Genomic DNA, 55,808 nt, shown 5'->3' on the forward strand with positions numbered 1-55,808 from the left:
TATGTGAACCATCTGCCCACACATATATAACATTTTCCTGACTTTGGTGAAGTCTTCCCTTGCATTGTGCAAAGTTATTTTTCTTTATCGGAACTGCTATAGCTCCACGGGCTACTTTCAGTCTCTAGCCCTAACTGTAGACATGTGGGTTTGCTAGCAGATGGCGCAGTAAATAAAGGCTTAGCGGGCCCAAATCTGGCAACTACGTACCTACAGCCAGACCTAATGTGGGACAGCAGTGTAGGTAACTGTACCCGAGGTAAGAGTGCTTGCTTCGGCAAGCGCGTACGCTAAATTGGATACGATACAGAGAAGATTAGCATGGCCCCTGCGCAAGGATGACACGCAAATTCGTAAGAGTGACAAGTGAGCTTTGGGCGTGTCCAAGCGGAAATTAAGGCAGCGCACACGGCACGAGCTTGCTAAACAGCTACAATGCTCCCCGTGACATCCGCTGTATTCAGAAGTTCCCGTGTGCTCCAGAGCGCTAGACTACTGCACATTACTCCGACATCCAAAATGCCGATTCAGGTAAGGCTTGCGAGCGTTTCGCTGCCGGACATGCACGAGCCAAATGCGACTGTGTCAGTGCGTTTTACTATAACTTGCTAAATAAAGCGGTTACGTTGTTTATTTGTAGCTCACGATGCTAACTATCCGTGTGAATTCCGTCCCCGTGACAGCCGTTATCTTCATCATTATCGGTTGTTAATGTCGGTGCTTGTCTCCGCACCTTCCTCCCCCACCTGTTAAACTCGTTTTGAGCGTAGCTTGCGTGTAAATCAATCTCACCTTCTCTTTAGTCGACTAGGCTTGTTTATTTTATAGATGCACACTCATGGTACTTTTTAAGGCCCGTCAAGGCAGTATTCCGCTATTTTCTTTTGTTTGTTTGTTTGTTTGTTTGTTTGTTTTAAATACAGCCAAAATCACGGCCAGTATATGTGCACCCAAGTATAAGTATATATGTTGTATTTGGGTCACTTGCAGCTTTTCTGAATTCACTTCACGGCCATGCAAATCGTTGCATCATTGGGTTATTTAACCCATTTTTTGTAGGATAACGTTACTCAAGTGCATTGCAGTTCAGATTATTGTCTCTTGTTATGGGTGATACGGCTTTTTTATGGGCTCAAATTGTGGTCATAAATATTTTGTACTTGAAAATCAGTTTTGTACTTGAAAATCAGTTTTGTACTTGAAAATCAGTTTTGTACTTGAAAATCAGTTTTGTACTTGAAAATCAGGATTTGTATGTGAAACAAGAATTTGTGTGTGCGTAAAAAAAGATTTGTTTGTGGACTTAGCCAAAAAATACGTGTGAAACTCTGCACTCAAGTTACAAGTACGAATTTTGAACCTATTTGGTCAATGTCATGTCAATCACAAATTTAACAATCCAATCAGAGAACCGATGGGTTCTAATTGTATGATTTGTCGCCCCCCAGTGGCCGTGCAAGATCCTGCAAGCCTTGTTTATTAATAAATAGGAAGCTGAATATTAGATGGGTGTGTTTTTGTATCTATCGTTCGTACGTACGTAGAGAAAAACCCCTCTCCCTCCACTGTGTCATCCTGCAGCACTTCTGTGCAAGTGCAGGCTAAACGTAACACAAATAGCAGTGCATGCAATGTCCTCCAGAGACATGCACATTAGTATTGCTCACTTCAGTAATGTGAAATGTAGGTCACCATTGTTCTGTATTGTCATCTCGCCTCTCATCAGGTGGGTGAACATATTCCTGCAGTGGAGGTCCAGGAGGGGGAGCCAGGGAATAAGGTGGCTATGGATCAACTGTTTAAGGGGAAGAAAGGAGTCCTCTTCGCTGTACCTGGAGCATTTACACCTGGCTGTTCCAAAGTGAGTCCACACTGTTAACAGTGCCTGTACACATTGATAATCAGCTGACCTTATTAATTATTTATTTTTTTTGTTTTCAGACTCACCTCCCAGGTTTTGTGGAGCAGGCTGCAGAACTGAAGAATAAAGGTATACAGGAAATAGCATGTATCTCTGTCAACGATGCGTTTGTCATGGCTGCATGGGGAAAAGAGCATGGAGCTGATGGAAAGGTAGAGTACAACTGAACAACCTGCATTTAGATGGCTTTTCTGAACAATTAGAGAGCTCTGTGACATGTTAGTCTTGGACAAAGACCTGGGAAATGGCCAAAATGAACTTTAAGGATGCAGTAATGCTGAGCTTATGGCCACTTTTCCTCTGCAGGTGCGGATGCTGGCTGATCCCACTGGAGCATTCACAAAGGTAAAAACCAATATCTGCTTTATATTCCAGCTCTACTTGAAGCTTTAGTGACTGACTATTAATTCATCTTTCTTTGCCTTAGGCAGTTGACCTGTTACTTGACAGTGATCAAATCGTGCAGGTACTTGGGAATAAGCGATCCAAGAGGTAACCTTTTTTGTTTGTCTTAAATTCCTGAATTTTATTAATAACAAGTTTGCACAGTAAGAAAGTTTATGCACTATATCCCCACAATCGTTCCCACAATCATTCCTGCCTTGAACATAATAAGTACTTTCTGTGCAGTTCTGTGTGCTAACAGTGTCACTACACAATAGTACACTTATGATGACACAGTATGTATGACACAGTATGTTGACTTTATAGCTGTCCAGAATCACTTTACTGCTCACTTAAGAGTGGAGCAGCGAGTGAGTGGAAATGCTTTTACATACGTCCTTTTGCACATTACCTGCTTTTGCACCTCTACCACTGCAATTGATTCATTGTGCAAAGGTTGCAGATAACTGCAGTGTTTGTGAAGTTTCTACTGATTTTTCAATCTTAATTCTGTCCATACTGATTAAAGACAAACTGCACACAACATAACTGTTATTTGTTCTGTTGGTCTTACCTAAAGTAGATTGGAGTGTGTATTTCATGTTGTTTCAGATATTCTATGTTGGTGGAAGACGGAGTTGTAAAGAAGCTCAATGTGGAGCCAGATGGCACCGGGCTGACCTGCAGCCTGGCTTCCAGCATTTTGTCAGCTGAATAAAAGAAGCCGCACACCCCGAGCTACTGTGAAAGTTGCAGTTATAAACCTACTTAAGCTTTCGCCTCCTCAACCCAAAGACTGATGCAAATGCCATGCTGGTGTCCGAAGCTGAGTTAGAAGATGATTAATGCGCACAACCATGACATGAAAGCCAATCCTAAGGACGGTGCATCAGTCTGTGTATACTGTTACTCCCTAGTTAATAAAATGCACACTGAAAGCAATATACACTGTTTTCTTTGCCTGTTTATTACAAAGTGTCTGCCACCTCAGCAACGTGTGACAGGCAAAAATGAAGACGTGCTTATTATAATTTATGATAAACGTGATAATCGAAATACCTCATTAAAAGTTGGTTATGCCCTAGAGGTTTGTCTGTTTATCCTGCGAGATCAAAATCAGGGGGAAATGACGTCACGCGATTTTTGACCTGAAGCCGCAGAGAGCATGCGCATTGCATTGTGGTCGCCGGTGCTTATACAGAAATCGAAAGCACGTAGCTTTTCAGCTAACTACGTTAATATCAAGCTTGGACGGGAGACTAACGGGTAAGTTGATACGCAGCTGTGGGTTTTTGTTGTGATAAACGCAGACGTGCCCCAAAGGAAGAGGTTATTTGTAAATGAGCTTAATAGGAAAAATAAAAATTAGATTAGTAGCGTTAAAGCTTCATTAGCTCAAGTTAGGCTAATTTGTAGGCGCCTAAAATATGAGCCCCTGATTTCTAGCTTTACAGCATTAACTTGATAGTCTGTGATTATTTTAGGAGCAAGCCCTGGCTTTGAGATGGACATATCTCCCGCCAAGAAGCTGCGGCTATGTAGGAAAAAAAGCAGTAATATAAACTGGAAGCTAGTGAACTTTAGCTCGGTGTGCTAAAACGCTTAGCATTGAAATGTGTTGCGCGCGCAATTCAACTGCTTGTACTGCACTTACGTTAAGCAATCAGGCGAAATATTTCACGGGTGTAGTTGTGTTTGGTGAGTCTGACTAGATGCTACTCTGTAATGACGATCAGTTGGTAACCCCAGATGTTAAATATATTAGCATTAGCACTCAGAGCTCCATAAAATAAGTCATTGCTGTAGAGAAAGATACGGCACTTGTTGATATGTTCGCACTGTAGGCTTGGTTCATAACTAGAGTTGGTTCATAACTAGAGTTGACATGAGTAGCCAAACATTAAACCATATCATGTTCAACTACTGTCTAAAGAAGTTTCTGTGCCGTCTATCAGTTACTGATAAAAATATAAGTAAAATTAGATTTGCAATTTTACGAAATATTCTTTCTTTTCACGAAATTGGGTAAGTATTGTTTTCACTTGTCAGATCTGTTTATATTACCGTTTAGCACCTGCTATTATTTGACAGACTCCAAAGAGACCATGTCATCGACATCCCAAAAACATAAAGACTTCGTGGCCGAGCCCATGGGAGAGAAGCCAGTGATGGCTCTGGCAGGCATCGGAGAAGTCCTTGGCAAAAGACTGGAGGATAAGGGTTTTGACAAGGTGACTTGGTTTTTGATTAGCTTCTGCAGTGTGTTTATTCACACAGTAATTTTAAGTTATTTTACCTAGTAGGTATTGATTACTTTGAATAATATTGAAATAATCTTAACTTACAGCAGCAGTATATCACAGCTGACGCAAGCTTAACAGATTAGTTCTTATTTTTGGAAAACTAGCACAACTAAAGTTGTGATGTAAAGAAAAACAAGCTGCAGTTTTTCTTCTGGACATCTGTAAACGTTTGTTGTCGCAGAAGAGTTGTTCTCTTGTCAAATGAGCTATGAATTTGATCAAACACACCCAAACAAATACTCATCTGTGCAGTTTTTCAGGTTCAGTTAAAAACTGGATCTGCTCGTTATCAGAACAGATGTGGCTCATTCTTAGATACTCGCCCATCGGTCTTAATTACATTCTTGTGTTGTGTCTTCACATCCACTTCCACAGGCATATGTCGTCCTCGGACAGTTTCTAGTGCTAAAGAAAGACGAGGAGCTTTTCCGAGATTGGCTGAAGGACACTTGCGGAGCAAATGTCAAACAACAAGGTGACTGCTATGGCTGTCTTAAGGAATGGTGCGATGCCTTCCTATAAACATTCAGTCATTTGTTTTTGTACTTCTGAAGTCCAAGCTGTACATTACCTCTTCTGATTTTCTTTTAATTCAGCCCCTGCTTATAATATCCATGTGGCCCAACTATTGGAATACTATGTGTACTTTCTGTTCAAAATTTAAAAAATTTAAATTTCTAGTGTGTTCATTGTTGACAGTGCGTTAAGAAGTTACCATTTTAAGCTCATTATGGCAGTTTTAGAGGTAAACTCTTTTTAACTTCACGATTTGTTTTCATTTATTTCAGCACATTTCTTTCTATTTAATGTGATGGTTTACCTGTACAATCTACACTAACACCTGTAGTCACCTGATGCTTTTGGGCTGCTTGCACCATTTGCTTGTTTTTAAATGCTACTGGAAGGTTTGATATGAGTTGTCCATTTTTTTTAAGTAGCACATCATCACAGTTTCATGTACTGTAGTTCCACCAGCACTGCTTCAACGATTTCTTGATAAGGATTGTCTGTTTGGCAGAAGATTTGGCTAATTTAATGTGAAACCTGAAAACTAAACCTAAAAAAAGATTCAACTGACACTGGTATTTAGAGATTTATATAGATATATGTATGTGAAGTGTTTTATCTTTGTGTCTTGCAAATGAAGACACACCACAGTCCTACATCTAGTCTACTCTGAGCTTGTTTGGACTTGAAGATTGAAATGTATATAAATAAAGATGCCAATGTAACAAAACAATACTTTCAATAATAAAAGTGTCTCTATTGCTGGTAACTTAGATATTGTGTTTGTTAGAAAGCTCGATATCACAGCTAGTTGTGCTGCTAGTAAAAAAATGCAAACCTTCTGTGGAGGTCGTGAAAGCAAAGTTACGAGTTGGTGAGCGTCAGACAGCAGCCATCCTGATCCAAACCCACAGTGATAGATCTAGCAAAACCATGTTAGCAGCTAATTAAAGTAGGTTAAAAGTAGTAGGCTTTCTTTTCTTTCTGCAACTTACAAGCTGAGTAAGAGCGGAGAAACCCTCTTAATCCACTGTCATGTGACTTACAAATAAAATATCCTTTATTGGTTTAAGTGGCTTTAAATGAAAATCCTACACTGTGTGCATTTTGTTACAACAGTGAGCCTGATATTTAGGTCAGGTCTTCATAGCTGAGCTATGTATTGTCTTTGAATTTCTAGACATGAGATGCCTTAATGCATGTTACTTTAAACATTTAACTTGGTCTAAAGAAGTATAAAGTCCACAACACTGCATGTTCACACTGTATTCCCTAATCTTCCGTTCAAATGCTGAAACCCACCACCAGTTATCAAGCTGTATGAAGATGTAACCAGTGTGTAGCAGCTCTTTGTTATAATGCAGGCCCACGTGTTTGCATTTGACTGTGAAAAGGTTTCAGCTTTTCTATTGCTTTTATTATAAAACAATAAAAAGCAAGTATCACATTTGAACATGTTTTTTTTTTCCTGTGCATTTTATCAGAGAACACCCCAAGAGACAGAAAATGTTTGATGACAGGAGGCTTTATTTCAGTGCTTCGTTTCCATGGTTACCCTTTTTTCTGCCAAAGCTCCAGATATTTGCAACATGATGAAAATATGTCACTCATTTTTTTTTTTTCTTTTTGAATGCTCCAAAGCAGGAGGGAGGCGTTTCCAAAAGTTCCAGGTCACGGACACGAGAAGAGCAGTTTTTCGTTTCCTTTTATGAAAGTGGTGTTGAAACTTAACAGCTGACAGTACTTTAGATGGAGAAAGTGACACTGGTTGATCCATGACTTTTCTGGAAACCACTAAGAACCCCTGCTCTGGAGATCCTCTGATCATTTAAAATAACAATGATGCACACTTGTCCTTAAAAGTACATTAAGACTGCTTCATTTACTTGTTTTTATTTTCATGTCTTAAAGAATTAGAAAATTATTATTATGACAGGCTCAGAATAACCGATTAGATGATCTTACTTCAGTGGCTTAGATTAGATGTTGAAAGTCCATAACTCCTGGAATGTGTTTGGGTTTGTGTGTGTGTGCTATTTAACTACAAAATCTCAATTTGACAGTGATCCGATGCGCAGAATTGTTGCTCAAGTTTCACAGTAGCACCTATGCATACACACACGTCCACATCCACACTACGGCAATAGTATAGAAATGAGCAAAAAAAGAAGAGGCTAAAATCTTAATACCCTCCCCCACTCCCAAAACCCCCCAAATCAATTGCATGTGTCCAGTTGTAAACAAGTAACTGCCAAGACAGGGCTAAACAGTGAATGACGAAGGTCAACAATAGATTAGATTAGAGAAAAAAATGCTGCTACTTGTGAGAGGAGCATCCATGTTATGACCTCTGCCTACGAGTAGACAAAGAATGAAAATGTGTTTGATTACGCGGCATTAGTCTTCTCATTTATGGGGAATTTAAATGGGGAGAGCTGAGACATGTCCTCCATAATACCGAGACCTAATGTAATTTAGGTTCCCAGTTTCAATATGAATCTGTTGCTTGTGACTGGTGGAGAAATAAGATACTTGGTGATCATGTTGTCCCTTCTGGCAGTTACTTGTAACCTATTTGAGCATGAGATGCATGTGTTTCCTTTCAGATGAACGCTCTTTGTTTTTCCCCCTTCCCTTGAGACTTTTAGCAACTTTGTGATTTTTCTAACTCTTTATTGATTAAATGTTAAATTATTCTTGTTTGCCCTCCTCTAACATTGAGACAGTATAAGAATTTAGTTCAAGACATTTTGTAGTTGGTTATGTACTGTACATCGGCAGCTTTTATGCAACGTTACTATAGTACATTAATGTCTTATTCAGATTGGAAGTACATGTACATACTGTACATAGATGTACATACTGTACAGTTGTACTTTTTCATCACAACAATCCCTGATTTGTCTCAAAGCAAAGCGCAGAAGAACTTCTTCTCCCTGAAGGGGTTCTCTGAGGTGGGCACGGGGGTGATCAGGGGGTCGTCGCAGGCGTGTGCGTCGCAGTATGCCATCAGGTCGGCTGCTGCCTTTGATACCTGGAGGTGGAGACGATGGGGTTTAGAGCATTTAATTACATTTTTCCCCTTTACACTTTCCCCTCATCCCGCCTCTGAGTGGTCACAGTAGGGAGCTGGCTGATCCTGGTGATTTGCAGGTAATTTCCCTGTAAAATCAGGAACTTAGTGACTTCCTCCCCACAGTCGCCAAATCCTTGCTTATAATACTGTGTGATTAATATTAAATGAATTTAAAGCACCTTGAGATGCCTCTTGCTGTTATAGGAGTCATCTCAAGGTGCTTTAATAGCGACAGTTATTGATTTTTTGCATGCTGCTTTTAACCCGGGTGGTATAGTGGCATTGCAGACAGAAAATCCTCTATTTGAATCCACCAGCCAGCCTTCTGCGTAGAGTTTGCATGATCTGTGTGTGTTAGATTGGTTATTCTAAAATGGCCATAGGAGTGGCTGGGAATGGTTGTCAGTGTTAGAGCTGCGACAGACTGGTGACCTGTGCGGGGTCCACTTCACCTTTTGCTCCATGGTAGCTGGGACAGGCTCCAGCCTCACCATGAGCCTGAAGTGGATAAACATAAGTAAACGGATGGGAGGATCGATGGATGTTTCAGACCCTCATCCTTGTTGTTTTGAGTTACAGTGGGGCAAAAAAGTATTTAGTCAGCCACCGATTGTGCAAGTTCCCCCACTTAAAATGATGACAGAGGTCAGTAATTTGCACCAGAGGTACACTTCAACTGTGAGAGACAGAATGTGAAAAAAAAATCCATGAATTCACATGGTAGGATTTGTAAAGAATTTATTCGTAAATTAGGGTGGAAAATAAGTATTTGGTCACCTCAAACAAGGAAAATCTCTGGCTCTCACAGACCTGTAACGTCTTCTGTAAGAAGCTTTTCTGTCCCCCACTCGTTACCTGTATGAATGGCACCTGTTTGAACTCATCATCTGTATAAAAGAGACAGCCTCAAACAATCAGACTCCAAAGAGCTTTCGAAGGACACCAGGAAAAGTATTGTAGACCTGCACCAGACTGGGAAGAGTGAATCTACAATAGGCAAGCAGCTTGGTGTGAAAAAATCAACTGTGGGAGCAATCATCAGAAAATGGAAGACATACAAGACCACTGATAATCTCCCTCGATCTGGGGCTCCACGCAAGATCTCATCCCGTGGGGTCAAAATGATCATGAGAACGGTGAGCAAAGATCCCAGAACCACACGGGGGGACCTGGTGAATGACCTGCAGAGAGCTGGGACCAAAGTAACAAAGGTCACCATCAGTAACACACTACAACGGCAGGGAATCAAATCCCGCAGTGCCAGACGTGTTCCGCTGCTGAAGCCAGTGCATGTCCAGGCCCGTCTGAAGTTTGCCAGAGAGCACATGGATGATACAGCAGAGGATTGGGAGAATGTCATGTGGTCAGATGAAACCAAAGTAGAACTTTTTGGTATAAACTCAACTCGTCGTGTTTGGAGGAAGAAGAATACTGAGTTGCATCCCAAGAACACCATACCTACTGTGAAGCATGGGGGTGGAAACATCATGCTATGGGGCTGTTTTTCTGCCAAGGGGACAGGACGACTGATCCGTGTTAAGGACAGAATGAATGGGGCCATGTATCGTGAGATTTTGAGCCAAAACCTCCTTCCATCAGTGAGAACTTTGAAGATGAAACGAGGCTGGGTCTTCCAACATGACAATGATCCAAAACACACCGCCCGGGCAACAAAGGAGTGGCTCCGTAAGAAGCATTTGAAAGTTCTGGAGTGGCCTAGCCAGTCTCCAGACCTCAACCCCATAGAAAATCTGTGGCGGGAGTTGAAAGTCCGTGTTGCTCGGCGACAGCCCCAAAACATCACTGCTCTCGAGAAGATCTGCATGGAGGAATGGGCCAAAATACCAGCTACTGTGTGTGCAAACCTGGTAAAGACCTATAGTAAACGTTTGACCTCTGTTATTGCCAACAAAGGTTATGTTACAAAGTATTGAGTTGTATTTTTGTTATTGACCAAATACTTATTTTCCACCCTGATTTACGAATAAATTCTTTACAAATCCTACCATGTGGATTCATGGATTTTTTTTTTTCACATTCTGTCTCTCACAGTTGAAGTGTACCTCTGGTGCAAATTACTGACCTCTGTCATCATTTTAGGTGGGGGAACTTGCACAATCGGTGGCTGACTAAATACTTTTTTGCCTCACTGTATATCTTTATCTTTGCTGTGATCGTTTATATGCATGAGCATTATTTTGGCCTCTGCTCTTTCTCATTTGTATTTTCACAGGTACACTGTGGAACAGTCAGAACATGAAATCTTTGTAGGACCCTCACAAGCCCCGCTACTGTACTGGCTTATAGTTTTAACAATGGCTGGTATTTCCCAAAAAAATACCCCATTTACCCCCCACCCCCCACCCCCTCACTCACACACACACACACACACACACACACACACACACAGTAGATAATATTTTGAATGTGTCTGTATGGACATACTACTGTAGATTATGTAAAGAAGATAAAACATAGTAACACCACAAACACATCAACAATTAAAATTCAATATGTTCTTACTTGACTCAAAATTGCTTTGATTGACCGTGAAATGATGTTTGTATGTATGAATGGATAGTTTTCTTAATAAAATCTAAATATGAGCATGAAATGTGCAAACATAAAAGTAACTGAACGTTAACTGAATTATTATTTAGCTCTTGTGCTCCTTATGTGGATCTCTCTCTAACAACAATTTCAACCTTTACATTGAACAGCCAGATGTTTCAAAGGTTTTGAAAGAGTGCTGGACCTCTGTGAAGACAAACCTTCTGCTTCAGGTTCTGATTATTGGCCAGAGGTGCCAGCAGATAAAGCTTATCTCTAAAACTTTGCTCTCATGGTAGCATGAGACAAGTTTGCCTCCTGCTCATTTTAACGCTCGTGGATTATTTCTTACAAAGAGGCAAGGTGCCTCTGCAAGGTGGCTTTGATGCAATTAGGAACATCATGCAAGCCAAACACCATTTGGAAAGCCTCCAGTGGGAAGCCTTCACTTAAAGTATGTTTGAGAAGGTCATCACTGCCTACCCATCATCGCTTACAACAAAATCTTCAAACCAAACTTGCATTTAGTTTGTGCGGCACAATTATTAGCATCTGACAGAACTGACTTATCACAACATATCAAAGAATTCCTTTCTTGATTTTTTTAAAGCAGAAAACTTTCGTTTGTGCTGTTTTGGACCAAACTTCACGATAAATACGTGCGCCTCACCTTTATCCTGCAGAAACTAGCCTCGATCTTCAGTTGCTCCACCAGCTTCCTGGCTTGGCCGACACTCATGGTGCTGTTCACTGGGGTGTCTCCTTTCATCCTAGCCACAAACACGGCGACGTATAGAAGAGACAGGAAAAGCATTCAGTAGATTTGTGCATTTGTTTGACTGAAATGAAAAAATAATTTATCATCTTACTGTTTTTGTGTTGCATGCATCCTTCACTTTGAATGGATTTTTAGAGCCATGAAAAATATTAGAAATACAAATATGGTTGCAGTGAGCTATGGTGGCACTATTCATTGCCATTATACAGGTTTATTAAGAGGATTTTTATTATTATTTTTAAATAACAGCTGCTTAATCAAATGGAATACACATGAGAACCAGTTTTTAGACAAATACATTATATAAAGCTCTTAAGACAAAAAAAAAACTGTGCTCAAAAATTGCATTATATTATTTATGTATTTAGGCAAGCTGGGCTTTAAGGCAAGCATGAAGCCAGATATTATAAATATCAGTCAATACTGTGTCACAGAATCGGCACAGCTGCCACATTATGTCATCTGATATCTGATATGGGATCAAATTCCCATATATTTTCAAAAATGCAAAGGCAACACACAAACTGGGCCAAATGGTAAGCATCATTCACTATAGCCCACAGATTCTCCCACTATGAACGGGAACAGGCACAGAAATATCAAATGTGGAATGAAATAACCACTGCAGCCATTCACGAAATGATGCCCACATATAACAAATGGGGAAAAACGTGTCACAGATGGAAAAAGGACTGAAATTAAATGGACTGTCAGCAGGAAGGAAAGGGGGGAAAAAAGCATAGCATCAAAGGAACGAATCTATTTGAACCATTCTGGACCTTTCCCCATTGTCTTTTTCCTTCTCCCTCCATCCACCCCCCTTTTCTCCTTACCCGTATTATATTCCTCTTCAGGTGCAGTCTTCCCCCCTCTTCTCTCTTTTTTCCCCTGTCTTTTTCTGCCTCTCTGGTGTCCCTCTGTCAGCTTATGGTTGGTGGTATGAGTGTAGCCGGACCCCACCCCTCACAGACAACAGCCTGGATGGTACCCTGCTCTGTACAGTCCAATGCACTGCAATTCTGCCACAACGAGGGCTAGATTTGCGGTGGATGGATAGGATAACCCCCTCAGCAGTGAGTGGTACCTGCCAGACAGAGGGAGGGGGGAGCATTGGTAAAGGTTTTCTAATGTGGGTGGATTGTACCACGTTTGTGCTGAGGAAATTGGGGCCAACTGGAATCTCTCAGGTTTCAATCTCTGACATGGAGCAGGGCTGTCTGTGTGGTCTGGGATTAGTTTTCAGTGCTAAAATGCTATACACAGCTTGGGACGTGAGCTCCAGTGGTGTGAATCATGATGCGTCTCTGTGCCATTTGTGATGTCCACCCTCTCCTCTGTTGCTATGGGGACTGCTGCAGTCTGGCTCAATGGTTTACATCACATTTTAAATTGGGGAGATGTCGGCTAGCATTTAAATAATTATGTGCTACAGATAATTCAGATTAGTGGCTCAATTTGTACATATTATAATGTTAAAGAAAAAGAAAATGGCAGAAGGGACGTAGATTTTGTCAGAAACCAGATTTTTACGACGCCGTTAGACCAAAGACGCTGTGAAGTTAAGAGCTCCGTTAGCTCACCGCCAACAACAGCTATGGCTGTCGCTATGTACAAGAAGAAGAAAAAACACCACTCTGTGTGTTTAACTCTACAGTGAAGACTGGACTATAAAGTAATAGAATACTGACCATTGCGCAAAGTTAATTATATTAAGAGAAACTCGAGTAGACAGCCTGAAAACCTACAACACGGAGTTGAAGTTTGAAAAAGCAGTCCGACGCCATCTTTGCTATGCTAGTGTTTTCTTGGCTTTAATGGCGCTGTGCTGCTGCCCTTCTCATCTCTTTTTCGACTGTGGAATCTTTTCATTTGTATGGTCTCTGGTTACTGAGGGGCGTATCGCGTTCCAGCTAGTTTGTCCGTTTTGCTTGCCATAAGTTGCAACGTTGGTATGAAATAATAATAATAATAATAATAATAATAATAATAATAATAATAATAATAATAATAATAATACAGTAGAACAGAATTTAAACTTTGTGTTTGGTGTAAAGTTGCCCAAATCAAAGTGAAATTCATTAAAAATAATTTGTTCTTTTTAAAAATGAGAAGGAAAAAGACATCTGTGCATGTCAGTGAACATTATTTGTGCCATGGTAAGGTGTGAGTGGTTCCCGCATAACCTATAACCACCAGCAATAAATGAGCTCCAGTTACAGGCCATAGCTCATTTATTTGTTTTCTTCTTAAATAATAATTTTCGTGCCTTTTCCCTTTATTAGACAGTGTAATGGTGGAGCGTGGATGGGAAAGCATGGAGAGAGAGAGAGTGGAGGAAGACAATCACAAATTTAATTTCAACTAACTATTGTACTGTATATGGTGCAGACATGACTTATTCTACTGTTGATTACTCTGCTGCAGCGCATACAATGGTGGAAGGTGAAAAGATAAGCTGCTACTGAGGTCCAAGTACTCCATCTGCTGGATGGTGCCGGCAGAATTTAATCAAATCTCAGCAGCAAGAAGCAACATCAAAACCTGAAAGGAAAGCCACTAAAAATGTGTCGTCATTAGTGGCTTTCTAATTATAAAATTCTAGCACGATAATGCTGCTCTTTTCTAATCTATTTAATGCTAACTGATAAAACATTAACAAAGAACACAGGAAACAGGAATACGTTACATATAATGTTGGATTGAACACATCTGCTGTGCACTATATATGTAATAAACCACACATCACACCATATTGTTTTGATATAATTTTAGTGATATGACTTAGAGGAATAGTTCATGTTCTTATTCTTAACATGTATGGTATAGAATACAGTATATACCAATATAAGCTGTAGAAGTTCACTGCTTTTCAGGTCATTTTTCTGTCGTGTATTTTTCTGCTGAGCAGACCCATTTCAGGCAGCACATCTGAGAAATGAACCCAGCAGGTATTTGGTAACATTACTTGTATTGTGAGAACCAGTTTCAACCCTATGATAGTTTTTTTGTGCTGGCACAAACTCTGAAAAAACAACGACAGCAGGTACAAACCACTACATGACTGCAGGAGCCGTGTCTAAAGCACTCACCAGATGGTCTACCAGAGCTCCTCTTTCATCTCTGCAGGTTATTCTCTGTTATAATTAGTGTGGGTGCACATCCAACAGATAAGTCAGCTAATTATCTGATGCCGTACTAATGAAAAAAAAATGGTGTCAAGCGTAAGTGGGAAAACAATGCAGGAGAAAATAGAGGTGTGGCTCGGTGAAAGGTCAACTTAAAATGTGCATAAATCCAGTTTAGCAAAATTTCAGGTGTTAACTCGGTGTTTCATTTTGCATCCTTTAAATGATGCCTTTAATGACCTTTTATTACACTCCTTTTTACATAATTAACAAAGCTTAATTAAGTTGAACATAATTACTGCCATGCCACACTGGGACCTATGAATCTGGAGACTCAAAGCTGAGAGACAACCAGTCTTATGTCTTTACTGCAGCTTCACTCTATGCACCTGATAGGAAAATGATTTTTAGCAAACACAAATTTAGGACCATTTTCAATAACAAGGCAGAAAAATGGCAGCGAGGATAAGATCTTGTCTTGTTATCTCCCTGCATAAGTAAAGAGGGATAATCACTTTCCTCTCAAACACACTGCAATTTCAAGAGAAACTCTTGTGACCCAGTCACTGCCTTGCTTTTGTCTGAAAGCATGTAGCACGCAGGGCACTTCTCTGCCTCGAGGTTGATGTCAATAAATATTGAAACAATGTTGGTAAAAGACTTTCATTTTAAGCCATTTGGGGCCATTGATTCCGCTGTGGTGCTGAAACGCTGGGTGTGTGTCAGCTCAACAGTCGGTGAAATGCTCGTATCGAAGAGCAAAATGCTTAATGCATTATCTGTGGGACCATTTATCTCTGATGATTTCTAGCTTGTAAAAAGAGCTGGCGCTTTTAAATAAAATCTGTGTGGACATTTTCACATTAAAGCATCCGTTGCAATAGCCTCTGAGTCATCACACATCACTGGTTGATGAGCTATCTTGTAAAATGCCCACACTTTGATAGGAGGCTGGTTTCAGGAGACTGATGCAATTGTAGCGAGTAGATTGTTGCCATCATACCGCCACACACTGTACTAAAGGTGGCAACAGATGTGCAAGCAGCTGAGATAAAGATGTGTCCGACAAAAGCTTCACTATGTAAACATTCAGGAAATTCACCATTGAGTAATATTTGAATGCGCTACAAGCAGTTTCCTGAATATCACATAGTGGTTTTCTCTGATACGTTTTGGAGTAAACTGCAACGATGCGAACATTCTGACGCCTCAAAGACAGCAGTCACCATCTTCACCATAATGGTTTAGATTCATCAGTAGAAACGCAACAGATTACATGTGTGCCAATGAGAAGGAGACAGGTGTAACAGTAAAGCTGCAAGGAGCAGATACAGTGAAACCTGGGGTCAACCATCCAAAGAAAAGGACAAGGCAAAAGAGAGAAGAAGAGAGTAAAGGCAGGGTGGAGTGAGTGGAGATAAGCGCCAGGGCAGCAAGACTGGGAGGAAAGGTTTCCGTGACGACAGTGGGACCTGCTATGATGTCAGCAAGCTGAGCTGGAGGTGACAGAGTTAAAAGATGTTAAGACTTTCAAAGTCTTTCAAAGTCTTAACCATCCCAGGCAAGGCTGGGATGGTTTGGCATGTGCAGAGGAGGTATAGTGGAGAAGATTCATGGATGCAGTGAAGGAAAACATGGAGAGTTGGTGTGACGTTAAAGGATGCTAGACGTAGGGTGAGTTCAAGGCAGATGATACACTGTGGCGAGACCTAAAGGGAGCACGTGAAAGTATAAGGAGGAGGAGGAAACGGCTCTTCTGACTGCAATAAGTTTTCTGGAAATCCATGGAAAAACAGCTCTCGGTTCCTTTGGTCCACAACCTCAGTAAAAGCTATCCTGATGACTTAATGGGCTCACACGCTGGTTTCAGGTCGTACTGAATAAAACATGAAGATCACTGTGTGAATCATGGTCATTATTAGAGCCACAGTCAGATCCACCCCTCGCTCGTCATATCTGGTTCGAAAACACACAGATGGTAACACCAAAAATATTCAGCTTAATGCTTCACAATAGGACATCATGGGAGCTTCTTTTATACTGTCTGTGTTTGCTAGGCAGTACAACATCAGACTGCTAACATGCTCACAATGCTGGCAGGTGGCAGCAAAGACATTAGATAAGGCACTCAAAGGATCCTGAATAGAAATTTATGGGAGAATTCTGAACATGAAAGATAGTTATCACCCATGTAGTCCAATCAACAGCTGAAATGGGAAGGTTTTAAAAGCTGTAATGTGAAACAATGCATGTGCACGTGTAGTACAAGTACAACTTAATGGGGGAAAAAACTTAACTTGGTGCAACGTTTTGCCAAACCTTTTTTTTTCTTGCTTTACTGGATATAACTCTCAATTTATGGCTCTCCCCATTCACTTAGATACAGACTGCAAAGTAAATACATGGATTCAATCCAAGATGGCTGCTAAGTTGATTAGATGGAGAATGAAAGGCTCAATGATAAAGTTTATGTCTACAGAGAAATATGAATGTATGCACCAAATATCAACATAACCAACCAATACTTCATGAGTCTTATGATAGTGCTAAAAAAAAGAGCCAGGGAATTACCCCAGTCATTGGGATTCATCTTCCAGGAAACAAAATTTATTATACCGAGGCTTTGCATACACATCACCCCTAACCATGCAATGTTAACTTGTCCACCATTTGTTTGACAATTATAGTGACAATGTAGGATCAAGTGAATAATGTATCACTCGTGGAGGCCTAGGGACTGGTCTGCAACCATCTGGCAAGCAAATATGTGTATTTCCTGACTGGTTGCAAGTGGTTGCTGGGAAGCTGGCTGCTAAAGCACCAGTCATGCAGGTCTACATCTTGTCAGTGACCTCCTGGCAACCATCTGTTGCTATGGAAACATGCTTAATCCCTAACCGGTTGGCAAAAACCTCCTCGTGGCTCCTTTGGTCACTAGCACATTGTATGGTCATAGTTTGAACAGAACCCCTCTGCTCTCTCCTTTTGCCCTCTCCCCGAACCAGTCGCAGCAGATGCATGCCTCTCCAGCAGATGCACGCCTGATTCTGATCGAGATTTCTTTGTGTCAAAAGGGAGTTTTTCCTTCTCACTTTTGCTTGAGATTTTCTCTGTATTATTGTAGGGTACTTACCTAAAAAGATAAAACACTTTGAGTTTAGTGTTTTGATTTGGCGCTGTATAAATCAAATTGCGGTGAAGTGACAGACTTGTCTACGAACACTGTCCAGGACTCTCCAATCTGTCGTGAAACCATGAAAACTGCAACACAAGGTTCACCTTCAAAGCAGAAGTTGTGACTTTTGAAACATGTCAGCTGCAATGCTGAGTTGCAACTTTTACTTTGAAGGTGAACAGTCTCCATTTATGTTTTTCTACTGCCCAAATAGTAGTTAGTATAGTTAGTAGCAAGTATTTGCAGATAAACATGAAAAGTTACAGGCAACCATAGCAACTGGCTAGCAACCAAAGTGATCACTGGTCCAGTCCCAAACCCCTGCCAACCAGCTGGGGAAGACATATTTTTCCCTAGGAAATGGTGGTTGTGTCACATCCAATATGGCTGACAACGTTCTAGCAATGTGTGCAGGAAGTCAGGTGACTTCATGCGACTAGCCTCAATAAATGAATTCATGGATATTTGTGACTACAAAATTCACAAATTGATCTAGACATGTTAGGTGCCTACATTTTGCAAGGTACTGTATTTCAGTATGGACTGATGCACAAGGAAAAGGTTCATTGTGATGTGGTCCCCACAGTTACATATAGTTGATGCAGTATTGCTTTTATTTGAAGCGGTTATTACCAGGCAGATGCTGAGTTGGTTTTAACCTCTCGGTCTCTGATCGATCTGCCCCGGGGTGCTCCATCGCAGTGCTGTGAATCCCAAACCAGTTTTATATAATGATGAGCAAAGCAGATCTGGGTGGGGTGATCATAAGAATCATCAATTGCAATTGGTCATTTGTATTGACGGAAACCTAAGCGTTCAATACTTTCCAAACAGACACTACTGACTCCATTCAGAGAGTGCTGGTGATCGGTCAAGAGGGCGCACATCAGCCTATCACAGTGCACTGGATGTTTGTGTTCTCCGAGCGTTTACAGTTTTTTTTTTCTTTTTTTTAAATGTACAACACACACTCCCAGACATAATCATTTCTCAGAATTTCTTTATTAAAAGAGCCAGTTCCAGTGTGGTTACTAGAAATAAACACGGAGAACAACTTCACAATCCAGCCATCAGGTTTTGCACCACACACTTTAGGGATGCTATTATGGTAACATTATCATATTCAGCTATAACCAACAAAAGAGAGACAAGACAGCAGTTTAATCACTTGATGGGAAATCTTCAGTCATGTCACCAACACAGGAACCCGTGTAATCAGAGCTGCTGCTAATCAAACATGTAAGAAATGGAAGAGAAAGTACATGAATGAACGAGTTTGTTAGCAGCCACTGTCCAGACAGCATTTCCACAAAGAACCTTATTTGCAGCTGGTGTGCTTTTGTGTTGCACAAGACTCCTGCCTGGATAAGAATTTGAACCCACATCACTTTTTTCATCATTTACATTTCAAAACTTTAAGCTTCCAAACTTCATTTCTCTCTGGCAGGTCCCGGAAGCCTCAATGAAGGCCGGTGTACATCAGAGATATATATCAGAAGGCTGACACTGGCTGATTTGCTAGTTACAGATTCTCTGAAGAATATTTAAGAATAACACCACTAGTTTTTTTTGCATATTGTTTTGTGCTACACTATAATTTTTTGATGTATTGTTTTGGACTATTTCTGAGGTCTACTCAATATTCTCAGAGTTTATAAGACTCAAAGCATGTTTATGCTAAGAATATATTCTGTTTTACACGGATAGAAATGAAACCAGGTCTAAATATATTCAGGCAAAATGCCTGAATGTGAAAGTCAGGTAAAGAGTTTTTCTTCAGTTGAAGGAACTTTTTCCTTAGGCATTATTATAGCTCAGGCTTCAACTTGTCGACCAATAAACAAAATAAAACAACAAAAAACCCCAACAAAAATCACTTTGGGCAACTTGTTCTTGATCTCATGGAGATAAAAAAAAATCCGCAGAAACTCTAGCAGCTAAAACTATGAAGGTTTATGTGCAATACACTTCTGTTTTGAGGCATACCACATTTCTGTAATGCACTTAAAAACAACCCCCCCCCAAAAGTTCGTATTATGTCTAGAACAGCACTGCACCATGACAACAGTGCTGGTTTGGGCTATCATTTACCACTGACGCTGTACTGAAGCCAGTGCTGGTGCAGAGATATTTCGGCTTTCTGAGAACAAGCCCACATTTCGGGAATAAAATGTTCCAAAGTCTTACGTAGATGACTTTTACTGATTTCCATCTGAAGAAAATCATGGGAGACAGTATCTGTGGGCTGCATCTGCAAACCATTGGTACATTTCTTGTGTTTACTTCTCTCATAATTACTAACATCGGTAGTCCATCAGTAGCTGTCCAGTAGCTTTGGAGCCAGCATGTCTGGTGCCAACTTCTTAGCATTGATAGCGCATCTGGACTCACATGTGTGTATAAAAACAGTTAAAGATCACTGTGCTAACCACTGTTACTGTGAGCATGCATGATGAAGTTTAGCTAGTGATGAACATCAAAGCACAGCTGAAGCTCACAGGCAGCAATGTTTTAATAACTCGTCATCTACTGATGAAGACTTAAAATGTAATTTCATGGCAATTCATTCAGTAGTTATTTTGACTCTATTTAATAAAAATGTGCTTGTTACAACAATGGCAACACAAAACTGAAACCACTGAATTTAGTGGCTGTAGGTGCAACTGCTGCAAAATTCCCCAATGGTTGTTAGATGCTGTCCCCCAGTTTTTGTCTGCCAGGATTTTCTTCTGCTAGTAATGCTACGTAACAACTGCCTCTCAAACAAGTCAAAATGTGGGCTTATTTGCAAAGAACACTGAAGCAGAACTGCTTCCACATCTGCACCATCACCTGCTGAAAAAAACCTCACGATGGTTCAAAATCGGTTAGGAATAATCAGCTAATTAGAATTCACCCATAAATTGTTTCTTCTGTTTGGAATAGATTTAATCTGCAGAAAAAGACATCACAGACTTTTTAACCACTGTCAGGAATGAGATGAGCTTTTAGAAACTGCTACATTTGACTCTTTCTTTCCATCCAGTCATGCTTGTAAAGGAAGACCAACAGGACAGCTACAGATCCTACAGTTGTGCACGAAGTCGCTTTGAGATTAATACACCGCACCGAGGCAGCACAAAGAAGCCTGGATTGAATTCAAACAATGGAAGCAGGGCCTCTGTATTCGAGCCCACTTTGTATCTGTCACCTTTAGCTTCTGGCATCGGCTAAATGTGACGTGCAGAATAATAGTCTTTGTGATATAGCAGCATTGTATTTGTCACAGTGCACCTCAAAGAATTATGAAGAGTATAGTCGGTACATGAAGGTAAAAATGTTTTCTAAATACGAGGACCAGTTATTACAATATGAAAATATTACATTTGCTTAAGATTAACAATCCATTATGAAAAGGGTGGGAAGGGGGGCACAGAAGAGCATCACAGGTTCGATAACATGAGGTTTTTTTTAGGTCTCTGGAGGAAGAAGGACAGCGAATCAGCACAGCATTACTCTGATAGGCAAACCTGAAGAGTTCTTACCCCCTTTAGGAACGGGGTGGTCTACTTTTTCTCTTGAGTTACCCCATCATCATCATCATCATCATCATCATCATCATCACACCAATGAATCAATATCCTTAAACTCAGTATTTGGTACAGGGAGTAACACAATATCTAAAAAGAAGCAGTAAAATACAAACCAGGTTAATCCAGTTCCCACAAATAAGCAATGCACTGGTTTACACACAGTAACAACTTTCCTCTTTTCAAGTGCAAAAAAAGAGAACAAAAAAAAAAAGGAGAAAAAACTGTACGCACATACGGACACTCACAGAGACACTGGCCCTTCAGTTCATGACAATTAAAGAGAAACTTCCTTTCGATTTGTCTCTCGAGTACAAACATCTGAGGTCAGCAACGACTCGACTGCACAGCAAGTCCATACAGTGTAGAATTCAAAGAAATTGCTTCGGCAGCCACTTTGCATATAAAGTCTGTATAAAAGGAGCAATAGTAAGAGGCCCTCTTCAAACGTTACCCCTTCTCCTAACTGCAAGCTGAGCTGGAGAGACAGGAGGAGCGAACTGCACGTTTGGTTGATGTTTCTCCAGCTGAAATAAAGGCGAGAGGTAAAAACAGGAATACGGCGAGTTGAGCCCCCCCCCCCCCCCCCAAAAAAAAAAAAAAACACCCACCCACCCACTCCCAAGTTTACAGAGGTCTGATAACAGTGGATGCATTGCAACTCAAAGAAGATCCGATCCACATTATCACAGCAGAGTAGGAAGATGTCATTCCGTACAGACGGTCTTTCGTATACAAAACAAAGAGTCATGTAAAAAACAGAAAAACAACAACAACGGGCGTACGTGGGTACACTCCAACATGATGAAGACGGTAGAAAAATATAGACCTTTTCTTAAAGTCACTTAAATCCAAAAAAGTTTCAGGATAACTTCTTAAAGTCTTATTCAAACTGCTTAACCTGAAGGCATTTTGGTTTTAGAAAATTGTATCAGGGGATTTTTTTTAAATTACTAGTTAAAAAATATGGAAGAAGCAACAACTAGGATTTGGTTAATATATTGTAAAATTAATTTAAAAGCTTTGAATTTTGTGAATTTGTCTGCAAATCTGGATTTATTTGGGTCGTAGCTTCCACCTGTAACCTGACATATTGTCACATTGTGGTCAGCTATGAGATTATTAAGAAACATGTTCCAAATCCTTGAACTTTACAGTCATTGGCAAGTCTGCACTACCACTTCTTTCTTCTGTCTTTAAAGGACTAAGAGGCGAGAGCACAGCCTACGACAGCTGGGAGGCTACAGCCCCCCTGCGATTCAGGATAAACAGAATGGTTGGATTAATGGAAAACAAGCACAAATGTCCCCTATTTGTAGACCTTTCTTTGACGGACTGAGTCTTTATTTCTGTGCCTGTTAAACTGAGGCTGGGAAGAGTATTCCACATACTGTATGTCACATATGATATCAGACTAGAAAATGTATAAACTAATTTTCTACCTTAGCAGATTTCAAAACAGCAGCTCTAATCAGTTCACAGATGAGTTATGCCTCATTTAAAGCCTCACATTAATGCTACAGACAGACCACCACTGCACAACCCAAATTACTGCAACCATGTGCAATGAATTTGCGATCTTGTCTTTGAAATTGTTGCTCTGGAAACGACAACCCGATATGCAACCACTCGCAGTCAGCTGTCTTTAAAATGACTTTGGCCCAATGCGAAGAAGCAGTGAGACAGAGGTAGTCTGCTATCGGTCTGGTATCGGCATGCAGTCTGTTTGTGATAATACATGACTAACTGTAAAAAATCAGTAAGAAGTCAAAGCCTGCTGCAGTCTCGACATAACCATAGACGACTTCCATTCAGAGTTCAGTCAGAATCTCTGAAATAGATCTATTTATTCTGAAATAGTGACATAGCTGCTGCAGGAACAGCAATTTTACTGCAAAATGATACAGGAATTCAGCACTGTTGCTTTTCTGTAGGAAAACGGCCAGAATCCAACCAGCAGACAACAAGTTGATTCGAGTCCTATTGCAAAGAGATGCATCACAGACAGGTTTCTCTCATCGACGCAGACTGACTATAATTGAATGCAACATGATGGCAATCAATGTGACTGAGAGTGATTGCAGTCAGTTCAAACTGGACTGCAACTGTTTAGAGACAGGCTGCCTGGCGGGAGGCAACCTGTCTCTAAACAGTTGCAGTCAGTTGGGTGCAATTTCCTTGTGATTCAAAGTGGTTGCCTAGAGGTTTATTTATTAGGCAACCACTTTTATTAGCAACTAGTTTGTAAGCAACTTAAGGGGAAGTCAGGTAACTATACTTTGCAATGAGATCGTTTTCAAACGCAAGTCTCATTGTTTTAGTATGTTACACCTTAAACCTGAATAGGATTTACATTTGGACTAATTCACAGTGAAACAAATGCCCTTTTCTAATCAAACCAAAGCCTTCATAATGAAAGAGAATGCATAGTCATGACGCGCACGAGGAAGAAATTCAGTATGGAAAGCAAGGCGAAAGAACAGGGGCTAACAACCTTAGCATCAGCTAAAAACCTCCAACTTGTTCACAAAGGTATGAAAATATTAAAGTATATTTGTCTCGAGGACTTGTAAAGTAGTAAAGTTCATGAAAAAAATAACTTCAGCCCCGTTCTGGCGATCCCATTTATGAAACGACGCCTAGGTCGCAATTAAAAAACGGTACAAAATAAAAGCATCTATTTTTCGCATTGCTGTTTAGAAAAACAAAAACAACACAAATTCCCCACAAACACAGAAATAAAACAATTTAGCTCACAGTTTCCAACCAGATAGGCTACGCTAACATTAAACAAATGTTAATGTTATATCAAACTATTGTGTGCTCTTTAATTTGAAAAAATATTGGGCCACGCCCCCTAACAGGACAAATCCATGCTTAAAAAAAACATCTCTCTTATAAAGTAACCACAAAAGAAACAACGCACACTGCACAGTGTCATCGTAGCAGAAAAACCTTTAAATATTTTTTGAAATCATAGAGTGTAAAAAAAAGGTGTTGCGCTCTCATTCCCACTTTCATTACAAGCTTCTTTTAGTGTATTAACCTGCATAATAAGTGTAATGTTCAATACTGCACTGCTATTCTTTTCTACTACACAGGCTGCTTCACTCAAATAAAAACTGCCATTACCAGCATCAAGCTCTGTTTGTCACGTTTTGTGATACGTTTCCCTCCTGGCTCCATAATGCTCTATTGTACAGTGTTTAAATTAGTAAAAAACAACAACAACAAAAAGAAAAATGTTAATATGAACCAAAAACACTGTTTGAGGTCTGCATGACAAATTCTTCTCATCTTTGTGACAATTCAGTTGGTGATACTAAAACAAACGCACGGGAAATAAAGTGCATCGAAATGACCTCTGTGTTGCTACATATGGTGGAAGCATCCAAGCGGTTCAGTGGAAGCAGTATTAAAGTCCCTCCTTTCCATTTCTGCATGCATTTATGATTCATGGCAACAGAGTCAGTATCTTCCAATGTGTTACTGTGACTGTAAACAATGGGAATGGAAAGGAAGAGGCATTAGACGAAAAAGAAAAACGTGTTGAGATATCTGAGTGATGTTAGATATATACAAAATATTGGCACATTATCTTAAAAACAAGACGCTGGATGGAGATCAAGTTGTCTAAGAACGACTACTTAAACAACTGAACCGTCCAGTCTTTTGTCTCACAGTATGAAAAGTGCACTAACTGCCAAACACAACAGCATTTTCCAGTCCTCCCTTCATGCCTCATCAATGCCACTTCAGTCCTGCTCTCTCTTTCACCTGCGCTAACTCCCTCCATACACTCGCGACCCCTGACCTTTCTCACACCTGCGTCTCCACACCGTTAAGCTTAGGCATCAAGATGCGAGGAGTCACCCCAGAGTTGAGGTCCCTCTCGAACTCCAAAAGCTGGCCCATGAAGTTGAGATTCGGCGACACCACAGGACGGCGGCTCCGCACGTATTTGTAGGCATCTGTCATTGTCATGAGGGTGTGCTTCATAAGGTAGGCGATGACAATGGTTGCAGAACGGGACACGCCTGCCTGGCAGTGTACCAGCACTCCCTGTCCACTCTGATATGCCTCCTCTGTGGATGAGAGCAACAAAACGGATGAGCTCAGTTTTCATTCAAGAAGTAAAAAAATGACCTAACACTGCATCAGTTTTTTTCTAAACACAAGTAACACACATTTAGCAACATGTACATCATCAGCACTTGCTTTTAATAATTCATTTCATTTGTAACTTTAAAGAAAAAGTTTTACCAGCTATTAAATAAACTTGCAGATGAATCACAGAGTGCATGGCACAGAGTCAGCAATTCACTTCATAGACACTAACACAATAGCTTTTAAAGGAAACAAAGGAACTAACGATCACATTGCAAGTCACTGCCTTTCCTCTCTCTTTCAGTACAAAAAGAAAAAGCAGGTTACCAGGCAACAGCTATCGCAGACTACTGACTTCAGTAGTCTCCTGACTCCTGAAGTCACAGCAAGGAGTAATAAAGCATCCCGCAAACACTCTGACACCGAGTAACCACTGTTTGAACATTAGCTCATCATTGAAAAATAAAAGTGACAGTAACAGCTATCTGCTCGACGTCTTAATAAACATATGCTCGATGTCATTCCTATATCTTCTGGTAAGGGGAAGCTTGTTAACCTTAATTTTGCTACACTATCCTTTTATCAACAAGACCAACTGCGGGTCCTACCTGCATACCATGCATCACTAATTGAGCTCACTAGCTGTCGCAGTAATGAGACAGAGGCTTGTTTTTGTATTTGAAGAGCAGTGGGACCGTGACAGTTGAAATGCTGGTACAAATAAGTTCACCAGTTCAGACCAGTGTCCTCCTAGAAGTATGCCACTTGGAAGTCATTCAGGCACTTATTTGGACAAATTGATGTATTACCTTAATTAGTTTTAATTTCATTGTTCCTAGTACATAAAAACTACATTTATAGAATCAACAGTGAAATCTACTAAAACACTCTAAAAGGTTTGCTGACTAGGACACAAAATTTTATTTTAAAAATTAGAATTTTTCTTCTTCCAGACTTCTACGTCTTCTTTGGCCCCTCTCTCTTTCAAATAAAGTTTCTTAATAAAACAGGATTATCACCGCCTTGCTAAATGCTTGTTAACACAATAATCACATGGCAGAAGACCACACCAGATGCCAACTGGAGCTACAATCCACATGGGCTCATCAAAATAAGCCAAAAGAAGATTGCTGAAGTGTTATGCTACATTTTATCGATAGTTCATATTGCTGGTGGTGTCGTAATGGTGTGGGGGGTAAATTCTTGGCACGCTTGGCCCCCTTAGTACCAACTGAGCATTGTTTAAAGTTCTGGATCGTTCTAAGGCAAACGGGGTCCCAGCAAGGTTCACCTAATAAGGTGACTGATCAGTGTATTTAAGATGCTATGTGGGTGCCTGCACACACATGTGCTTATTCAAAACAATATTAGAAGAGAGGGCATGACTCGGGGAAATATTGGTTATAGATGCCCACTCTGGTCATCTGTGTCATAATCATATCGTGGTTTTTAGATTGGCCCAGATTGACATTTTTTGTCTAGATTTGCTTCTCAATAATGTTTCTTGGTTAATGAAGTAATTTGATGCTTCTTCATGCCCAAATGCAATGCATTCTGTACATAACACATAAATTAGCACAGTTAAAAATTAGCATTGCTCTGATGTTAGCATGCTAGCTTCCACTCACAACAAAATTGCTAATTCTTGGCAGTAGGTTTACCATTTCAGTGCTGACACAGCTACTAGTTAGCACCTAAGCTGACATTTTTGGTAAAAGCCCTTTTTACATCTGAAAGATAGCTAAGATAGCATGTACTACGTCTGTCTCTACGTAATGCAGAAACTGATATCAAGCTTCTATATAAATGCTGGTAGGTCCACAAACAAGCTAAGCCTCCCATTATTTGGATTAGTATTTAAAATGTAATTACTAGTGGTGTCAGCGTTAATCTCGTTAAAATGACGTTAACGCCAAACCGCGCTAACACGTTGACGCTGTGTAGCCCTCGCACGGGGCGATTCACGTTAACTCGCTAAAGGAGATTTGCCGCATTAATGTGGTTATGGTGTTAACATCATTTTAGCGAGATTAACGCTGACAGCACTAGTAATTACTAAAGTAGAACTTTTAACCCCTTATTACTAGGGGTGCAACAATACACAAAATTCACGGTTCGGTTCGATACTTTGGTGTCATGGTTCGATATTTTTCCGATACAAAAAAAAAAATGCTCATGCCTTTTTAATTTGTCATTTATTAAATTTTCACGGCACATTCCGCACCACATCTCTGTGCGTTCATCATTTGTTTGAAGCCAGCTCACCTCCTGCAACTACTTTTCCGAGAATACGTGCTTCTTTTGTGGTTCGGACTCCTTCTGACATTTCTTTGGAGGTGGAGGAACATCACAGTAATTGATTAAAGGAGCTTGCTTCTTCGACATCTTTAAGAGTTCTAAACAAATGTCTGTCCTCCTCCTGAAAATCTTATGTATGCAAACACGCGTTGCAACTTCTTATCTTGTGCCCGTTTTTTATTTTGACAGCGAATGCGCACCTGCGGACCACTTATGTGCAGCCCTGGTTATTTCGCTTGTCATATTGCAGCCACAGAAATTCTTTTGTCCATGAAACCATAAAGCTGAACTTTCTTTTTGCCTTATAGTCTGATTTGTCATAACTTTTCCGTTTTGTGGTAAGCTTTTCTTTGGCTGTCACTTCTTCACCCTGACCTGTCTTATTTGGCTCAGCAGAACTAAAATATTGTGGCGAGCTCAGACAAGGAGGAGACGGAGGTATCGTTTGGTCTTGCTTCCCGTGAGCTAGCCAGGGAGCACAGCCGTTTATTAACATCTGCAGAAGAACACTGCCGCTAGCTAACTGCTCAGCGCGGCAACAGCACAGCAACAACAACAACAGCAACAACAACAGCAACAACAACACCACACAGGGCGCCCTCTGACCCCGGAAGGACACACCGTCGCAGCGAGAGGGCGTCACCCGTCACTATGGCAACATAAACAAAACATAACTGTACAAACAGAACCCCGAACAGCCCTGACCCGCTACATAGCCCCCACCTAAGGGGTCAGTCGTCCTCAACGACCCCATTACCTCACACAAAGTTCTGCAAATGTCCAGGTGCCTTCTTTTGGCGCACCGGCCGGTCACGACTGGCGGGGGAAAAGTCACTCGGGTCAGAACATGGGGTGCCACCATCATCCCACTTCTGACACCAATGTGGCGAGCTCAGACAAGGAGGAGACGGGGGTATCGTTTGGTCTTGCTTCCCGTGAGCTAGCCAGGGAGCACAGCCGTTTATTAACATCTGCAGAAGAACACTGCCGCTAGCTAACTGCTCAGCGCGGCAACAGCACAGCAACAACAACACCACACAGGGCGCCCTCTGACCCCGGAAGGACACACCGTCGCAGCGAGAGGGCGTCACCCGTCACTATGGCAACATAAACAAAACATAACTGTACAAACAGAACCCCGAACAGCCCTGATCCGCTACAATATATATCCTGCTGCTTTTGCACACGCACTCACATAACGCTCATCGATTCTCTGCGCGATCAACCTCTCACATGTTTAAGCTTGTTGCGGGAGATTTCACCTGTCATTTTTGCATAGTAAGCTAACGATTGATAAGACGATGTCAGAGGAATTGGTGCGCAAATTATCATCACTCACCAATCAGTGCTGTCGCTCTCTATACACAGTTCGCCCGATTGCAAAGTGAAACAAGTGAAAGCAAAAAACAAGCGCAAATTCAAACACGATTTCAATATGTCACATATTGACAGTGGCTCATCGATGCCAATGACATAATTACCCAGCTACATTTCCGAAAGAATGCAAAAGCATTGACATATATTTTTCCGTCCTACGATAGCCCGACGGACAGGGCAGAGATAGATTTTGGTAGCCCAACTGGAAAAATCGCTAGCCCCAGGACGTCGGGCAGCCGATTTTGCGAGCCCTGTATCTGATTGAGGAATCACTCATCTTTGGAAAAGAGAGTTTATTACAGAGAAATGGCTCTTTCCAAAATAAAAGCTATACTATACGCTTCTTCTGGGCTATATTCTCAGCAGCATATTAAACATATCAGGTCCCCATAAGGAGAATCATGTGCTAACGGCTGTCTAAATGACTCGGGTAAAGTTTGTAGCATGCTTGCTTGTTGTTTTTGTCTGCTTCCACTTGTCTTTGCACTAGGATGATGTCGGTGTAAATGTGCAGTCATATTTGTTGTGTTCCCACTAGTGCTGTCAGCGTAAATCTCGTTGAAATGACGTTAACGCCACAACACGGCAAATCTCCGTGCCAACACGTTAACGAGCTAACTGCGCTAACACACTAGTTCCCACCCATGTAATTGAGCATTGCATGGCACATCCAACATACTGTTTTACTTTAGTCCATGACTCGCTTACCTTCAGGGTCATACATCACATGAAAACCAAAATAGTTCCAAACGCCAGATCTGAATGAGGGTGGGGGAGGTTCAATTTGCCATGTTGCAAGGAGAGCTTAACTTCTGTCTCGCTAGCTTGCCCTGCGCTCAGTGAATCTGCGTTCGACTACTCCGCCTAGGCTGCACTGTCAAGCGCAGATCCACTGAGCGCTCAACACAGACAGCATCGTCAGAAGGAAAGTTGATAAAATAAATTAAAATTTTATTTTGTATTGTTTGATACATATGCGTACAGAACCGAAAGCACTGTATCGAATGGTTCAATATCGATACGAGTATCGTTGCACCCCTACTTATTACCTAATAAAGTAATCCCACCACAGTGCCCAACACTGCACACATCAATGTACAAGAGGTGGAGCACTCACCAATAAACTCAAAAACCTCCTCGAAGTACTGTCGAAGGTTTTGCTTGCTGTTGTCAGTGGCTGGGATCCTTTTGTAGCGCAGTCCAGAGCTGACGTGGTAGAGAGGCAGGTGTGTGGTCACGTTGACCACGTAGCCGATGTTGAGGCGTAGGAGCAGGTCCAGGTCCTGAGCATCTCTCTCATTTCCCAGATACAGGAAGGGCAGGATGGGACTGACCACAGCGTTCTCCGCATCAGGAGTCATCACAGACTCATCGGAAAGAGAAGCCGGCAAGGAAGAGGAGAGCGGCAGAGAGAGGCGCACTGGGAAATGATAGTGTCGAGAGGTGGTGTTAACTGCGAGTTAACAAGTAGCTGCTACAACAAAGCACCAAATCAAGAGAACACTTAAAAAATCTATACAATGCAACGACAAAAACTAAAGTGAATCTGCAATTCTGTCCCTGATGCAAAAGTGGGTCATATTATTCTGTGTGCATTATTGGTAGATTATAAAAGCAGGTTGCACTAGAACATTAACACTGTCATAAAATGAAGCTAATCAAAAGATTTTTGATCAACAGCTGTGATCAAAACAAGCTGACACCAGCTATTATGACCCAGGTTTACATCACTGACCGCAATGGCCTCAGCACAATTGGATTTTAAGCTGTTCTTACTTCTGTTGTTCTCCTCATCTTGCTCTCTGTTCAGGGAGTTCAAGGCCAGGTGAAGTGACTGAGCCGACGACAGAGTGTGTCCTCCCTCCCTGTCTCTCTGCCAAGGCTTGGGTTTGATTAGCGTAGTGGGGGCGGATGGTGGAGGGGAAAAGGACACAGGTGACGGTGGGGAGGCAGAGCGGGGAGAGGGGGAGGAGGGATATGCTGCGTCTTCGTCATGGTCAGGCCCATCGCTCATTCCCGCATCCTCGGCTTTATTCAAAAGCCTCTTCAGCGAGCTCCGACCGTCGTCGTACTCCGGTCCTGACCTGCAGCCCATAAAATCGAGGGCTGCCATTTTGCCCTGCTGAAGCCGCCTCCGTCCAGCGTGGTCTGTGAGCTGCGTCTGTGCGTACTCCTTGAGGTTTTGACAGTCCAGGAGAACGAGCCCTGTTCCATTACTGCCATTCTGGGTCTGACTCGCACAGGTTTTCGCGACTCCTACACCTCCCCCAGCACAGTGATTTTTTTGAGCTTTAGAGTGGGTCATCTTCTTGGCCAATTCTTCGGGCCAGATGGTGCGCACGCTGTAGTCGTCATCATCGGCTTGATACACAGACATCGGATGAGCTGCTGGAATGCTTCTTCCTGGGGGTTTGCCTCTGCGAGGGTTGTATGTGACCACTATGGGGTCGCTGCTGCAGTAGCTGCAGGTGGAACTGCCCGTTTGGGAAGCTTTGGGGTTGCAGCCTGTGACGCAGCTCTGTATTGCCCGCAGAGGGGCAGAAGAGGACAGCGGGGTGCAGGGAAGACATCCTCCTACAAGTTTTTTGCGAAGAATAGCAGGACTCTCAAAGTTTCCAGCCTCACCAGAGCAGGAGGCACAGCGGAGAGGTTTGATCAGGCCCGCGCGACACTCAGAAGCAGTGCTGTTAGAAGATGAGGTGTTAGAGGTGGAGGCGTTGGAGAGACACCCACCCAGATTTCTCAGGCCCATTTCTTTACCTCCTCTCTTTACTGCTCCAACATTGTGACCACAGGAAAATGAGGTGGAAGTGCTTCCACCACCTCCTTGAAAGCTAGCCGAGTGCCCTTTACACCCTCTGCATCTTACCAACCTCCAGCAGCCACAACTGAATGGGTGCGCGCAGTCGATGGTGCAGGTGTGGTCAGGGCTGGGGAACCCTCCAGCGTGGGAGGAGCAAGGAGAGAGGGGTAAACCATGAAGAAGGTGAGGGCGGTGATCCCTGGGTTGAGAGGCTGGGTGAGGCTGTCTACGTTGCTGAAGAGAGGCTGCGACATAGGTGGGTTGGGAGGAAGGAGATGGGGGGTAGGTGGAGTTTAGGATGGCAGCATGGGGCAAAGGGACAGAGTTGTGGTGGTGGGTCAGACTGTGACTATTTAGGCTTTGATGGACCGGTCCCAGTTTGGTGCTTGTCCTGTGACCTATAGAGGAAAACTCGTGGTCACATCTGTTAAGAAAACCAGTGTTTTCCTTCTCCTTTTCACTCCTAAACTTATGCTGCTGCGCCTGGGCGGGGACAAACTGTAGGACCCCACCAGGGGCTGATGACAGCTGACGAATTCGCTGTGGCCTGTGTTCGACGCCACCTGGCCTCCCTGCAGTTCCGGTTTTTCTCTCACACTGTCCTTGTTCGAACCCTGAAGAGACACATTTCCCTCTGCCACTTTTTATACTCCCGCTACGCCCTAATGAGTTGCTGAATCCTCCTCCTCCTCCACCACCTCTTCCTCCTTTGTCCAATGTCACTCTGATATCAATAGTATGCGTGTGTGAGGGCAGACGCGGGCCGAGAGTTACCGTGCCATTGCTGTGGCAGTGGCTAGGGATGTGTCTGACGGCCGCCGGGAGGACAGGTTGGTCGCCCTTGAATTTCTGCACACGAGAGGACCTGCGCTTGCATTCCAGAGTCAGAGATTTACAGGTGGGTGAATAAAATTGGGACTGAGAAGGATGGAGATGAGCAGGTTGAGCGACTTGTCCATTGGAGGAGGCTGTAAGATGAGAGGAGTGCTGCGGGATAGTCTGTGGGGAAGCCTCGCAAAGGGCTAAATTTTTGGGGCGCTGAATGACCACTATGCGTTCGTCAAGAGGGAGGGGAGGCATCTGGGTTTATGCAAAGCTGTCCAGTGAAAGGGGAAAAAGAGAGATAGAGAAAATAGTCAGGGATTTAGTCTTAGTTCACATATACACTGGAAATGAGGGGCACACTTTACATTCCTTCAGTTTAGATGCAAACAGCACGTGCTCATAAAAGATTATGAACATTGCCTTGCAGCTCCTGAGTTGTATGATGTACACAGATGCAAATTAAAGATTTTTTGTAATTACAGCTTTCAGTGGGTTTTTTTGAAGAGCAAAATTATTTGTGAAATGTAAAGCTCCAAATCCTCAACAATAATGACAACTATTTTCACAACATCAACAGATTTTTAGGTTTTGTATATTTTTGTAAGTCACCTGTAAAGGTGTCTTCCTCGTGACAAACCATGCCAAGAGTCAATACAAAACAACCGACCAACAATCTCTGTTTTGACCTTTATTAACTTGGTGGTATTTCTCTTCATACTTGCTGCAAATGAAAGAGAAATTCTATGAAGTGAAGACCCATAGAGGTGCATGTTTAAGGTGAATGGATATCACAGGAGTAATGACTTTTAAGGAATCCATTTAAACATGCACTGCACAATCTCAGTCTGCTTATACCAGGGCCAGTGGACAGACGCTTTAACCTTCATCTGTATTTATAGGAATCTGACATTCAGTTTGAAACTGCTCCCGGGTAATCCTGTTGGCATTCAACTGTGAGATTCTGAATCCAAAGGTTCAAGAGTGTGTACCTGTTTGCTGTTAGCAGCAAATAATCCTAGCTAATCCTGATAGCAGTGAGGCTTCTTAGCAGCTCTGTTGCAAAAGCTGCATCAAACAAGCTTCAGTAACCTTCATCCCTCTGAGAGGTCCCCAACAAGATGTGTGAACATGAAATAACAGACCATGTTAAAAGCAGCTGAATATACTGCTGAACATAGTATGTTCTGGATGTTAACATTATGTAGCCTTTATTTTGTTTGTATGCTGAAATATGTATGTGGATGCCAAGCTGATTTGGGCACTTAACGTTTTTCAATCTGTTGAATTCGGCACAAAATGTCTTTTTGTATTTCCGTCTCTGCAGTGCATTTTCACTGCGGAACATCCTAGTGACTCACAGTTAGCTAATGGCTCAGTGAGATTCTTCACTTTGTGATTATCTGAGATGAAAGACTTCCTGCCCACAGCCATTAGGCCGTTCACCCTGTCTTTGGTAGCAACTAATTTAACCACATCCTTTGGGCCAATTAAAAACAAGCATTTGTCCAGGCCATGGTATAAACAGAAGGTCACCACGTAGACAACAACACGGCTCAGCTGGAGAGAAAGTTTTCACATCATGACGCAGCAAAAAGAGATGAAGTCAGTGTAATAATAAAACACACATTGAAGTGTCTCTATAGCATTAAACTGTCTGAATGAGTAATGCTTCTAATAACAGGTCGCTGCAGTTACTTCACAATGTCAGAGTTGAAATTTTTACTTTTTTTTGGTACATTCATTATAAACTAGGTCTGCTTTGAAAGGTTAAAATGACATATTCTTGTCGATGAGGTGAAATCCACCCATTGGCACGTATACTCTGTCTGTGATGTTCACTGTGCCGTGAGTTGTTTGGTTGATGGACTGCTTTAATTTCCTTTTTGCCACACTAGCAGACATGGTTGCACTGGTGCCAGGGCTGGTCAGCTGGGAGGATATTAGGATGCTAATGTTCGCGTTGAGCTCTAAACACAGTTTTCTCTGACAAAGAAAATAAAAACTATTCGTTAACTCCTGCCTTTACTTCAGCCATAAAAGGTGTACAGCCTGGTTAACCTTATAGCCGTGGGAGGCTGTTTTAATGTCTGCTTGTTTAATGTTTAATGCTTTGGGATTGAAAATTTGGTATAAACTAGTGAAGTGTGAAAGGGGCAACTGATTTCAGTCACTGAAAATTGATTTCTGGACCTAAGCCTTTTCTGTATGCATCAGTCTCACAAGCCCAGAGCTGTGCAACTGACGTTTGTTAAGAAAAATGTGTATTTTCTGTCCGGTTGGTTTGTTGACAGTTGCCAGATGAAATCTGCTACACCAAAAACCTCCTTGGTTGCTAAACATTTACATGGAAGATGTTGACTTGTCTGCAAACATTCACCAACTGGTTGCCCAGTGGCACTGAAACAATGCAAATCTTCTTCAAAGTTAAAGTTGTGCCTTGCTACTACAAACAGAACCTTTCAACTTTTACTTTGAAGGGAAACAGTATCCATTTCCATTATGTGCCACACTTTTCTGTTTCACTACCACACAGCCAGAAGTTAGTGACTGCAGATAAGTTGGTGCCCTCTATGGGTGTCCATGGCGATTGTGCAAATGAGCAATGATGCAATCTTAAGGAGGTTTCTAATGCAACCCTGTACACCTCGTTCTGACCATTTTCACCTACCAGCAACCATTTGCCGACCAGTTGGAGAAGTCGACCAGTGGTTGCCAGGCGGTTGCTGACCAGTCTCTAGGCCTGTGTCACTGGGGCTCTCATTGTTTTTAGCATTTTTTTGATAAAAGACCTAAATTAATGTTTAATTTGTCATTCTGCCCCTCCACAGCTTTTTATTAGCACTGTTCATGTGTAGAACACCTTTAGGCTAAGCTTTTAGATACTCACTACTTTAATACTTTAATACTTCAAAAATGAATCACAAACTAAGATGGTTTAGAAATGAACCTTTTTGTAGTAAAATAAACCTCACAGGATTATATTAACTTCTAACCATCTTTTGAATGTTGTCATCTCAGACGCCTTCCTAGCTGTAATTTTAATTTTCGGTATTTGATCACACTGACTGCTGCTAACCAGGCACTTGCAGTGGCTGGGTTTCACAGACTGACCCTCGGTGTTTACTTCTTTCAATTTAACCCTCAGCCTAAAAGCATAAAGGCACTCCCTATACTGATCTTTTTATATTAGCAGATCTAGCAAACTAGAAGACCATCAATCCACCTGGTAAATTACATAGAGCTGTTTTTAGAGAGTGATTGTTGAGAGTGGATTTTCTTTTTTAAGCTTACAACTGTGAAGCAACATTCAAAAGTCTCTCAGCACAATGGGAGACTAACAGGTTAAAGTGGGTGCTGGGAGGAACAGATAGCTCGGGATGACACCGGCTGACAGAAACAAAAGAGGGTAGAGATAAAATACAGGGAGGCAGATTATAACGTGACACTATAAACCACAGACTACGGGGAAGGAAGGGACACGTCAAAGTGATCTGGGGATGCCTTCGGTCCCACCACAACACAGTTACCAACCCATAGAGAAAGCAAACCGCGCTCCAGCGTCCCCATGCTTATATCCACGCACAGAGTCTGGTGATGACATCCTCATCTTTTTTTCCTCTTTCAGCCTTGCCTGTGGTGAAGGGGGTGGGTGTTACAATGACCCAGTTTTGTCATGGTGGAAGTCTCTATCACTCTGATTACTTTTCTGTCACATGCTGTAAAGTGCAGGCTGGTTAGTGGCATTTTCACTCAGCTACAGAGAAAAAAGGAAAACACTCAAAGCACACCAGTGATGTTAGGATGTTGTTTCACAGCAAGAACAAAAGACACCACAGCTTTTAAAGTTTCAATTAGGAATTCTGCCTAATCTTCTAAATTAAGCCCATTCGGTGCTTCAAAGGCAACATTAAAGATTGATAAAAGATCCTATTTTCACATCTGCCAAGGAGATTGGATGTGATTGGTCTGGTTGGCAGGGTTAGATGGATTTCAGAGGTCAGGTTTGGCCAAAATGGACCAAACCAAAAGGATTTCTCCAGGATTTCTTAAAATTATTTATAACTGTGAGATAGAGCATTTAATTAAAATTGAAATAAGAAAAACTTGATGTTTTCAAGAAAATATCACAAAGTAAGAATGTCCAAGAATTAAAGAGCAGCGGCTCCAAACTTTTTTTAAGCAGTTATATAAAAAAAGTTTAAAGGCCCTAGTTACATTTGAGATGTTCTTTAGTTTTTTATTTCTCTTATTCAAATAACTCCTCAAATTACACAACATTTAACAACATGTAAATGTGTGTATGCAATATGAAACAACAGAAAAAGAGCCATATTTGTGCAGCACAGAAAATCCTGTACTTGGAGGACGGTTAACAAACCCCAGCAGAACAAGTACTTTTTATGCTAATACTTTAAGCACATTGGGTTGTTAGTACGCGAGAATAAAACAAGGGTATGAGAGCTGTTGATAAAACGATTACCGTAAATGTCGGGCTATAAGCCGCTACTTTTTGCACAAGCTTTGAACCCTGCGGCTTTTAGTCAGGTGCGGCTTTTCTATGGATTGTCCATGATTTTTGTGATATCGTAAGACGATTTGTTTTGTGTGTTCCGCTGTTGTACGGCACTACGTTGCCTGGCGGAAGGATCGGGGTTCAAGAGTGGTATGTTAGTCACATGTCCGTCCGCCAGGCAACGTAGTGCCGTACGAAGTAGCGCGAAAAACAAACTTCAAAGTAGCGGTACGCGTTCAGCGGGAGTCGTGGATGATGAGCGGCGATAAACTTGCAAGTTATGCCCAAAAAGCAAGTTATGCCCAACTCCACCGGTGGATTCTGACAGCGTGGAAAAGTGTGAAAACATCCACGATCACCAACGGATTTTGAAGGGCTGGACTGCTGCATGATGGAGAGGAGGACACCGCCACGGCCCTTCTGAGGGTGTTCGACTCTGACACTGACAATGAGGATTTCTTTGGTTTTGAAAGTGACAACGAAGGAGAGAAGAAGAGTGGATGACGAAGCCATCCTGAGCCTGTTTGTATCCGACACTGGAGAAGAGGACTTTGGTGGTTTTAGTGCGCAGGAAGAAGAGAAAGATGGTGGTGAATGACTGACTTTTCTTCTTGTTAAAGCTGTGTCACTGCACCTGAGCCTAAAAGGTAGTCCGAATCTATTTTTCTGGTGTGCTGTAGGCTACTGTTATGTACTACATGTGCAAATATGTACCCATAACTTGTTTTTCAAAATATTAATAAAAGTGATGTCTCCAAACAGCCATCTCTTTCCTGACAATTCCCTTTGTGCATATTCTCTTACATATGATAAGTCAACATTGAAACACCTGCGGCTTTTGGTCAGGTGCGGCTAATGTATGTACAAAACAGGATTTTCCCCTGATTTTAGCTTGTGCGGCTAATATTTAGGTGCGCTTTGTAGTCCGGGAAATACGGTAATCAAATTTGTGTTTAATTAGCTGTGTTTATGTAAAATCACTGCAGTCGGTTGGTCCCAATTAACCTGCTCGTCTAATGGAATCTGATAAAAGTCTGCAAGCTACCTGCTCTGCCAACATGCTGTACATGCCGAGGGCTGACGCATTTCCAGTAATTGTATTTTTTTTTTAAAATAATAGTGAGGGTACAAAGTGTACAGGGTTTGTTTGAAGCCTTTTTAAAAGGGCAAACTCATTGTTTTGTGGTCACAGAAACAGGCTTGTTATTTTCAGTTTAGGATTTGACAGTTTTTCATTGCTGGCGCCTTGTTAATAGCTGAAGTTGACAGATCCTAGGCTGTCTCTAATTGCATCCAAAACACACACGCACGCACACACGCACACAGATGCACAACAAAGAGCAGTCTGTTATTGCATATTGGCAGAGCATGGGCACAAAAGGGACTGGCTTATCGCTCACTGAGATATTAAAGAAAGTTAGAAAAGAAACCCTTTCAGCATTTTAATGGGCCAAATTAATGTGTTACTAACTCTGACTCTTCACACAACATTTCAATAATGGTAAATAATGCTGTTGTATGTAATACGTAAAGTGTATTAGTCTCATAATTCATATCAGTATGTGCACAAAGCTAACTGTATATTTTCAATATGTTTTGAGCACTTTTCTGAGGATTCTGTATGAAACATTTGACAGCAGGCTACATGAAACTGAATAAACAAGCACCGCAGGATGAATGACACACACACACACACACACACGCACGCACGCACGCACACACACACACGCACACACACACACACGCTCATGTGTGAATACTTCAGGAAAAATATCTATACTCTGCTAAGCTTTTAAATCACATTAGCTGCTTCTGAATTAGAGCACATAAAAGTAAAATGATTTGAAATACAAACTTTTGCACTTTAAAAGCAATATTTAAGGGGGGAGGAAAAAAAAAGAAGAGTGCCACTCAGTTTCTGTTAGTAAGAGCTGCATGATCCTGCGGGGGAGATCATGACGCCCTCCCTCGGCTCATATTCCACCAGCAGAGCAGAGATAACGGCTTTACAGTCACAGGCGAGAACCAGAAAGAAAAGGTAGACTTCCTAATGTTTTTCCATACGACTGAACTCTCCCACAGCAAAGAAATATCTGCAATAAAATTATAATTTCCTTGAATGAAGCATTAAGTGATTTCCCATGTCAACCAGGCAATTTTAAAGAAATCCAACAATTTTTTTTCGAGAACAAAAGAAGTGCATCCTGATATGCATTACACAATAAGGCCCTCATATGCATGACAGGAGGACAGTGTAAAGCTTACAGTGGGAGGGCCATCGCTGCATAACCCCACAGTGATCAGTCGCAGTGCTGATTTAGGCAGTGTGGTCCATTTCCAGCTGCAGAGGCATTGCAGTGAGTGTTTTTGGGGACAAGCTGTTGAGGGGAGGGAGCTGGTGTTTTTTGGGAGCAGATGGTTGTCTGGTTTTGCAAGATTGATAGCGATATTTCTGCTCTCTCTCACCCCACCCCCGTTTTAAGTAGCTACTTCATCACAATGCACCTTACAGCAAACACAGAGCAGACAGCAGCAGAGCAAACACCACTTTGAGGATGCTCAATAACTCTAAATGGGTTGATTTAAAGAATCTCTTCCACTGCATGTGTTTTTTTTGTCATGCTTCTTTTTTTATATATAACAGTAAGGGTTCTTGAGCATGAGGATGGCAGGAAACTTTGTCATCTTGAGTCACTTGTTTCCAGAGGCTGATGAACAGGCTGTTTCTGTCAGAGGACGATCCACATTTCCACATTTTTGCTTGTGTTGAGCTGACAGTGGGCACAAAATGACAAGAGGCGGTCTGCTGCTCTCTTTGCTCTTCCGCACACATAAGCAAACGGACAGATGGAAAGAAAGAGTTATGGGCACTGGACACAAGCTGGTGTGAAAGTTAGTTAACAGATTTCTGTAGTGTAAAGTGTCAAATGTAAAGGAAATGTGTTGATTCAAATTATTGATGGATGCTCACTAATAACATATAATAATAAAATGAATAAAGTAAGCTCTTTATGCCTATGTATTACCGTTTGGTGAAAATTATGTCATCATGTAATGTTATGACGCTGGATGACTCCCATTTAAAATCATAAGTAACTGATGGGATATAACTTTGGATAAAATACATATTGTCAAAACTTAACTTTGAAGATTGTGATTTGTAGCTGAAAAAAAAGGTGATAAATCAAAATATACACTACTGCAATGCTAAACACATTGCAAAATCGCAATATTATCTTATTGTGAGTGAAGTATTGTGATAGCATCATAGCGTCTGGTGAGTCTCTGAACTCTAATGGTAGCTGGTGGAGTTGCAACCTGCTCAGTCAGCCTGCAAAATCTGCCCCTCTTTGCAAAAAAGTGCAGACTAATCCTTTAAAATTCTAGCTTAAAATAAAAGCTAATTTTTTTTCTACATATATGACTTAGTGATTTTAGTGGCTTAGTGAATTAGACCAATTACTCTATGTACCTCTATGTCTTCATTAAAGAGTAAACAGAGCAAGTTTCCTTTACTTGCATGGATGTTGATGGCAGAGAATAATGCACCAATCATCAGGACCTGTCAGGACTTAAACACTCGAGCGTGACTTGGCGTTAAGCTTCAACAAGCCAAGCAGCAGAAAACTCCTCCTCTGTTGTACTGCTAAACACTGATAATACACTTGGCTGACCACCAAAGCATTATGGGAAACATCCAGTCCAGAAGCAGCCAAGTACCAAGCGCACAAAATTTGTTCTACATGTAAGCAAAACACATACTCTGCCCATCATCATTGGGTGCCTTGACAGTGGAGTCACGGCAGTATGTAGTCCCCCCTTCAACACGCCCCAGGGTAGAAATGTTAATTGTGACAGCAGTGGGTTGCAGATAGGAAAAGGGAGCAGGGAGCGAGGCTCCGCCTGCCCATCTTAAGTATGATATGAATGATAATGACTAATAAAGCACCCAGCACAGATAGCTGGTTGCCAAAGTGGGTCAGAATCAGATGTGAATAACATTTTGACACAGAAACAAGTAGGTTAATGTGTCAGTGTCAGGTGTTATTGACCGACTGAGGTATGATTGTGTATTACATATTACATAGTAATTAATTACACTACTCTATGTATTAGTAAATTAAGTTTTGGCTGTTCTAGGTGTACACTCAGCTTTAACATCATTTTTAAGACGTGTGAAACTCGTTCACGCACTATAAATGTTTTTCGGACTCACCTATGCTTAATGTGAATGTGACCGTTCACAGCGACTGTGTTTCGTAGGACAAATTTCTGGCAATTATTTCTTTGGAGCAAACTCGATTTTCAAATTTTTCTAATGCAAATAAACAATATTGACCAATCAGAATCCTGCAATTGGCAACAAAACGTGCACCGTTACTGAATATACAATCTGACTATCTCTGAAAGTATTTCTCTACCACCTCAGATGTGAGCTCAAACTGCCCCACTGAAATCCTGAAATATGTATGAAAGCCGGCGTGATACAGCTTCAACTCCTGAATCAAACCATGAAATTCTCCCTTCTGTTGCCTTATTGTGAGAACCCAGAATCTCATTTTCTTCCTTTTCTTGTATAGAAACATCAGGAACAGCTCACCATCGCTCCTTGTCGACTCAGTTTTTTCGTAGTAAACTTTACCGTCACGTTCTTGTCCTTTTGTGCAAGAAAATTAACATCTACAACACTGTTTTACATTAATGTGTGTCAGAAAAAAAGGGATTGGATTGCAGTAGTATATTATTTGTAACAAAGCTTTGGAAGCGCATTTAAAACAGCATAAATAATGCGTTATCAACGTCAGGCTTTTCTGTAATGACATCAAGTGACAACTACTGACACCTCAGACTAAGTGAAGTTAGACAAGATAAAGAAACTAGTTTTTAAAAAAGTTTGGTTATTGTGTGCGTAAGAACGGCACAGAGATGTGCGCAAGTCATTGTGAGTCACACTCTAATCAGACCTTAGTCGCACATCTAATGATGCATTCACTTGAGACAAAGGAAATGTCTGGCAACTCACTTGTATGTGATGACTTCGTTGTGACTCAGATGCCCAAATCAGAGTATTTTGCCAACAAAGGCATGATAATGTTACAATAATGACACACGAGGATCGTTTACGGCCATTCTTAAATATCCAACATCTCAAATAAAACGCCCTGCTGTTTGGCTCAAAAGGCATTTATGCTCTCTGCTGGTGTGCGTTAGTTCTTTGCATGCTTTAATTTTTAACAGCAATCGGTCTCAACACAGCTTCTACCACTACGGGCTAGGGAGGCAAAGTCAAAATAATTACATCACCTAATCGCCACAGTCAGCAGACAGAAAGTGATGGAAGCAACAGCACAAGCTGGCCAATCAGTGAGCATTAAGTCAACTCAGTTTATGAACATAGCACATTTAAACACAACAGACGTTGACCAAAGTGCTGCACCGCAAGAAAGATTATCAAAAAGCCATGCAAATAATTTAACAATTAACACCTAGAAAAAGAAGTGATAGGACGTGTGGTGTTATAACCCTCGCACATCTGTGCAGTTCTTCTTCTTCTTCTCCTTTTCTGAATTTAACAAAAATGCCAAATACCAACTACCAACCGAGGAGAAAACCAGTGCTAATCACCGGCTTGTGCTTTTACCTGGGCAGGTTCATCAAAGCACTGGGTCAACTGTTCAAACTCTGAACAGCACAGCTGAATGATTAGCCTCAGCAGGGTGATCAATAAGCCCACAATTGACCGTGTCACATTTAAAGAGCCATATTAACAGGACAAACGCAGCCCAGGGCACGTTTATGTTTGCAACTGGTTTGCCTCTGTGTTATGACGCTGCAGATGTGCTTTGGTTGTAAAGTCAGGTTAGCGAATCTAGCTAGCACTCTGTTTTGCCTCTCACCGTCGTCTCATCAGCATCACCACAAGCACAAATAAACACTCACGGTCTTCCTCTGGACTCTTGTTCACATGGACATTTTAAAGGCCATTAATTGTCAGTGTATTTTAATTCGTTGCTGTTTATATGCTGTATTCTTAAACCTCGCAAAAAACAATGATGCTGTGGGGTGTAACAGCACAATGAGGAAGGCGTTTAAGCTCTGTGCAGTTTTATCGGAACGCCAAAGAAATGACAATCCTAAAATAGAAATCTAAGAATAGACAGTGACAAAAGGAGCTCAGGAAGAGGTTTTGTGGTTGGTTGGGACTTGAGCCCTCTGTCAGGTAAAGATAAGAAGAGAAATATTCTTTGAATATATAATCTCTGTAAAAAGAACGCCGTCTCAATTACCTTTAAAACTCTTGAAATGTTCTCGTTTCCATCCACCGGATTTCAGCTCACACTGTAACTTTCTGACATGTCGACTCTTACAAACAAAGGTAAAAAAAAAGTCTTAAAGATTAACTGTCAAACAAGATGTAACAACGCGTAGCGAAGCCCTCTGAGTGACTGTGTGTGATCATTTGTTACAAGCCTGATCTAAACCAGTGAAGGGGGAAGGTTTAACTGGCGGGCAGGAAGGCTTTAAATCTAGTTTAAAGACCTCACACACACGAGAACCTTTGGAGGAGCAGAGCAGAAAAGCTCCACTGGGTCCCAAATCATTTTGTCTCTTGCGGGTAACACCGAAACCTTATGCTATTTGACAGAGAGTCGCTCAACTAGAACAGAAAAAAGGAAAAAAAAAAAGTCAACAGCAGCATCTGTTAGTTGCAGCGTGGTAACAACACTCGGTTTCTATTTTCCCCCTCATATCCTCGAAAAGAAACCCCCTCCCCTAAGAAAGTATGAGTGTGCATGAAAATAATAATACAGGACACCCCGGGGCTGTCGCGGCATCTCTCTCAGCGCCAAGGCTGGCCGACGGCGTCAACATTTAGAAGGAGGAACGCTTAATGATTTAATCATTACTAACAGTGGGAGCGATTCTGAGGTCATGTTGGGAGGATTCATTTGAGGTCTGGAGCCCTATATGGAGCCGGATCACATGTTTCAGTGTATTATTTCACATTAATCAGACAGGCTGTCATTGGCTGTTTCTTTAAAAAGAAATCAAGGTAATCCTGTGCGTTATTACTCACTTGGCCATATTTAGTGTATGTTTGCCTTTAAATAAACTAGTAATGTTTCAGAACTTCACTTGCATAGCAACCACTTTAGTGTTCGTTTCGCATTCGTAAGACGTCTTGTTATAAATGATTTAGGATCCATGTATGAAAAGCAGTGACTTCCTGTATTTGAGCATGCAGATGACAACACACATTAGTTTTCCTTTTTTTAAATACCAGCTCGTAATCCAAATTAAATCATCTACTTTTAACTGCTTGCCACCAATTCAGTGCTCCCGTTTCAGTCAGTCATACAGTCCAGCAGTCTCTAAACCAACCCTTCATTCATTACCATCATTACCAATACTTCAATGTATATGTTATGTTGTTTTATATTATTTTATTTTACTTCCTTGCACTCTTTCACACTATAGAACGCTCTCTGCTCTCTCACTTGCCCCCATTAGGATAAATAAAGTTATCTGACTCTGAATCGTTCACTTCTCCTCACAGCAGGGTTGCAAATGTGATCAGTTAATCTCCTGTGGCCTATAACACGTCAGAGAGCACGAAAAGTTTTAAACTCAAACATATTCAATTTCCCATGAAACAGAGAAGAACGAGCCAGCTCCACTCTGGAGAAGCTACTGAGTTTGCTGATTCATTTCAGGTAACAATCAAACCCTGTGATCACTTAACAGTCATCCTGACTAGTCTGCTGACTCTGACTTTGGGTGTGACAACAGAAGACCTGTTTGAGGCCTTTGTCCATTTACAGAGGATTATGCACATCCACATGGAGAAAAATGCTACTACGGTACTAAGTGTTTACTCTTCAGTCAACACTAGATTTATATTTAAGATGCCAAGTTATCATTGCCATTTTATATCTTGCCCAGTGATTATTGTTGGATCTGTATGATGCAATGTACCTACTGTACTTTTCCATGAGGAACTTTCTAAGGACACTGAAATACTGCAGACACACACATTATCATTATATATAGTGTGAAAGTAGAACATAGAGAGTGATTTTGGACACCTACGTGGCTGTAACATTGTTTCTATGGTTTCCTGATGTGTGTGCCTTCTGACATTAAACTCAAGCACATAAAGAATATGCATACTCATCACAGGAAAGATGAGGGTGTTAACCTTCATGTCCTTCAAGCTACTACATCACTCTGATGTGATCATTTTTTAAAAGTAATCTCAAGTGATGCTCATGTTCCTGTGTTTTATACATAGGTTGAAAATATTTCAGAGTTAATCAGCTGCTGTTAATCAGTTTAACCACCTTTTAAATGCCACCTTGATGCCTCTTCCCTTGGTTTAATAGATGGAGATTTTTAGCATTGTCTGACAGAAGCGTTGGACCATCAGCAGAACTGCTCGTGCTTTCACCTGGACAGGTTGACCGAAGCACTGAGTCAACACTGAACAGCAGAGCTGAACGATTATTCTCAGCGGGGTGATCACTAAACCCACAACTGACTGTGTCAGGTTAAAGAGCCATATTAATAGTTACAATGGAGCCTAGGGCAGGTTTACATCTGAAATTGTTTTGTGTCTATGCGATGCCACTGCAGTGATTCTCCTGCAGATTTGTGTCATTGGTAAAGTTAGTGAAGCTGCTAAGCAACCTGCATGCTTCACTCTGACCACAGCCTAACTGTAATCCACCAGCCTCCTGTGTATGGTGGAGTTACAGGTCATCAGTCACTTACATAGGCTGGCATATTTATGTGTGTCTGCACCTTCATCTCTCTGTAAATGGCATCAAAATCTCTGGATCCTGCTATTTAAAACAACAAGCTCTCCTCATCTCATCAGCACCACTACAAGCGAAAATAAACAGTCGCATTCTTCCTCTGCACTCATGTTTACTAAAGGCCAGTAATTGCCAATCTTTTACTTGCTGTTTGTGCAGTCGGTAGATGGCGCACCGTCTAATTTCTCCGTATTTTAATCGCATCACCGTGGCACGGTCTTTTAACCTTTACTATGACGAGAAATGAAGCTAATGCGGGCCCGGGCCAGCAGGCCTGTACCTTCACTTCCTGCCTCTGATGTAGCGTGGACGTGCATAATTAAGAGTTCACGTGTCGTTCTTTGCTTAGCCCCTCCACGGGGCTGCAGTTATTTATCACAATAAAGGGCACACGCCGCTTATCACTGCAAACACAGATGACTGATGGCATCCGGCAGCCAGCGCTGAAATGCACGATCATGCTTTGCCTTCTACTTCTTGTTTCTCTCTCTTGCATTCACATGACTGCACAATGACGGCGTTCAGGAGCAGATCTGTGCTGTGAGATAAACCGTTTGAAAGCAGATGCTGATGGGGGACTATCACAGGCTGCAGGCCGACCGGACCGTGCACTACGACGACTTACTTAATAATAAATTTAAATAAAAGATAACATCACTTACATCAAAAGTGGCAGTCCCGTAGTGTTTTCATCATTTATGCGCAGCGGAATGAGAGCTCCTCATGTCTGCAGTGGCCCGAATAGCACGACCCGATGTGTTGGTATGATCCAGCTGTGTAACACCTTCCCCTGCCTGCTCGTTTGTAGGTGAAGCTTATTAGAAAAAGGAAAATCACAAATAAGAATAATTTCTTTTAAAAAAAACTGCTTTGACTAGACGATGCACAGCTCTGCCGGACTCACAGTAAACAGATAAATTAGGAAATGTCATCAGGGGTGCTTGGCTAACTCAGCTGGCGTCACGTCTGAGCGTGTGTCACTCTGAGCTGCGAAGCGTGTGTGAGGAGACAGTGACGGGGGAGGAGGGCTCTATTGTCTCTACTGCGGATGACATCATCCCAAACCAATGGCTACACGCACGAGAGGAAGGACTCAGGGGCGAGCACGCAGCACGTGCGGGCTGGAGGAGGAGGACGTGAAAAAGTGAGGGGATAATGTAAAGCTGGTGGTGTGCAGTACTGCGAATTTTGGTATCGATCGGATACCAAGTAGTGCCGATACCAATACCGTTACCGATACTTTTGGAGACCTGGAACGTAAATGTCCCTGTCTTTACGGCACTTTGGGTCCACTTCTGTCATTTAAGTTATAAGCTATAAATTAAACAGAAGGACAGACAACACAAAAAGCCACAGAGATATTGCATTTTTGAGGTATATTTTTTCATTAAAAAAATGTAACACAATTCAGTGGGCTACATACTGAACTTAAGAGGATAGAAACAAAGTATCAATGCTATCTATAGTATCGGTCTGATACCAGTACCAGCACTGATATGGACACTGTGGCTTTTTTGATTGATTTGCCCACTTCTACGTGGAACTCTCTCCAATCAAAACATTTCCCACAATAATTCATTAATTAAGTGATTAAAAATAAAATAAAATCAAAATGAAATGAAATAAATACGTAAAAGCTACATCTGTTTCTTTTGGCAGAGCTGATTACAGGTTTAAGATGAAGACTAAAAATGTTTTCTAGCTCCTGAATGTTGCATATTTTATTCAGAATTTGTTCTTTAGCAGATTTTGTCCTGAAACTGGCAGCACAGGCTCTGTACAGTATATATCCCAAGCTCAGGTTTGAGGGTTGTGCAGTACTGTATAGCCTATTTGCGATTCCCAGGACTGCACCCTTCTGTTTCAAATGTCAAAGTTTGTTTATAAAACGTATAAATTGAACTAATAATAATTAAAAAACAATAAAGACAATTATAAAGAACTACAGTAAGCACAATAAAGGAAATAGAATAGAAATATATATATGACAAAAAAAAAGTTTACAGAGACTGAGACCTCTGATGTGCCTGGAATCTGCTGGAGCCAACTCTCCAGTTTCAGGGTTACAGCTCCTAATGCTCCTGTTACCACTGGGAGCTCTCTTTGCAACCATTTGGCCACACTCATCCAGACCGAATGACATCCTGATGTCCTCGCTGTATATCCTGGTGAGGTGGATCAGTGACTTGATGTCTCGCTCAATCCTGGCATACAGCTTGATATCATCCATTTACAGGAGGTGGCTGATGGCCGCTCGATTCCTGAATCTATGCCTGTATCCGCTCTTAGCGATGAGCTGGCTGCAGCGGTTTCACTTTAACTTGCCATTTTTGACCTCCATCATCCTGAATCACTAGAATGATATAGAGAAACAAACAATAAATCCAGATGTTTGGCTCAAAAGGTAGTTTGAACAGGTCATTGTGTCAATAGTCATAATTTACGCCAGCAGTTATGCATTATTTTCTGATATTCTAGTCTTTGGGCTTCAATAAGATGATTGTGGAGAAACAGCTATTTGGATTCCAACTATTGTTGCTACCACAGTTATTATCAGAATGTTCAGCCTCCAGTGAAATGTATGCTTTCAGAGAAAGTACAGTGAAAGCACTTCACATATCTGCAATAACGAGGACCTTTTAAGTTCAGACAAAATGTAAATATTCACCTTTTCCACAACCTTCTGTCTGTCCTTTGCTTTTTTCTTGCACACTGTTTCCTATCTGTCATGGTGCAGGGTTTGGGTCATGGGAGTTGGGGTTTAAAGATTCTTCATCTCTGTTAATGTGTTCTGTGTGGCCTCACTTCTGTTCTTGTTAGCTTGGGTTTCTCTTTCATTTCTGTTTGATCTCTAACATTTTGTGCTTTTATAGTTCTGGTGAGTGTGATTATTTACCCGTTTAGCGGCCTTTCGTTTTGTGATATCTCTGAGTCTCTTTTTAGTTTTTTTTTTTACTAGTGATGAGTTCAGTTTTTGTGATATCTTGTACTCTGGTTCACATCTCGTTTATTAGTGTTATTATTTGTAGCAGTCTCCCCATTGTTTCTATTTGTGCCTCCCTCTGTCTCCTCTTGCGCTTATGCATTGATCCCTTTGTATCATATTCTTGTTAGTGTTAGTATTCAGGTTGTTATGTCCTGATTTTCTTTTCTGTCCTGAATTAGTTTTACTTCCCCATCTGCCTTTTCCTGATTTACTGATTGCTCATACCCATGTCTCCTCACTCCCCCGTTTGTCATCCCCAATCAAATTACAATATTGTTACAGTCTTGCTTTTTTCATCACCTTTGTTAATTTTGTACCTTTTTGTATCAACCAATAGAGGCTCACTTTGTTTTCTCATGCCTCAGCCTCATGCTGAGTATGTAATATAAATAAATTAGATTTGATAGTTACATTTGATCTGATCAGCAACAAACGAATAAATAAAAAGAATACATTAATCCAGTCCAATAGCTAACTGACAAATTACATTATCACCCATTATGCATTTCATTAAAAACTTATAAAGTCTGTCAAATATGCATGATTGGTTGTTTTTCTCTGTAGGTTTGATTTGAAGTATCGTAAAAATAAAAATTTAAATCTGCACTCCCGCTCACACACCATTAGCTATGTCAGTATGATATTTTTGATCTCAGCTTGAACAGAGGGAAGCCAGATTTCTTTCTTCGGGAGGAAGGGAGATGATTGACATGCGTGTCGTGCTGATTAGGAAATGATCTTCTCTTTGTGTGAAATCATGAAGTAGAATGTAGCCACAAGCTAATTTTAACATTTTAAGCAGTTTAGGCTGCTGAGACACACTGAAAATGGAGACATTTAGATGTTGCGGAAGCGGCACTCACTCTTTAAAATGAACTGACTTTTACGTGTTTCTCACTTTGGCTGGGATCTGGGTCCACCGGCTCCTATTACTCTTGTTTTTAACATATCTGGGAGTAGAACAGCCTGTAGCTATGACACACTTGACCTATGTTGTTTGTTTACACATAGCATCACATTTACTATAATTTTCAGCTATTAGTTTTGCCAAACATGTATTTGCCACAAACTGTATCCTAATCAACACACACTTGTCTTCCTGTGCTTCTTTGAAGCCTTGGAGTAAAAAATAAAAACCCTGAGGGTTGATTGGCCCACCTCAACCTAATCTCTGTATTGACACTTCTGCAGCAGAATTATCACTGGAGCAATACAAAAGCATTACACTGTCTGTCTGATGTTATCTTCACTCATGCTGTGCATTTCTGCAGTGATTCCCAAAACACAATCGGTCTGTGCTTCTCCAAAATGATACTAATTGCTGAGAGATTGATCTCACCCTGCCAGCACTAGAGTCGCTTCACATAGCTGACTTAATTCAGGCCCATTCAGGGCTATCACTGTAACAGCATGGGCCACACAATAGTTTACATCCTACTGGATGAGTGAGGGTGATCTTTTTCCCCCCCTTGCTGCATGTGGTTATATAATGATGAGTAAATCTTATAATGTGAATTATCAAGTTTTGCAGGTGCAATGTAAATTAGATAATGTGTCTATTTCTAATGTGTCAACTAAACGCTGCAGGAAGCCCCGTAAGGTATAACAATAAAATAGCGCAGGAGGTTTCAGTTCCACCTGCAGTACCTGTTAGGAGGAAATGTATCTGGCTGTGCGGAGTTTCTTTGTGAATTTGTTGATGATGAAACCGTCAGGATCTTGTCTTAACCTTGAAGGAACAAGTTGATCATGTTTATACGCTCTTACTGAGAGTCTGATGTGAAGATTGATGGCATAATTAGTTCCTGCCGGCAGCTCGTTGGCTTAGTTTAGCACAGACACTGGAAATATGTGGGTTTCGCTCCATCCAGAGGAAACAAAATCTTCCTACCTGTTCTTGTTAAAGTCTTGGCCAGAAAGCAAAAATGGCAAACTGTTCTTTTAATAAGGTGTGTCTCGGCCCAGTCCACCGAAAGGCTTACGCACCAAACCCTCCAAAGACTGCTATAAAATTTGTGTTTTTAGCAGCAGTGTTTAAGAATTTGGGTTTATACAGGTTCAAAATGGTGTGAATAGAAACGGGACAGTGCTTTGTGACGCTACCTTGACAGCATAAAAAAATGCGTCTAGCTGTCGTCAGTTCGGGACTATTTATTTTGCATTTTTTACTTTCTGCACAGCCAAAGGAACTTGAGGGACCGAGAGTCTGATCTTCTCCCATGCTCTTTCCTTTAAAGACAGGAAATTTTCTCAATTTTGTCAAAACATAGAAATGTAATAAAAAAGGATCATCAAAAAAACCCAAACTGCAGAGTAATAAAGCACACACTGCTTCACGTTGCTTGCTGCAAAATATACTTGAAGTAGCTAAAATTTATATGAAAGGGTTAAAATAAGCCCCTAATGGGCCATGTATGTATTTGACACACTTTGTGTGAGTTTTTGAGGCTTATATCATCAGAGTGTTTCCCTCCTGTAAAATCTAAATAAATTGCATTGCATTTTTAAGCAATAAATTGCCCAAAAAAGCGAGATAGCAAATATGATACAAATTAAACTCATATCTGCCAATTTATATTTCGGTGTCTTTTTGAAAAAAATGTCAGAAGATTCAATAAACATTCCATTTTCAAAAGATTTGAATTTTCTGGCAATTAATTCAGGGTTCAGGCTTTAAAGGGATAAAAGGGTCTGAGAGTCGTCGTTCACTTCATTTGTTGACAACGGGACAGCCTTAAGGTATGGAAAGTGCAGGAATAAACTAGAGGGGGTGATATGAGGAATTAAAAAAATTTTTTTTTAACTATTGGGAGTGTTTGAGGAGAGCAGTACAGTGGTGTGGTGGTTAGTTCTGTTGCCTCACGGGAAGAAAGTCCTGGGTCTGAATCCACCATCAAACCGGAGCTTTTCTGTGTGGAGTTTCCATGTTCTTCCCACAGTCCAAAGACATGCAGTTAGTGTGGTTAGGTTCACTGGCCATTTTAAATTCTTTGTAGGCTTGAATGACTGTCTGTTTCTCTGTGTTAGCCCTGCAACAAAGCAACCTGTCCATGGTGTACCCTGCCTCTCGCCCAATGACAGCGGGGAACAAGAATTGGATAAGCAGAATGGATGATTGTTGGACACATAAGCTAAGAACCGCTGTCCAAGGAAATTAAAATGTGGACGCCTTAGTTTCCAAAACTTATTTTTTGACCACAGGGTAGTTGTAACACAGACACTGTCTCCCATTGAATTTGTTTGAACTTGTTAGCAAACAGCTTCCTACTCACACAACCAGAGGACAGAAAATTATTAGCACCATTACTTTCATGTTATTTGCCACCTGGTGTCCTGTTATTCCTGGGTTTAAGCTCCTCAAACTCCTGGGGGAAACATCTGTCTCTTTAGCTACTGAATGCTTCGCTATGTTCATATATCCACGTCTTTAATTCCATGCTGCTGCTACTACTGCACACTTTTTAAAAACCTTTTCCTGTACCTGCTTATTTAGACAGCTAGCACATATCCAGCAAGCTTTTAGCATCAAGCGTATGTATGTATGTATGTATGTATGTATGTATGTATGTATGCATATTAAGTCAGTCACTCATTTTCTATTCAATAATGCTAGACCCATCCAATATAAATCAAATGAATGCCATTCTGCAACATTCTCCTTCTGACATTCCTGTTTTAGGTCTTCTTTCGAAATTGCTCTCAGTGCTATTGCAGGGCTGATCCTGGTGAACAACCTGGGGAGGGGGGATCAAAAGAACGTGATGTTCTGCATGTCTCGTCAGCTCCCAAGCATTCCCATTCAAAACTGTTTCAGACCGCAGCCCTTCAACATATACGGCACCTTGGACCTTCAATGCAGAACGTGCCAGAGAGTTGACAGAGCGTGGGACTCCTTTTCTATAATTCAAAGGAATGAATTTTGCCAGAAAATGAAAAATTCATTCCTTTGAGTTATAAAGCAGAGCACTAGCACTCACATTTTACAGTCACAAAAGTGTGAAAAGTGGAATGTATGCGCCTACAAGAAATAATAATATTCTCCTTTTACCTCAGCAGGGGCTCGTTTCCCAGTTAATGTGTTTGCAATTAGTACATTCTTCTGCCTGCAATAAAAAAACAGTTATTAAGACACAGCATATGCTGCAGCGAGGGAAAATGATGAAATTATTCTCCATTTTTCCTCTCTTTGAAATGATTTTCTGTTTTTGCTGCTGCTATTTATCAGGCAATTATCAACATGATGAAACCTAAATCACTTTTAAAATGCGCCTAACCTGTCAGACACTACATTCTCTCATATTTATTTGCCACCTTCCAGGAATCTGCCGACATTTGTGAGTCTTTATATTGATGCTTTGATTTTTACTGTTATACTGAGGCTATAATAGTTATTCTCTCATTGATAAATTCAGGAATTGCAGTGAAAAAGTAGTTAGACATGCACAGTAGGACGTCAACAATGCCAAACAGGCCAGTCATGTACTTGCAGACTGTGTCCCGACATGTAGTTTAGCACATATGAAAAACATGCAGGGGCCTTTTTAAAATTGATGCTAACTGGAAAGTTCTGAATACATCTACGCTCATTGTCTAAAGGTAATGTCTTAAAGTTATAGTGTGTAAAATCTCACCACCATATTTTAGTCAATTGTAGATTGCTGTCAACTGAGTTCTGTTGGCGGCCTCTGTAGGACAAACAATTCATCTGTAGTGAGTGTAGCTTCTCAATATGCTGGGTGTCCACATGTATTTACTCTGGAGGAAGCTGCAAAAATCTGGAAAAAAAAGTTTCAATATGAGTTGATGAGTCAATGAAACTGACCAATAACAACCACACTAAGGTGAGTTGAAGATATTCTGTGCTTTTCTGTTGGTAAACACTGTTGTTTATGCCGCTGTTAGCTGCTGTTAGTTGGCATCAGTAAAACATTGTAAAACACAGTAAAACACCAAACATTGTTGGACTTGGACACTTAGTGAATAAACTGTCATACAATGTAAGAATATAATTATACTGTTTATCAGATTCAAAGCGTGATTTTTAGGAACCTAACATTAGCTGGCATCATGTTAGCTTATAACCATTTGTTGTTGTTTGGTTTGTTCTTGTTGTCAGCTGTCCAGAGAAAGGATGGTTATATGTTTAATCTGTTGACAATATCAGGAATAAATAAGCATGTTTGTGCATGGTTTCATGTTTTAAAGCCCTCACTTTAGTTCAGGAGATGAAGCTAGAAGTCAGGAATGATTATTTTTTCCAGATGCTAGCTGTCTTGTCTTTCTTATTTGCATTTTTGCTTTAAATGGTGATAGACTCCACTTCTCCGATGATAAAACACAGGTGTCATCCCTCATAATTGGAGCCTGACTGTACAGACATGAATTAAAATTTCTCTCCACAGCACATGAATGCCTTTACTTTAGCATGCTAACTCTTTGGCTAGTCTCTAGCTGACTGTACTTTTAACTTTATTAAGAGTAGTTTGTGAGAGTCATTGACGACCTGGTTTGTATAATCTAAACCATCGTTCAAAAAGTTAAATTAAGATGACAAGGCGTCTAACGGCATAATAAATGAGCAACATTTATTTCCACTTTTTTTATACATTAAACGTGCATATCAATAAAACTAAAATCGATCATATAAATACCTCTACTATTATAGTGTTACAATAAATATGGCTCTACAGATTCTAGGTTAAATAAAAAACAGATTTCAGTATCAACTGCGGTGCAACACAAGGAGACACTCTCGGGACACACTGTACATGTCTTCTCTTTTAGCACATTTTCCATGTCAAATGATGGACTTGTTTGGTGATTGCGATATGATACAGTGTACTCCACTCTCATTTAAAAGAGCCCGTTTGCTCTCTGCTGTGCTTTTCCTAAAATAGATATTGTTGAATAATGTTCACAGTGTCAGCATGACAGATAAGAAAACTGCAGTCCTTTTAATATCCATATTCAAATTCTGTTTCTCTTCTGTTACCAACAAACCACCCCGTACCATTTTGTGGAGTCAAAATGGAGACAGTGCCATGCTTTTTGACAATTTGTGCTGGAGTGCAAAGGAGCACACACTCACCACCTACACACACGCATACACAAAAATCATAAATGTGCTTAAAGTATTTGTACAATTAAAAGCAGGCACTCTGCTCCAGGTTGGCTTAAAAAAAAGGCTATTTTTCCAAAAAAATCTTGGCTATGTCAAACATGACAGTGCACCAGGCAGTGAATAGAGTATGATACAGCTGTGATTCACATGTACACAAACACATCAACACATCAACACCCATGTCAAAATATTACATACGGTACTTTAAAATATATTACTAAGAAACTGTTGTTATCTGATAACGTGCAAAACTAAGCACACCTTTCACAACACTCTCACGCACAATGTTCATCTTTTACATGATATACAATGAATAATTGTACAGACTAAGTAATAAATATCATCTCACAAATATGTTTTACTGGTCACTTCTGTCTTCCACTTAATGTAAATGCCAAGTACTATGTAATGCCGTCCCATGCACCATCTTTAAGTTTCCGCTATATAACAAAGGCCAAAAAGGAGAATTCTTCTAGACGTTTTCTTCAATCTTGTGCTTTCTTAACATCTACAAACAGAGAGAGAAAGGATCCAATGCCAAAAGCTGTCTGTATGCATCAAGTGGCAGAATATA

The 55,808-nt window shown here is 41.1% G+C and overlaps 4 protein-coding genes and 1 non-coding gene across 7 annotated transcripts; 3 read left to right on the forward strand and 2 right to left on the reverse strand.

Moving 5' to 3' along the window:
- Window positions 1–265: 265 nt before the first annotated feature.
- LOC146623922 (U6 spliceosomal RNA) lies at window positions 266–375 on the forward strand. The gene has a single exon (XR_014906551.1). It is a non-coding gene; the product is annotated as a U6 spliceosomal RNA (small nuclear RNA).
- On the forward strand, window positions 292–3,249 carry prdx5 (peroxiredoxin 5). Its single transcript, XM_085363521.1, has 6 exons — window positions 292–531; window positions 1,727–1,861; window positions 1,942–2,073; window positions 2,228–2,266; window positions 2,349–2,413; window positions 2,918–3,249. Exons 1-6 carry the CDS (start codon window positions 436–438, stop codon window positions 3,021–3,023), a joined length of 573 nt encoding a protein of 190 aa, XP_085219647.1. The 5' UTR covers window positions 292–435; the 3' UTR covers window positions 3,024–3,249.
- A 244-nt stretch (window positions 3,250–3,493) lies between these two features.
- Window positions 3,494–6,538, forward strand: banf1 (barrier to autointegration nuclear assembly factor 1). Of its 2 annotated transcripts, none has more exons than XM_085363523.1 (3): window positions 3,494–3,571; window positions 4,377–4,536; window positions 4,984–6,538. In XM_085363523.1, the coding sequence occupies exons 2-3, from the start codon at window positions 4,411–4,413 to the stop codon at window positions 5,128–5,130; spliced, it is 273 nt and encodes a 90-aa protein (XP_085219649.1). In that variant the 5' UTR covers window positions 3,494–3,571; window positions 4,377–4,410; the 3' UTR covers window positions 5,131–6,538. The 2 variants fall into 2 exon arrangements, with proteins under 2 accessions (XP_085219649.1, XP_085219648.1); XM_085363522.1 differs by having other exon boundaries at window positions 4,397–4,536.
- Window positions 6,539–8,020: 1,482 nt separating this feature from the next.
- Window positions 8,021–11,715, reverse strand: gng3 (guanine nucleotide binding protein (G protein), gamma 3). 2 transcript variants are annotated; one of them, XM_085363527.1, is made up of 3 exons: window positions 11,709–11,715; window positions 11,412–11,491; window positions 8,021–8,149 (listed from the first exon to the last, which is right to left on the reverse strand). In XM_085363527.1, the coding sequence occupies exons 1-3, from the start codon at window positions 11,713–11,715 to the stop codon at window positions 8,021–8,023; spliced, it is 216 nt and encodes a 71-aa protein (XP_085219653.1). The 2 variants fall into 2 exon arrangements, with proteins under 2 accessions (XP_085219653.1, XP_085219652.1); XM_085363526.1 differs by lacking the exon at window positions 11,709–11,715 and having other exon boundaries at window positions 11,412–11,510.
- Window positions 11,716–25,207: 13,492 nt separating this feature from the next.
- Window positions 25,208–33,053, reverse strand: LOC146623926 (uncharacterized). The gene is made up of 3 exons (XM_085363524.1): window positions 30,947–33,053; window positions 30,288–30,590; window positions 25,208–25,473 (listed from the first exon to the last, which is right to left on the reverse strand). The coding sequence occupies exons 1-3, from the start codon at window positions 33,051–33,053 to the stop codon at window positions 25,208–25,210; spliced, it is 2,676 nt and encodes an 891-aa protein (XP_085219650.1).
- Between the last annotated feature and the right edge of the window lie 22,755 nt (window positions 33,054–55,808).

Source organism: Diplotaxodon limnothrissa, linkage group LG10, assembly GCF_057381915.1.
Source record: "Diplotaxodon limnothrissa isolate DT_005_m linkage group LG10, D_limnothrissa_male_GT1.1, whole genome shotgun sequence".
Taxonomy (NCBI): Eukaryota; Metazoa; Chordata; class Actinopteri; order Cichliformes; family Cichlidae; genus Diplotaxodon; species Diplotaxodon limnothrissa.

What these genes read in the sequence shown, in the direction of transcription:
- prdx5 (XM_085363521.1), top strand. Translation starts at nt 436, where the DNA reads ATGCTCCCCGTGACATCCGCTGTATTCAGAAGTTCCCGTGTGCTCCAG. An exon ending in TTACACCTGGCTGTTCCAAA is followed by an intron (nt 1,862 to 1,941) that starts GTGAGTCCACAC and finishes TTTTGTTTTCAG; the next exon opens with ACTCACCTCCCAGGTTTTGT. An exon ending in GGGAATAAGCGATCCAAGAG is followed by an intron (nt 2,414 to 2,917) that starts GTAACCTTTTTT and finishes ATGTTGTTTCAG; the next exon opens with ATATTCTATGTTGGTGGAAG.
- banf1 (XM_085363523.1), top strand. Translation starts at nt 4,411, where the DNA reads ATGTCATCGACATCCCAAAAACATAAAGACTTCGTGGCCGAGCCCATG. An exon ending in AGGATAAGGGTTTTGACAAG is followed by an intron (nt 4,537 to 4,983) that starts GTGACTTGGTTT and finishes CCACTTCCACAG; the next exon opens with GCATATGTCGTCCTCGGACA.
- gng3 (XM_085363526.1), bottom strand. Translation starts at nt 11,510, where the DNA reads ATGAAAGGAGACACCCCAGTGAACAGCACCATGAGTGTCGGCCAAGCC. An exon ending in CTAGTTTCTGCAGGATAAAG is followed by an intron (nt 8,150 to 11,411) that starts GTGAGGCGCACG and finishes CTCCACCTCCAG; the next exon opens with GTATCAAAGGCAGCAGCCGA.
- LOC146623926 (XM_085363524.1), bottom strand. Translation starts at nt 33,053, where the DNA reads ATGCCTCCCCTCCCTCTTGACGAACGCATAGTGGTCATTCAGCGCCCC. An exon ending in AGATGAGGAGAACAACAGAA is followed by an intron (nt 30,591 to 30,946) that starts GTAAGAACAGCT and finishes ATCATTTCCCAG; the next exon opens with TGCGCCTCTCTCTGCCGCTC. An exon ending in GGAGGTTTTTGAGTTTATTG is followed by an intron (nt 25,474 to 30,287) that starts GTGAGTGCTCCA and finishes TCTCATCCACAG; the next exon opens with AGGAGGCATATCAGAGTGGA.